The following is a 65928-nucleotide window of genomic DNA, read 5'->3' as shown; positions in this document are numbered from 1 at the left end:
AAATTCCTCAGCTGATGGGGTGTGCAACTCAGGAATAGTTAGGGAGATGCCCCTAAGCATGTCAGCATTGGCCATCCCCATCCGGTATAAGGCCTGCATCTGGGGTTCCAGGAGCTGAAGGTGATCGAGCTTGGCCTCCAAAGCCTGCAACCGCATGTCAATGGTGGGAGTTGCCTCGGGCTCGGGCTCTGGCTCAGCTTCTGGCTGTGGCTGATGGCGCCTCCTGGGTCTGGGAGCAACTGAGCAGAACCTCTGAAAATATGAAAAGTCCAGGTCCTGCGTTGCTTTCTCCAACGGGGGTACAAAAATATCCACCCCTGCCAGGCTGCAAAGATGGGTGATGAGAGAGGGATGGCCAAGAGCGGCCTTGCCAGCGGCGTTGGCACACCGGTGGATCTCATTTGCAATAAACTGCCCTACATCCATCACCCGCCCTGTCAGGATAGTGTATAAAATGGTGGCGCGTCCCTCCGTAAGATCAGACACATGGGAGCACGGGGAGATGTTGGCGTGCACAAATGCTGACCAGAAGCGGGCCAATGGGTGAAGGGAACCTCTCTGAATCGTGCCCCTGTGAAATCCTTCACCCGCCAAGCAGAGTGCTTGGATTAGCTCTCCAGGCGCCACGCCCTCATCATCCAACACTGAAAATTGGCACTCCACATTATCAGCCAGCTGGGTGCCCAAAAACTCATTGATCGTGTCAGCATCAAAGGGCACCCTTTTCCCCCACACATAACTGAGAAAAGTGGGGGCTGCTGAGGTGGTAACCTTGGCATTAGCATAAAATTCCTTCACCAAGGTTACACTAAAAGTGCTAGGATAGCTACCCAGCCTTTCCCAGCCACGCCTGATCAACTCCAACTGAAATTCGTTGACCTCCCCGGGCTTAAGAATCACTTTCCTCTCTGCCACCAACTTTCGTTGCATGACCACTTGGAAGCGGTCCTCATTATCCTTTGTGAGAAAGTGATGAGAGTAAATTCTCTCCTTTCGCTTTTGCCCTTTCGAAGGGTTCCCCACGGAGGTCTTCATTCTTTTGGGATTTGAGGAGGATGCCATCTGCAAAATAAACATTGGTACAAAGAGGCAATTTAGAGTTAGCATTGAAGTGAGAGATTCAATCAAAAAGAGAGTCAATTGCATCTAAAGACTAAACTAGAACAACAAAATGTCAAGTCATTCATATGCAAAAACCCTTGTAGCATTGGTGCCTCACAACCCAAGCTACAATCACATGAAAATCAAAGAAAGAGACAAAGACAGGGCCACCGCCTGGCCCCTCCAACACGTGCGCCAGGCGCCAGCTTGCAGCAGTAGGCACTGCTAGGCGCCACCGCCTGGCGGTAAAACAGGCCAAAATGGCCACCGCCAAGCGGTACACAACAGGGCAGCAAAGTATTATGGTTAGCGAGCACAGAACAGCAAAAAGAAAAAAAAAATTAACTACAGTGGCAGCCCAGAACAGCAAACACGAGTTTATACCCACAACAAGCAACAAAAACAAAGTATATGAAAGCAAAGTAAACCCTAAGCTAGTGAATCAACAATGGAGTAACGAAACAAGAATCAAAAATGCAAAAACGAGGAGAGCACAAGAAAGATGTTTTACTTGAGTGGAATGCACGAGTGAATGTTGCAAGAAGTGAGATTGGAGGGTGTGTAAGGTGAACTGGTGTGTGGTAAGGGGCAGCTGCGCCTGGCGAGAGTGTGGCAGCAGTGTGAGTGAGAGTGGTTAGGGCACGAGAAAACGAGAGTGGGTTCAAATTTGGGATTAGGGTTTGAATTTGAGAGAGATTGGGAAGTAGAGAGTGAGATTGAGAGTTAGGGTTATGAGTGTGGTGAGGAATGAGAACAAGGCGCCAGGCGGGAGTAATAAGGGGTAAGGGTTTGGCCCAGGTCAGAACAGATTTTAAAAGGCCCAAGCATAGCTCGCACAGCGCTACCGCCTGGCGGGATGTCACTAGCCGCCAGGCGGCGTATCAGCAAAATGCCACTGCACCAGTTTTTCTGGTGTGGCGCCAGGCGGGCGCTAGGGAGCCGCCAGGCGGTATGCTTCTGCAGTGCTTCCAGTGGTCAATTTTTCAGATGGCGCCTGGCGGGAGGGATTGAACCGCCAGGCGGTTAAGCTGCAGGGGTGGATTTTTGTGTTTTTGGGTAATGGTTGGGTTGGCTTTGACTCTATTGTACTCCTACCAACCTTTCACTCTTGCACACAAACTTTTTCAAGCTTTTCAACTTCAAACCAAGCATTCACACTTAAGCAAAACATTCAATTCACAAAACACATGCACAACTTAACTTAAGATATGAATTTACTACACAAGCTATGCTACTAATATTCTCACAAACAACCAATTGTACACTACCACATTCTATGATGCACAAAGGCTAAACTCAATTCAAAATGCTACAACTAGCACATGCTAACACCATCCTAAAACTAAACATGCTTAACAACATTCTAGGCTATGCTTCCACAATTTCACAAATGCAAATTTAACACAAAATTCAACATCTCAACAACACAACAATCATACTAACACAATTCACACATGCATACAAACATCATACTGAATTGAAAACAAAAATTAAAAGCTAGAATGAGTTTAGAGCACTGGGTTGCCTCCCAGGAAGCGCTTGTTTAACGTCACGAGCCTGACGGGTAAGGCGCTTAAGATTGGTTGGTGCTTTTGGTGTGCTCCTTCCCAACCTCACACCTATACAACTTCAATTGAGCACTAGTCACCAATTTAGTCCTTCTAGAATAAGGAGCTTCAATTTCAATTCTTCCATCAACTTTGATGTCTCTAATAACCCATAGCCTTGCCCAATTTGACTTGAATCTTCTAGGAGAAATCTTCAAATGTTCCTTTCTCATCACAATTGGTTGGCCAAGTCTAAGTTCATTAGTCCCCATCAAAGAGTGGTGGTGAACTAGAGCATCATCTTTCTCTTCCCTCTCTTCATTCACTTTTGCAGAGAAACAATTTGAGCACTTTCCAAGCAACTTAGAAGCTTGCCACGGTCTACTAGTCACAGATAAGACTTCATTGATGGCCTTAAGACTAGTTTCTTCATCAGTTGATTCTTGCACAGCTTCAAAAACGTTGAAATTCACTTCCTCATCTTGGTCCTTCAATTTCAGCGTTCCCTCATCCACATTGATGACAACCTTGGCTGTCTTCATGAATGGCCTCCCAAGAATGAGTGGTACCCCTTCATCTTTCTCCATTTCCATCACCACAAAATCAACCAGGAACTTGAGCTTATCTATCTGCACCACCACATCTTCCACCACGCCATAAGGGTATTTGATGGAGCTATCTGCTAGTTGCAAGGTCATCCTTGTTGGCTTGGCTTCGAGACCACCAATCTTTCTAAGCATAGATAGGGGCATCAAATTAATGCTAGCCCCTAAGTCAACAAGAGCTTTCCCCATATCTTGATTTCCAATGGTGCAGGGGATGGTGAAGCTACCCGGATCCTTGAATTTTGGAGGAAGATTTTTCTGAATAATGGCACTATAATTCCCTTGCACTTCAATGGTTTCCTCTTCTATGTATTTCTTCTTTTTGCCAAGGAACTCCTTCATGAACTTTGAATAAGAGGGTATTTGTTGCAGTGCTTCAGAAAATGGGATCTTGATCTCAAGTTGTTTAAATATGTCCTTGAACCGAGCTAATTGTCTCTCTTTCTCTTTTCTTGAAGGATTTTGAGGATAGGGAAGGGGTTTCACAACAACTTTCTCTTTTTGTCTTTTCTCTTTATCCTTCTCTTCACTTTTATTCTTTTCTTCTTCCACAACAATCTCTTCATCAACTTCTTCCTCTTGAATCTCTTCTTCATTCTTTCTCTTTTCTCTAGCCTCCACCTTTTCTTTAGAACCTAGTCCAACCTCCTTTCCGCTTCTAGTGAAAATGGCTTTACATTGTTCTTTGGGGTTGGCTTCGGTGTTGGCGGAAAAAGGACTTCCTCGTTGATCAGCCAATTGCTTGGCTAATTGCCCCACTTGCACCTCCAAGTTTTTTATTGATGCATCAGTGTTCTTTTGATTTTGAATTGACATTTGCAAGAACTGTTGCATCATGTCCTCAAGCTTTGAGGTTCTGTCAGTCAAAGAGGGATGTTGGTAAGTTTGTTGATGTGGGGGCCTATTGGAGGGTCCTGCTTGGCCCATGTTTTGGTGAGGTTTCCATCCTTGATTATAGTTCCCTGATCGGCCTTGATTGCCCATATAACTAACTTCCTCTTGAGATGTGCTTGGCATAGCACATTGCCCATTGGTATGGTTTCCTCCACATAACTCACAACTTTGCACTTGTTGGAGTTGAGCTACAGAGGCATTTTGAAGCTCTTGAGGAAGTTGTGACAATTTCTTCATCAGGGTCTCCAATTGCTGAGTCATAATCTTGTTTTGAGCCAATAGAGCATCTTGAGATTGAAGCTCTAGAATACCCTTCTTTTGAGAATGGGCTCTCTCAGTGTAAGCTTCATTATCATTGGCGGCCATATTCTCTATTAACTCATAAGCTTCCTCTGGCGTCTTCCACTTGATACTCCCACCGGCAGAGGCATCTAACATCAGCTTTGACTGGGATTTAAGTCCTGCCAAGAAAAGAGTGAGCTGTGTAGGTTGATCAAACCCATGAATGGGAGTTTTCCTCAACAGTCCCTTGAATCTATCCCATGCTTGGCCCAAGGACTCATCCATATCTTGTTGAAATGCCGAGATTTCCTGTTTTCCCTTATTAACCTTGGACTGGGGGAAATATTTGCTCAAGAACTTTGCAACCACATCATCCCAGTTAGTGAGGCTATTTTCAGGAAAGGAATTCAACTAGGCTTTTGCGGGTCCTGCTAGTGAGAATGGAAAGAGACTCAGTCGTATGGCTTCATCAGGAACTTGATGGATCTTCACAGTATTGCATATCTCTAAGAATATGGCCAGATGAGTGTAAGGATTCTCATGAGACAGGCCGTTGAACTGATTACTCTGCACCAAATGAATAAGAGCTGGCTTCATCTCCATGTTGGTGGCATTGACGGTTGGCCTAGCAATACTGTTGAAGTTGATATGGCCTGTGAACGCTGCATAATCTTCCAAAGTGCGTCTTTCACGACCTCTACCATCACCATGAGGATTGTCTGCCATTTCTTCTTCTGGAAAAGGATCAGGATTATGAGAAGTAGATGAAAGAGTGTCTGAAGCAGAAGAGTGATGGGCAACTTGTTGTGCTTGAGCTCGTCTTCTCCTTGTGGCACTATTGTTTCTACGGGCAGTTTTCTCTATCTCGGGATCAACAAGGAGTGGTTCTGAAGATGCAGTCCTCCTTGTACGGATCCTACCCTGCATAAACTATAGAGCAACAACAAAAGCAAGCTCAAACTACAAGTTAGCCCAAAATTAATGTGTGTAAAAAAAAAAGAAGTAAACAAAAACAGTAAATATGCACAAAAGAATTTAAGTCTAAATAAGTCAGAAATCACACAAAAGTCTAGTATTAGACACGGGTCCCCGGCAGCGGCGCCAAAAACTTGTTAAGACTTTGGCAAGTGTACCAAGTCGCGCAAGTAGTAACCGGTAAGACCGGGATATCGTTTCCCAAGAGACTCGTGTATACTAAATATTTGCGTAATTAGTGACTAATTTAAACTAATGAATAAATTCATAATTTGGGGTTTTTGTATGAAATTAAATTTTTCCTAAATAATTAAAATTGAACTTGGATATTAGAAGGCTCTAGGAAATGGTAAAGACTAGAAATGCAATGGATTGATATTGTTGGAGTTAGACTTCACCTACTTCACTCTCATGTATATTAAGCAATAAAACTCTTCTCCATTAATTACTAATGTCAACCCACAAGTTTACTCAAACTCTAATCCCTTATTTGAATGAGCCTAGGTTTCCTTATTTAGAGTCAATTCCTTGAATCCCTAAATAAACAAACCCGCTTTACAAATTAGGGTTTAAGACAACTAATGGGTCAAGTTCCATTCCTAGATACAAGTTCCATTAGGTATCTTGTTCCAATTCAAGGTTTCAAGAGATATTTTCCAATACCTAATGACCCAAATATCATGCAATGAATGGGTAAAACAAAGCAAGCTTTAAATGCATAAACAAAGATACTAGAAATCAATGGAAGAAGCATATATATATTCAAACCATTCGAAAATACATGAAAGTTCAGTGGCTACATCTAACCCCAACAAAAATGGGTTTAGCTCTCCATTGTCATGGAGAGCTCAAGCTTACAAAATGGAAAATGGAAGAGAAAGAGATACAAAGAGGAAGATGGAGCTGTTCCCACAAGCCCTAGCACTCCTCCAAGCTCTCCAAATCGCGTTGCTCGAGCTCCAAAATGTCCAAGATGAGTTTCCCTTCGCGAAAACAGAAGAAAAAGGGGTCACTTGACACATCAACGAAAAAGGGCGCCTGACGGAAGGGTCTCACCGCCAGGCGCAAGCCACCAAACAGGGGGCAAATCTTCCCGCTACCGCCCGGCGGTGACTAGGTGCCGCCAGGCGGTGACTAACAGTAGCGCCTGTCTGGCGCTTGGCTGGCGCATGGCTGGCGGTCTGTTCCGCTTGGCGCTGGCTTCGCGTCGCCAGGCGCTTCCTGTTGAAAATTTTCTTCTCTCTTTGCTATTCCGGGTCACTCATTAGTCTGGATTTTTGGAACAAGTCTTCCCATCTACCAAAAAGACACAAAAATGGGGATTAGTGGTATAATTAGATCAATGTAACCCACAATGTATTTATTTACAAAAGTAAGGTAAAATTGAGGATTAAGTAGGTTAAAAGCTTTGGAAGAGATGATTTTGCTAATGAAATATAGCTTGGATAATGGTAAAAATTAACATTATCACTCTACTACATAGAGCAAAACAAAATCATGTGCGCTTATCTCCCAAGATACAACAACCCGTTAGATCAATCGAGTGCAACGAAAGATCTCTAAACCTTATGAACACCATTATTTTAAGAGATAGTATAAAGAATAAATGAAAAACACTTCTAAGGATATCCTAATGTTTGTTGTGTTTTTTCTAGGGGTGTCAAAACGGGCCAGTCCGGCCCATTTTGGCCCGGCCGGTTTTTGGCCCGTTTTAAATGGGTCGGGCCGGGCTGGCCCGACAAGGCAAAACGGGCTTTTTTTTGGGCCCGGCCCGTGGGGTGGCGGGCTGGCCCACCATCCTTTTCCTGATATGTTCATTTTGTGGCCCAAAATCAGATTTTAAATCTTTTCATTTCAAATTTAGTTGACTACATTAATCTGTATATAAATGTAATAGTACTACATATGCATTAATACAATAATAACCTGCGCAGTGACTATAATAATAGTCAGGGTGGTCTGTTATGTAACACAACCAAATATACAAGTTACAACAGTGAAAAGTCAACACAAAAGGAAACATTTGGAAAACATGCAAATATGTTTACAACCAAAGAAACCAATGCCTTTAGCGTCTTATCTTTGCATTTCAAACACCAACATGAAAATCAAAATTAAAAATACCCAAAGAAAATAAAATATTAATTTACTTCTTCTGCCTGTTTTTGTCTTACGGCCCGCGGGCTGGCCCGTTTTGGCCCGCGGGCTGGCCCGACGGGCCAGCGGGCTTGACGGGCCGGGCTGTCATGGGCTGGCGGGCTGAAATTCGTGGCCTGACCCATACTTTTTCAATCGGACTGGCGGGCCGGCCCATCGGGCCGGGTCCATTTTGCCATCCCTAGTTTTTTCCCATGCATAGGTGGTATTTATAAATAATAAAAAAAAAGAAAATAAAGTAAATTGTGATAAAATTATTGATGTTAACCATAAATAATATTAATCTATAAAATTACAAATCCATAAAAAATACTAATAATAATAAATTTTTTTAAATTATATTAAAATATTTCAAACACAAAGTCATTTAGTTCTAAAAAGGGAGACTGTTTTAAAGAAAACTATTGAAAATAATAATAACATTATTCTTATGACTTGTTATGACTTTTACGTGTTTGGTAAACATTAAATAATTAGGGTACGCAGTAGCAACAACTTGACTTGTTCTCATAGAGTGAGACACTGATGTAAATATTAAAATAATTAAAAGCACGATCCATTATTCATGGCAACAAACATCGGACTAATTGTTTCAAGGTTCCCTTTGCACAAGTCTTATGGTTCACACTGTTAATAATTATTGAAGTTGAAATTCGGTGTGAGAATATGATTAAAGTTTAAATTCTAGATCAATAAGTGGACATTAAGTTTCACACAATTTCAAATTATTTTTTTATATACAAGTTTTTATAAAGGAATAATTCATATTAAATTAAAATATAATTCTAACTAAAATAAAATATGTAAAATCATATTCTATTATTTGCTTTGTGTATCATAATTTGCGTCAGGAGTTTGTTGCCTAACACATAATGATTTGAGGTAATAGTTAATCCATGTGCATTTTGCATACAGTGTTACCTTATACGAGCATATTTTTGAAGACTCAACCACTACTTTGAATTATTATATAATTCCCTCCTTTATGATTCAAATGAAAAAGTAAGAGTGTTTAATATTTATTTAAAGTAACTTTTTTTTTAGTCTATCTTTACTAAAAATATTAATTTTGATCGGTGCACCACCATCTCTTTAAATAGGCCTACGATACTTTCAGTCTATACATTTAAGATGCCGACTCTACCAATCGATCCCATATTTTTTGCCTATATTTTGCTCTTCTGCTTGGTCGAGTTGATATTGAGACGGGTTTTCACAAGGAGGTACGTATAACCATTTCGATCATTTCATTCAATATTTAAATGTTAAAACAAACCAATCTCTTCAACTTTATTGATTCCAAGTAAGTTAATTGAAATATGAGTTTGGATTTAGATAACTGAAAGACGAAATGCACAATCGGAACTGCTGTTAATTATAACTTTATCGATTCAAGTAAGTTAATCATAATATTTACCAATACATACATGGTTTCTCTCTCCACCAAGACTCATGCACAAGGGCATGTGTGATAATAAAGGTTCTAGTTGAAGAGGTAGATGCAGAGTTAAATTTTGTTTGAAAAAAAACAAGTTTTTGTAGAACAACTTTAGACGATAAAATAAAGTAGATGTTTAAAATTAATTTATGTTTTATTAGATTTTATTGAAGCTCTCTTGATTTAATATTTAAATTTAAAGAAAAAAAGAAGAAGAATGCTAAATGACATGTTCAACATACAGTATCTATGGAAGTTGATTTGTTGATCTTCATCGTATCTAGGATGTGGTCAACATCTAATGCTTTTTTTACTTACTTAGATGTTTTTATTTCTTAAAATTTGACGGAAATTAACATTTGTTTATTTAAAACTTTAATACAATTTGATTTTCAAATTTTAAAAATCAATTAATATAGTTTTTTTATTCTAGTTATGTTAATTTTTTTATTTCTTTTATTGTATCAAATGCTCTCATGCTATCATTTAAGTTATTTATATTGTTTGATAAGTTTTTACTTTAATATTAGGAGGAAAATATACTCTCTCATTAACATAATTTAATTGTAAATAAATTAAAAGAACTATATTAATTCATTTTTAAAATATAGGGGATCAAATATATCAAAATTTCATAGAGGGACGAATCTCAATTTTGCGTTAAAGTTGAGAGACAAAAAACATATTTTTGACCATTTACTTAATTAATAAATCTAATTATGTTGACAGAACACAAAAACATTGGATCTATATTGGTGCTCAAATGAATGATAAAAATACCTGAGCCCATGCATATATTCAGATAAAATCCGTGACGAATAGTTAGTACCAGTGGGTAGCGGATATTTTAATACCCATTTATAAACGGGTTAGAATATCATACTATTTGTGCCTATGGATATCCGTTACTCGTAAAAGATTAAAACTAAAATTTAACTTATATTTTATTAAGTTAAATTTAATTAAAATTAAAATTTATATTATATTATATTATGTTAAATTTAATTAAAATTAAAATTTATTTTAATTTATATTGTATTCATATTTTTATAATTTTATAATTTTATTTAAAAAAATTATAAAATATACATATTTCTTAAATATTAATATGGAAACGAATATCTACGTATACTTATAAGTTTTACAAAAAAATTTAAAGATATTTTTTAAAAAAATATCAAATGAGTAGACAAATAAGTCATAAATGGATTTTTTTTACAAATCAAATAAAAGATAAATATTATTAGTATTTGATCCGATCCTCTGGCATCCCTAAGATTGTGTTCTCTTGAGAGGAAAGATTAGATGGAGAGGGAGAAGAAGAGATTGAAAGGATTAGAGCGTGAAGTTGATGTTATTTCTTTTAAGTAATTCAGAGGTGATTCTACAGTGGATTAGAGAGTGAAATTTGTAGAAGTTTGTGAAAGTTTGTAACTGAATTGACTGATGTGATATATTAAAAAAACTTTAATAAAAAAGGTTAGATTACCAAAATGTCTCTATTATTATAGGTAATATAAAATTATATAAAGATAATTTAAAATTATTTATAAATTTTATTGAATGATTGAAAATATAAAAAAATATTTATAAAAAATGAATGATACAATATATTTTGTATAAAAATAAATTTAATATATAAGGTAGAATCTAATTTACATGGAAACTTTTTTTTTTCTTTTTAATAGTAATTTTAGAAGTAATAATTTTTTATTATAATCATAATAAATTGTTATTATAGTTAACATAGAATCAAGAAAGCAAACTAAAACTATGTGTATTGATTTTAATCGCAAAATCATATGTAACATAAATTAAATAATGAAGGATAATTTAGTAAATTCAGTTGTGTCATTCTCTAATCTCATTATAGATTATAAGATTGAATTTTCAGTCGATCCTTCCTGTCATTTTCTTTTATCATTGTGTATCACCTTCAAAAGAATATATTCTAAATACCGATTATGGGGTGAAGCTCTCGTATGCTTTATTGTCGCAAAATGCTTTACTCCACGCCCATTAAGTTCAAAAGAGATCAAATTCTGACCCGTTCAAATTTCTGAAACTCACTTTGGATACAAATTTGGTGTAGGAGTCCATTACATTTATGATATGATAACATGATCCAATTTTTCATCACACGTAGTCATTTTGTAACGTTGTTAACGCTGATTTAACAAATAAAACCACATTAACAATATTCAGAATACAGAGAAATAAATAAAATAAATATGAAACTAAAAATAAAGTACAAATTTAAATATATTAACCAAATTCCTAATTAAATATAGGGTTAAATATGTATTGATTCCTTAACTTTCAGTGAAAATTGAAATTAGTTCATCTCCATAACCTTGACCCAATTTAGTCTCAAACTTTACAAATGTTTGGATTTAGTTCTTTTGACAAAATTTTATTAAATTTATTTGACGTTTCAAACGTATTTCAAAATAATTTCTTAGTTAACATTAAAACGGAAATGTATTAAACGATGCAAACAACTCAAATATTCTTGTGAAAAATGTTTAAAATGTTAACTAAATTTTAAAAAATTGGTTAAAAAGACTGAATCTAAACATTTTTAAAGTTAGAAAACCAAATTAAATCAAAATTTTAAAAAAAAAGTTATATTTTTACTTAAAATTAAAAAATTAAAAATATATTTAACCCTTCGTTATAATTCGACAGGTTCCAAGGTGGGTCCTTAGGTATATTTAATTCATTCCTTAACGATCATGGAACACAACAACTCGTTCCAAATATCGAGGTTTCAGATGTCAAAAGGGGCAATCAAATACGTGAAGATGCTACAACAGCTGTTTCAGACAGGTTTTCTTATAAATGCTTCTCTACACTTAGAAATGTTTTTTATTTGGTTTTGTGCACTTCAACTTTGTAGTCATAAAGTTCTTTTGGATGAGTTTGGGCAGACTTTTACATACAGTGTGCATTTCATAGTTTTAAAGGAGAATTACTAAAGTAATTTGTGCATTTCATTTGGATCATTTTTTATTCTGCGTCTATAAATACGTTGTCTCTTATGGTGTACGTATACACAGTGTGCATATAAAATTATAAAATATTACTACAAATTAAATATGTTAATAAGAATTATTTGGCAATGAACTTTTAATATTTAGTCTCTCACTTCAAGAGTTGGTAGAGATTTGTGTGAAAACATATTTCATTTATGATGTGTTCATTTGAGAGAAATAAAATGAATGAGTTTGAATGAATTTGAGAGTGAATTATGTGTTATTTTTTTTAAGGGATTTACATAGTGTTCATATGAGGGTTTCGCACTGTTGAAGTAAATTTAAGAGAGCGGATTATGGTATTCGAGCACGTTCGTTTTAGATTATTTGAAGGGATATGCGAGAGCAGATTTGGAGGATAGATGTATTAATCCATCCTCTTAAAAGTGCAAAGATATTGCCTTTTGTATACATTACGAAAGTACCCTTGTTCTCGTTTTCCGTTTTCAAAAGCATGTGGCGAGATTCCTTCCTCTACCTCTACCTATGGTGTGTGCGTGTGTGTGATTGTTGAGTGCATGGAGGGAAGAAAATGAGGTGGTCGACGAAGAGGATGAAGGGGTGGTGTGGTTGGCTGCGGTGGTGGCTAGGTGGTGGCTGTGGTTGGACGATGGACGTGGTGTGGTGGTGATATGCACCGGTGCAGCACCGGTGTTGTAGTGTGCTTTGAGAAGTGGATGGCACCGGTTACATAATCAGTGTCCTGGTTTATAAAGGGATGACACCGGTTACGACATCGGTGTCGTAGTTTTTTTTTTGTTTCTTTTTACTTTTTTAAATTTTTTTAAACTTTTTTCTTTACTTTTTTTATTAACTTTTTTTTAACTTTTTTTAAATTTTTTTAAAGTTTATATAACTTTTGTTTAAAGTTTAATTGTTTAACTTTCTTTGAAAATTTAATTGTATAATTTTTTTTTTACATTCATGAAAATTTAATTTTTCTTATTTTAAAATTTAATATAATTTTAATATTTTTTTAATTCATATTAATTAATTATAATTATTTTTATAACATTAAATTACAAAATCATTTTCTTCCATCAAGGGTATTTTGGTAACTTTCTAATTATATCTATTTTTATAATTTATTTTATCTATCACATCAATCAAATCTTTCACTAACTTTCATAAAATTTATTTCCAAATTCACACACTTTACTCTCTAAATCCACTCAAAAAAACACAAAAGTTCATCCATCCAAATCTACACAAATTCATCTTCACGCTCTACCTCATATCCATCTCCCCAGAAGAACACATCCTTAGATATTTTTGTAAATAGATTTGGAAGTAATTTTATGAAAATTTGTTATAAATTAAAAAATATGTTTTAATAGAAATATTGTTGAGATTACTATTTTACCCTTTATGTAATAAATAATATAAATTGATATTTGTAGGAATAAATTTATTTTGATAATTTTCTTTTTTTAAAACAACCTGCAACACCACACACACCACAAACATCTTTGCTTTCATATTCTTCATTATCATCATACAGACACACCGAATAGTAGAGTTAGATTGATATGAGTTCTGAATTTAGCAATTCCAATATATGCACATTTATAGACACACCAACTCCTAAATTACATATTTTTCTCACTCTCCTGCACTGCTTTCCCTTACTTTATTCTCAAGCGTAGGTCTTGCTATTTTATTAATCACAATATTTTATTCAATTTACATACACAAATATAACTTAATTTATCTTGGTACAAATTTCATATTATTTTCTCTATTACATCATCGATGTCTCGATGTCCACCTATACATCAAAATATTTTGCAGAAGATGAAAAGAACGTCCAAGCTCTCTGATCATAACATTGGCAGCTAAGGTTATTTTTTACTGCAACATCAATAATTCAATTGTGATTTGTAGATGGAATATCTATAACTTTGGAGCGTTGACAAATCCGTTCCATGTTATGGGAGATTGGATCTCTCACTTTCATGCCCACACAGATCCGTTTTACTTGAGCTGAGATCGATCTCTCACTTTCACACACATATCCGTTCCATGTGAGGTGTGATTAATCTCGCATGTTCACTTTTATCAGAAATCTAATGTGTTTTCTTCATGAATTTTAAATAGTATCGTTGTTCAAAGCTGGAATGATAAAGGGATAAAGTTGTATTTAACCAATGAATCAGCTCAAATAATTGCGTATCACGCGAGATTAAAAAACTGATAAATCCTGCTAATTGTTACATTCCCTTGTTGTTAATTCTCTTCAAAAAAAACGTCAAGATTACTATGTAATGTGTCTTCACATCCGTTCAACATCAAATCAACACAACACTAGTAAATTTAATGGTCTCACTAAAAATTCGATCTCAATTCAACATTTATTAATAATTTTGCAGACCCCAAGGTGTCATTGGTTCATACCATAATAAAGAGGGCACACAACAAGTCTTCGGGAAACGTGTTGATGCTCCAGATCTCAGTGGAAATTCCTTCCATGTCATGGGCAACCAAATGATTGAAGTTCATCATGTTAAAAGGTTTTCTCATAAATTATCCTCAATCTTGCATTTCATTAATTTAATATGGTTATTCTTGTTTTCTCCGGCACATTACTCATAAAAATAAATATTCTAACTTTCTTTTTTATTTTGATTATATAAAGCGTATTTTATGTTTTTTATTTTAAAAGACATATATTTACCGTATTTAAGTTTAGTATCTTTCACGGAGAAATTAATTTGAGAACTTACAAATTTGAAAAGAGAATAACACAAAATGAAAAAACGAAAGAGATTAAAATTGAATATATATATATATATATATATATATATATATATATAGATAGATAGATAGATTCAAGAATCAAATTATAGCGTTATCTAAATATTAGATACTGAATAATTAATCAACAAAACTAGTTATATGAATTAATCAAAGTATTATTTAATCAAATCTGTAATATTTAATAATCAAATCAAGATTCAATGGATTTGTAATTTACTTTCTAAAGTTAGAAACACAATGTAACGGTGAGGGTATTAAATTTCGTTTAACAAAACAGAGGCAATGCAATTGTAATAAAGACTTTGAATGTATAACAATTTTAACAAGCACTATCGTAACAAGATTCAAAACAGAAAGGAATTCCAGAACATCACTCATCCACTAACTCCCTTCCCATGACCTAAAATCCACTAAATACCCTTTTTCCTTTCTCTCACTATTATTTTTCCATAATTCCACTTTATTGAGAGATGCTATCACGTGTCCTTCTCTTGTAACTAATTCTGATACCTCATTTTCTTTTTTCGCACTTTCTTCGCACGTTACACACAATTAACAATGCAAAATCAAAGTTGGAGAAGAAAAAAATAAACTTTCAACGATGAACTATCAACACAAAACTCAATTTAACTTGTTTGATTAGTTTTTCTTTTTTTTTTTTACGAAAAACATAAAACATATAAAATAGAAGAAAAGGAAAAATCCAGAACAAAATAGAAATAAAAGAAGGTAAAAAGGTCATTTTTAAAACTCTGAAATTTAGTTAATGATTTATGTGTTTGAGTTTAAAACACATCTAAACTACTTAAATGGTGTAAAATCTGAAGCAAACATGAGCGTGAATTTGGGATATAATGAGGTTATAAATCAGTTTACAAAAGTTTAAGCTCAAACCAACAACATATAGTAGATATGTGTTCTCTTACAAAGTTTTAGCAAATCATCCTCAATTTCAAAAAATAAAAATCAGAGAAAATAACAAAGAACCTCTAAATCCAGTAAACTACATGTCTATTTTGAAGTCATAGAAATGTAGAATCCAATACAATTATATTAAGCCAAAAATATTTTTTTTTTAAAAGAAAAAGTTATGACTAAAATAATAAGCAAATGTCACATGATAAAAAATTAAAACAAATAGGTATAATAAACCAAATTTATTACTATTGAGGGGAAATGTGCTAAAAACAATAAATAAAGCATATGAGAATTGCATTAGGTGTACTATGGGTTTATAAACATAAGTACAAAATATGTCTCATCATCCATCTTATGGTTGGATTATGGTTGTTGTCCTTTTTTCATGTGTTTAACCATCATAAGGTGGTGTGTGTTTGCAAATTGAAAATAATAATAAAGTACTTGTTTTTTGTTTACCGTCTTCTACCTTTGTTGTATGTTGAGTTTCTAGTTTTTTTCTTTCTCTATATCATGGCTTCACAATATGGTATAAAAAAGCAGGTTGATCTCTCTTTGCTTCCTTGTGCTATTTTGTCTTCTTGTTTTCTTTTTCTATCATATTTTTTCATTAATTTCTTTTTTATGAACAGGAATGATGATAAAGATCCTTCAGAAAATCTTTCAAGTCCATACTATCTCCACCCGGATGAAAATCCAGGGTTGGTTCTGTTTACTCCTCCTCTAAATGGCACCAACTATCACTTGTGGAGTAGAGGTATGCAGCGTGCTCTTTTGCTCAAGAACAAGGTGAAGTTCATCAATGGTGATATCACCAAACCAACAAAGAATGAACCCATCTTTGATGCTTGGGAACGTTGCAACATGATGGTAATATCATGGATAACAAACACTCTGACTCCACAAATAGGACCAAGTATCGATTATATTGATAATGCACAAGAATTGTGGGAAGATTTAAGGCAAAGATTTTCAAAAGGGGAAAATTTTCGTATTTTTGATCTTCTCCAAGAAGTAAACTCTATCAAACAGGGAGAACGTAGTATTACAGATTATTACACAGATTTGAAAGTCCTTTGGGAAGAACTTGAGTTTCTAAGGCCGGTTCCCAGTTGCACATGTAACATCAAATGTAGTTGTCATGTCAATAAGATTGACACTGATTACAGAGAATTAGAGTATGTTATGTGCTTTCTGAAGGGGTTAGGAGAATTATATACAAATGTTAGGACTCAAATTCTTCTCATGGAACCTTTGCCTAACATCAACAAAGTTTTTTCGATAATTCTTCATCACGAAAGACAACTAAGTGGAAGCAGATGTTCTATTGTAAAAATCCGTAATAACAACACTGACCAACAACAATGGAATTCGCATCATGCTATACAAGAAAATGATCTAAATCATCATCAAATTGTGGCCAATCGAAATAATGACTCTCTCACTGATGGACAAATTCAACAACTTCTAAAATTTCTTCAAACATCTGGAATGAAAATCAACCAAACCAATGATGGTGAGCCATGTACACGACAAAGCAAGAAAGGTAAGATCACTACGATTTCTTTGATGATTGATATTAGACCTATTGATCACGTTATGAATATAAAAAATATTTACATTAGATGTCATGAAATCATACATATTCATGTTAAACTACTAAATAATACATATGTGATTGTCAATTATGCATAAATCATAAAATTTTTCAAATCAAATTATCTTATGTAATAATGTCTTGCTTATACCATAATTTATTGCCAATGTTATATTTGTACCAAAACTCATGAAATATTTATATTGTGGATTTCTTTTTTACATGAAATATGCCACATTCATAATCTGGATACATTGAAGATAATTCATCAAACTAGTCTCCAAGGAGGGTTATACCACATTACAGAAGACATGAATCTTGATTCATATGATGACAAAAGAATTAGTAGCTTTCCATGTTAAAAGAATAGAAATATTGACACTAAAGACTTCGACATTCATCAAATAATGTTCTTGAAAATACTTGTAAAAGTACTCTTGACATACATTATAATGATTGTGGCTCTTGTCATTATGTCAAACAACATAAATTTCCTTTTTCCTATAAGAGTGATAACCTATTTACTTGGTGTTTGATTTTATTTATATTCATATATGAACACTTTTAGGTGTTCTTTCTTTACATGATCATTGTTATCATAAAGATGGTGGAGATATATACACTAAAGAGAGATGAAGTCTAAGAAAGAGATGAAAAAGTTTAAAGAAGAGTAAAATGTTTTTATTTATAGGATTTTTTTAATATTACAATTTATTTATGACACTTCTATCATTTTCTTAAAGAACATAATAAAATGTTTTTTTTAGTTTTATTTAGTAAGGGCTCTGTTTTTATTTTTTTCTAATTTATACATTTTCTAATGTTCAGACTTTATTTAATAAAACAAAAAATATTAATTATTGAATAGGTATTGAGAACTCAAAGCTTCATCTTTTTATTAGTCTCGATTAGAAATTGTAGGAGTCATGTTTGTTTTAAAAAGGTTTGGACTGAATTTATTAAAGGGTTTAGGGTCAGTCCACTCGTTACTCCTATAATTCCTCTCCCAGTTACTCATTCTCATTATATCTCCTTTCCAGAAATAGTTTCCTTTCTCCTTCACAGTTTTGAAGCAGAAAATTCTGTTAGGGCATAAGCTTTTTTCTCTTCCGAGCTTATTGAACGTTCTTCCTCCATGTAAGTCAATTCCTAACCTTTGTTCCACTTTTGTTTTGTTTCTTTTTGTTCCAAAGCTTTGGTCCCATGTTGTCTTTTGTCTTGATCTTATTTTCGTCTCCCTTAGTTTTGTTTTCCAGCTCCATTAGTTGTAGTCGTGTCGTGGTGCTCTTTTTTTGGGGCCTATTGTTGAGTTAACATCTTTTAAGGTAAGGGAAGCTAGAACTCCTTCTTTTTTTTTGAAATAAAGTTTTCTTATTTTCGTTCTAGAATGAACCGAGTATGTTTGATTGATGATTGCATTGAATGGGGATGAATTTCATGTTTGGGCATCTATGAGTTAGAGAATTTTAGGTAGTTTAAAATGCAATTGGAATGAGAGATATTGATTGTTGCAATTGTTCAGTTTGGTATCATCTATAAATCACTTTGAAATGAGTTTGAGAAGATAAAAGTGCAAGATACCAAATTGTGTAGTGAAACAAGTCAAAATCTCACAACAAAGAAGCATATGGTGTGGCGCTACCCATTTTCCTACACTGTACACTTTTCGTAAAATGAAGGTTCCTACTTCGTTAACTGTTGGATCAAACTGAAATTTTAATAGCTGATCCATAACACATAGTTCTTGACTTTGATCGGTCGGATCTTGAATCAGAGCTCTGTAGTGAGAGCAGTTTTTATCGCAAGGTCCCTGTAGTTTGGTTGTTGACAGCATTGACATTTGTTGCTTGTTTGGTGCATAACTTTCTCTATAGTTATTCAATTAAGTTTGTTCTTGTTGCATTTGGTTCTTGATTCAATCATCTTTAATTTAAATATAAATACAAAATTTTTGGAGCTTTACACAAGCTGCAGTTTTATTTCTAAAATTCCAAATCGTTTGCATAATGTGTTGCTAAGTTGGATTGGAAAAAAATTATAAGAATTAGTTATTTTCCAAGAGAGACATATGTTGTATGGTTTTTAATATGTGTTTTCAAATGCTTGTGTGGGAATATAGGAGATTCCATGGGGAAAATCCTTTTTGATTTAATTAGTAATATGATCATTGATGTAAGGAGTCAGTACTAGAGATTTATCCTGATACTCTAATGTTCATTCAAGACTCGTGTAGAGTGGAATGAGTCATGTGGTGAGAAGGGCAATAGGTCCTATCTTTAAGAACAACCCCAGGGTTCTTATAAAGGGACTAACCTTGTGTGGTGGGGTAAAACTCATTGACGATGACTCTGCAGGTAATAGAGGCCACCACAAGTGCAAAAACCACAAAAAATCATACATCAATGTCTAGATCCGGATAATTGAGTCTAGAGTGTCATCATGTGTGATGGGTTAGTTGATATTGCTTAGCTTGGTGTAATTGGTGTATTATTCTGATATTCTTTTGAGGAGTGTTATATATATATATATATATATATATATATATATATATATATATATATATATGTGTGTGTGTGTGTGTGTGTGTGTGTGTGTGTGTGTGTGTGTGTGTGTGTGTGTGTGTGTATGTGTGTGCGCGCGCGTGTGTGTGTGTTTCTTTTTTCTTTTTGCAACTAGCTTACTCTTTCTCTATGGCGTGAGTGGTTGTGGAAACTTCTGGTGATCGTGCGGATGGCAGAGACGGTGGTGTTTAGTGTAGGCATGTTTGTTAACACTCTTTTGAGTCCCTATTGGAACTGTTTATTTTGCAATTCCTTGCTCTGTGAGCAATCCTTTTGGACAACTATTTCATGTTTTTATGTTATGCTTATGGCATTGTTTTCTGCCTATGGTACTATTGCTTTGTTATATTTTGGATAATTATAGAAGGTTGATTCTCATATACATCAGTCGCGTGCTCTAATTTATATTATAATATGAAATGTCTTATTTTAATAGTTTTATACTACTAAAATTGATGTTACATAAATGCATTTAAAATTCATATTTTCAAGAGTGCACTAATTTTCATAAAAAATAGAGTAATAAGAAATATATTTTAAACTAATAATACTAATAACGTTTCTATATATATTTCTAAGTTGGTTATTTTAAATTTGTTTTAAATCATTCTGGATGTATTTTTTTAGTATATTTTAATATTAAATCACTTTGCACTTCTAATTTGATTATTCCAAGATTTTAAAATCACTTTAGATGCACTTCAAATTTGGTTATTCAAATATTTTTAGACAACTTTGGATACACTTCTAATTTGGTTGTTCCAATATTTAAAACTATTTTAGATGCACTTCTAATTTGGTTATTTCTATATTTTAAATCACCTTGGATACATTTCTAACCTAGTTGTCTTAAAATCATTCAGAATTCTTTTTCGTATTCATAACTTTGGTGTTACAAAACTTTATATTAAAATAAAAAGCGTTTTCTACCAACAAATGTTCCTTATAAAACTTCTCTACTCATAAATATTTTCTATAAAAGTTTTCTAATGATAAATGTTTTCCAAACAACTATGTGATTCATGATTCTCCATTATTAATAGATATAAGTAGGACCGAGGCTAATCCTTGTCAGGTTCACTTCCAAAAAATCCAACATATTTCAAATCATTTTCTAATAGTTTTCTACCAAAACTACATGATTCCTAATTTTCCATTATGAATGGAAATACGTAGGACTGAGATTGTTTCTTTATGTACTCTTTTATTCTTATTTTTGGGGAAAATAAACATTTATAAAAATCACAACCATTTTGCGTATTTAATTAAAGCTACCGTCTTAGGACGAATATTGTAGGGTGCCAGGGGCGGCTAAACGGTTTGTGAGGCCTAAAACAAATTTAAAATATGATGCCTTTTTTTAAAATTTATTTTTTGAGCTTTTTTTTATGCAAAATTATTTATTAAATTGTCATAATTAATTTTATTTAACATCTCTTTCTCAGTAGATAATATGACTAATTCATTTAATCTTTCTTGAGATATTGTTGTTCTTAAATAAACTTTTATTATCTTTAGCTTTGAGAAACTCATTTTGGCTTAAACAACTGACACTAAAATTGTTAACATTATTCTATAAGTTATATATACATTTGGAAAAGAATTTATTCTTTTTTATAATTAAGAATGTCAATTGGTTTATCATTTTCCACACCTATAATTTTTCTTAAAATATTTAATTATGAAATTAAACCAAATCCATCAATATCCAAGTAATTATCATGTTTTAAAGATTTTTCAAGGTTTAAGCATTTTTCTTTCAAAAATGAAATATCTACACACTGTAATACACAAGAGAACTCTTTTTTGTTTTGCAATTAAAGTCTCAATTCTTTTTTTCTTTTGAATTTTTGAATAGTCTGATTCAAATTTTATAGTTGACATATTTATATATTTTTATATGAAATAAAAAAATGATAATATTTATAAAACACTACTAAAGATAAATATATAAAACGAATAAATTAAAACAATAAAACTTGGTTCTGGTTGTCAAGAAAATAAACTTGATGGTAAACTTACAATCACTTGAAGTCTCAAGTCTCTTTTTCGTTATTAAGTCTCAACTTTTTCACAAACTTGCAAATTATTTATTTTAAGATTAATCATTAATAAAAATAATTAAAAAAAATATTGCTCTTCTAAACTCGAAAGTAAATCTTTTTTCTCCTAAACTTGAATTATCTTTCTATCAAAAAATTAATTTTGAATTATGTTCCAATTAATTTATTATTCACCAAAAGATTAAACATAATCTAATTAATAATTTTGTAAAAAAAATCAATTTATCCTCAAGATATATGCAAAAAAAAAAAAAACTCTCGAAACCTGTAAATCTAAAAGTACCGGAAAACAAAACTAAACAAAAGAAACACATTTCTAATTCGAATACAAAACAAAAACAAAATAAAAATAACAACACAAACAGAAATGATGATGAAAAAATTGATACACACGAAAAACATGAGATTCAAGAGATTTAAGGGATGTAATCTGTCAAAATCCTAAAAAAAAAGACTATTAGAAGAAAATAAAATAAGAGGTATGAGAAGTCATTGAGAGACAAACAAAGAAAATAAAATCCAAATTGATTATGAGATAATATAGATAGCTAATCATTCTCTTTCTTGTAAACAAAATTACAATTTATTAAAAAAATGTTTTAACTCATTAATTATCATTTTTACTACCAATAAAAATTAACATACACTAATAATACTTTAATTAAATTTTATTCCCAAACATAAACTCATAATTAATTTAATAGAGCTATATTAGTAATAAAATATTTTTGTGAGCTCTTTTTTATCTTAAACATAATTTTATAATTAGTTTATTAGAGGTATATTAGTTAATAATAATAAAAATTGAGTTTTTTTTTCTTAAATATACTTTTATAATTAATTTAATAGAGAAGTGTTAGTAGTAAAAAAAATAATTGAGGCCTTCTTAGCCTTGAGGCCTAAAGCGGATGCTTTACTCGTTTTACCCTTAAGCCAATCATGTAGGTGTTAATACATTTTTTACACATAATCGATTTCCGAACTCAAAATCTTGTTTCTGCAAACCAACTCTTATTTTATTATTTTTTTATTCTTTTTCAGAATAAATTATGGTGACGATTATAAACTCTGATTTTCGACTATTTATTTTTTGTCATGGTCACGATTTATGTTGCGAGAATATATATTTATTGATGAACAATAATAGAAAGCGAAAGCATCTGACATACAAAATTCTCATATAGCATTAAGGATACACCATGCAATAACTTGGCCTAGTTTTCTCGAATGAGGCACACATCGCTTACAAAGAGTCACAAGACTTGATCCATTCATTATTTATCGTCATAGGTTTACACTAATCAATTGAACTCTTTTCCAACGTGGAAGACCGGCCGGGTCTCCACCAGAATACTAAAAACTATGGAAAAGCAAAGGGAATACTAAGAAAAATGGAAAAGCAAAGGAAACGACGCATGCCACTCATGATTACCTTTGTCTTAATTTTTATATGTTCACTATTTTTAAAAACAGCTAATACAATATTTAACACCACTTATTAACAACCTATAGCTGGAAGTATTCCATTAATGGTCCATTGGTCAACACTTTATTATATTTTAATTGAGTTGTTTATATTGTTTTTACATATTTTAGTATAAATGTCAACCTAAAATATTATTTAATAAATTTAAAAATTAATTTCGTTAAATGAAAAAATTATAATCATTTAGTTTTAAAAATTGAAAACTAAAGTATCAAAAGAGGTAAATTTTAATTTCATGTTAAAGTGTAGGGATAAAATATATTCTATGTGTCATGTTTAAAATTTTTGTAATTTGTCGGTCCATTCACTTCTTTATTTTTTTCAATAAGAAAGTGAAAATTGTTTTTAATATATTTTTTTAAAATACTTTGTTTTTGTTGAAACATCAAATTCCATTTGTGCACCTTTCTCGATCTTATAAATATGCATAGCTTAGATGATTCTTCTTACCTATCTACTACTAAACTAACTCTCCTTTAGTTATTTTAAGATGCAAACTCTTGAGCTCGATCTCCATCTCCTATTCTATCTTCTGTTTGCTGTCTTGTGCTTTGGTGCTTTGATATGCTTATATAACATAACAAGGTATGGATAATCCCCTTTCATACTTTGGTTCTATATCGAAAAGTTAAAATAAGAACCAAATCTTTTCTTGATTTCAACTCTTGTAAGTTACTTGAAACATGGCAGATAAGTTAGAATTTAGATAATTTTGGAGAGGAAATGGTATTTATGTCTATAGTCATTATTATATCAAATCATGTGTATTCAAAATTGTTTATTCATGGAATAACAAGTTGTCTCAAGCTACCTAATAAATGGTTTTAGTCTCAAAGCATAATCCCACCAAGCCTTGTGCAAAACAGGTTTAAGTTGGAGTTCAGTCTCAAAGCAAGCAAATATAAATCCTATGCTTTTAATAAAGTAAAACCATATTAATGATTATTGAGGTCATAATTAATTTAACGTCAGCTAAAAACTTTTGTAAAATTAGAGATCATTAATTATATCTTAAACCGTTAATATTCTCCTAATTATAATCACTTATTTGATAAACAGTCTTAATTTTATATTAATTAATTTTGTTTGCAGACCCAGAACCAGAGGTATATATGGCGCATTCATTAATGATGATGAAGGGGAACAAATGGCTGTTGAGGCAGAAATTCATGCTGAAGAGATCTCCAACGCGTTCAATAATAAAAGAAAGGGAAAACAAAACTTTACAAAGGCTAGAATTAACAGGTATTGCATTAAAAAAAAAAAAAAAACCTTGTAATCTAGATCGGTACTGTTACATTGTTATCTTTACATGAGTTTGATAGGTATTACCTTTTTTGTTTTACATTCCAAAAATGTCAGATACATAATATTTATATATTTTTAAAATTTTGAAAGTAACAACAATATCATACTCATTGTATTGACTTTTAGGGTTCATATGTATACTTGTTAGGAATACAAGTGTGAGTCTAAGTCTCACATTGACCAGAAATGAGAAAGTCTGAGTCTAAGTCTCACATTGACCAGAAATGAGAAAGTAGAGCACTATATAAGAATCAAGACCCATAAACCTAACGCCTTAAGGTTTTGGGTTGAGAGTGGTGTCAGTGTCTTATGTGGTTAGGCTCAGATCTCATTGGTGTTGTTCTCCCCAGTGAAACCCCCTCTGTAAAACCTGACAAGTGGTATCAGAGCCGATGGTTAATACCGGCTCAGACGAGTGCAGTACCAGTATGGTCCTAGTATCGAAAAGGGTTCCAGGTAAGCGAGTCCCGTTAAGAATAACGGCGGTACAGAAAAGGGCAGAAAATGAGTACTCGTGGTTGGGAATGCTTCCGCTGAAGGGGGAGTGTACCAATGTGGTTGAAGGGACTCACCCTTGAGGGGGAGATTGTTAGGAATACAAGTGTGAGTCTAAGTCCCACATTGACCAGAAATGAGAAAGTAGAACACTATATAAGAATCAAGACATAAACCTAACGCCTTAAGGTTTTGGGTTGAGAGTGGTGTCAGTGTCTTATGTGGTTAGGTTCAGATCTCATTGGTGTTGTTCTCCCCAGTGAAACCCCCTCTGTAAAACCTGACAATACTATGATGTTTACAAAATCTCTGAATTAAAAAATTGTAAGTCTATCATATTTCTACAATAATTTGGTTTCATTTGAAATAATATTTGAATTCCATTATACTCTCATCGTTACATTTATCACTCACTGCACTAACTTATGTTACAATGTTGAAATTGTGACAATGTAGTGATGACTTAAGCGGAGCAGCGAATTCAGAAGTACAGCATATTAAAAATGTTTTACTATGGCTGATTGCATACTTGTTTGGAGGAGGGAAGAATGGAAAGTTCGCAAACTATGGAGATAAAAGGAATTGAGAACAATTTGATATGTTTATAAGCTCAAGAAAGTTCAAGTAATTTACTATAACATAAATATGAGACAATTTAGTATGTAACGTTTATTTTTTACTTTTTTATTATTTTGTTTCCATGTTGGTAGACATGTCAGCCGGGTTGAAAATGTGTGAACCCAACCCGGCTCATTTTATGGTGAATCATATATTTTGTAATCTGGCTCAATTCATGACGGGTTGGTTGGTTAAATGGATTGGTTTACCAATCCATACAAAAAAAATATTTATTTATTTATTTATTTGTATTTAAATATTTAAATAAATTTTTAAGCAACCCATGAGTTGACAATCACAAAATCAAGAATCAATGTCTTGATCATACTCACCACCAATATATGATGAATTGTTTCCAAAAAAGTATCAAATAGTCTAAGAAAACATAATATTACACATTTTCTGTCATGCTATTCAATAAAATATAAATAAAAAAACTACATATTTTTGTCATGCTAATTTAGAAAAAAAAAATGTTTATAAGACGGTTGCTTGAATAATTTACTATAAAGATTATAGTTAAAGATTAAAGTATATATATATATATATATATATATATATATATATATAAAACTTGACGATCAAATTAATCAAACATTCAAACTATTTAAATATTATTAAGCAACAATCTAGCTTTTAAAAATATGAAACTGTGAACATATATAATTATGAGTAGTAAATAATTATTAAAAAAATTTAAAAAATTCAAAAAAATGTTTGTGGGTTAAGTGAGTCAACTCACTTTCAACGCGGCTCAAACTTATTTAACATGTGAGTTAAATGAGCTGGGTTGAGTTCAATCCACTCCTGAAAAAATGAAAATTTTCTCAATCCAATCCAATTGAACCCGTAACGAGCCAGGTTGACTCACATATTTAAACTCATTTTTATATATGTTGGTGTATATAAATTATCATATTTTCACATAATATTATTTCTCTTTCGTAACTAGCATGTACTTACGTATCCAATGATTTTGTTTTATATACCAGTGAAAAAAAAAAATATATATATATATATATATAGATATAGATAAAGAATTACTTATTAAATTAAATATTATTGAAATAATATTTAATTAGCAAAATATATTACGTTAAAAAGTATTCATTTTACAGGAGTAAAAACATATATATGAGTAACCAAAATGAATGTTAAATAAGTTATTATTATATGTTAGTTTAATAATAAAATTGATATTTATTATAAAAAATAGATTTACTATTAGAAAAAAAAATCACATAAAATACCTTATTTTAAATTCAACAAAATATTTATCTACAGTTAATTATTTAATTTTGTTATAAAAATTCCTTAACAAAACCATATTTTGATATATGTTGATTATAGATAAATAATTTTAAATCATATATATATATATATATATATATATATAGGTAAATATAAGTGTTTGAAAATTAAAATAATCACAGTGAAATGGTAATATATTTATATATTGAAAGTATGTATTATGGATCTATTCTAATAATTAGTAAGAGTATTTGTGAACAAAATTGGCATTACTAATTATTTAAAATATATTTTATATTCAATAAGTATATTAAGTATAACCATACAATTAAAACAGAGAATGAATAATATTAATAAAAAAAATTTTTAACAATTAGAAATGAAAATAATACTTATATAACATAGTAGAAAAATATATAAGTAGAAGCTCTAAATTTATTAAAATTTCAATCTTTGGACTTCTAAAAGTTCATCTTCTAAATCAATATATTAAAATATGTATCTGAAAATAAAAAATTTAGTATAATATAATAATGGTTTTGTATCACACCTAGCCGGTTTTGCTAGCTCACCAACACATGCTATCATTGACCGACAACCCATGTCGGACAAGGCTGGGGGACTGGTGTACTGTACCTAGCCAAACCCAATCAAGTAAACAGTACACACGTTAAAACCACATACCATTTAGTACCCGGACACAACCAGCACTAGTCATCTAGGCAGGTAGCCGGCCAAAACCGACTACTTGCCTACAAGGTTAACCCACTTCAATACACCTCTGGAACCCGTTTTGGGACCAGGCCCACTCATGGCCCAAGTTGGGGCCCAAGCTAGAGCCCAAGTCAAGGCCCAGCCCATGAAATGGTCAAACGTCATTAATGTCTATAAATACACGTGGACCCCATCATTTAAAGGTACGCATTCATTAATTGCTGATTTGACTCTTGAGAGCTTTGACTTACTTGAGCTTCGGAGATTCTTCTGCAGGTAACCCCTCCTGGGTTCAAGCCGACATGTATCGAATGGGAAGAGGCCAGCTAAGGAGATAGCGGACTACATGATAAGGTGACGCTCGTGCCTAACTCATCTTATTTGTCCCTCTGCAGGAACAATTGGCGCCCACCGTGGGGCTCGAGACAAACGTCCTTAGTACCCGCTTTTCTCCGAAGATGGTTTCTACCCGCAGCAAAGCTGGAGCTAGCAGGCAAGTTGACGCTGGTCCCTCTGGACCTCCTGGCGTCACCCCTGACTTGGCTGCCATCCTAGACGGCCAGATGAAGATGCAACAAGAAATCGCAGACCTGAAGAAGCGCAACGCTGAAGAGATGGAAGCGCTCAAACAAGAGAACTCCCGCCTCAGGAGGAGAATCGAGGCAGATGCCGACCTAAAGGGAAAAGCCAAAGAGACCTTTGAAGCCGTGAAGTCTCCAGCTTTCCAACCTACAGAGGAAGAGAGCGAATACAACCCCACCCCCCACACCTTCACCTCCACCCAACAAACCCCTCTCACTACCACACACCCCCACCACCTCCCACCCAATCACCCAGGGCTTACAGCACCCTCAACAGCCCATATTCCCCACAACCTACCCACTACTCTCCACACCGCATACGTCCCACCCTACAATCCCCCATATCTCCCCACAACCCACATCCCGCCTCACAACATTACCTCCACTTTCCCTACCATGATCAACCACCCACCCCCACCCCACATTCCCACCCCTCACCAACCCAGACGCCGCCACCCGTTCACAGACTTTATCGCTAACACCCCCCTCCCAACCCAGTGGGAACCATTCAACCTCGACCGCTACACTGGCGAAACTGACCCCGACGAACACCTAAAAGTTTACATCACCCACGTCGCCTTGTACACGTCCCAGGACGCAGTTTTCTGCAAAGCTTTCCCCACAACACTCAAAGGCCCCGCCCTAGAGTGGTTCACCACCCTCCCACCCTACTCCATTGATAACTTCGACACCCTTTCCCACATGTTCTCCACACATTTCGCCGGCAGCCGCCCTCACCAAACCACCACCATGTCCCTACTGGGCATCAGACAAGAGCCCAACGAACCACTCAGAACATTCATCGACCGCTTCAGTAAAGCAGCCCTCCGCACACCACACCTTAACCAGGAAATGATACTCCAATGCATGACCCTCACCCTGCAACCTGGACCCTTCGCTAACAACGTCTACCTTCACCCGCCAACCTCCATGCACGAACTCAAGCTGCGTGCCGCTGACTATGTGCGCATGGAAGAAATGCAAACCCTTCACACCAAATTCTGCAATGACAATGCCGCCAACACCTCCAACCCCAATCCCAACCCCGTACCCAATCCCACCCCACAGCCTCACCCACGCCCCGATACCCGTCCACGTGAACCCCGCCAACCACGCTTCACCAGATACGCCCCACTCACAGTAGCCCGCTCCCGCATCTTTGACGAAGCCCTCCAGGCTGACCTCCTCCCCCCACCACGCAAAACAACCACCCCTCCTAACGCTGATATGACCAAATATTGTCGATACCACCGCAATCACGGTCATACTACAGAAGAGTGCAGAGCGCTACAGGATAAGATTGAAGAACTGGTACGCGCCGGCCACTTTCGCCGCTTCATCCGCAGAGATGACCACACCTCCTCCCGCACCCACCACCCCCCACGCCACGACCACAAACGACAACCAACCACCGCCAACCACAATAACCAACCCACCCAACCCAATGATCAACACTCACAACCCGCCCACACCAACATCACCCCTGCTGACCCCCCCTTGCGAGGTACTATTAACACCATCTCTGGTGGCTTCGCAAGTGGCGGCTCCACCTCATCCGCCAGAAAGAGACACCTCCGCCACATACAATCTATCAACCACATCACCCAATCCCATCACAGACGATGTATGCCCCCTATCGTCTTCACTGATGATGATTTTCACGGCCTCGACCACCAACAAGACGACCCCATGGTCATCACAGTTGAAATAGAAAACTATGTCGTTAAGAAGGTATTAGTTGATCAAGGCAGCTCCGTCGACATCCTCTACTGGGCCACCTACCAAAAATTACAACTACCTGATACCGCTATGATCCCCTATGACGAGCCCATATACGGCTTCTCCGGCGAGCAGGTATCCACCCGCGGCTACATAGACCTCCATACCGTCTTTCGGGAGGGAACCCAAACAAAAACAATCTCAATCCGCTTCCTAATAGTCGATGCACCCACATCCTACAATATACTCTTGGGCCGTCCTTCCCTCAACACCCTCGGAGCAGTCGTCTCCACCCCGCATTTGGCCATGAAGTTCCCGGCACCATCCGGTGACATTTTAACCATCCACTGTGACCAACGCTTGGCACGCGAATGCTACATGGCGAGTTTAAGACCCCAACTCCCAATCCAACAGACAAATCACATCGCGCGACCACCTAATTTCCGCATAGCCTTATCCGGTGAAGACCTTGACCCCAGAATAGGCCGAGATGTCCGCCTCGAACCAGTCGAGGAAACAACCCCCATGGAACTCCCCAACGGCCATTCCATCAACTTAGGCACTGGTTTAAGTCCTGACGAGCGTGCCACAATTACACCCATCCTCACAAACAACACGGATCTCTTCGCTTGGTCAGCTGCAGACCTCCCAGGGGTAGACCCTAACGTCGCATCCCACAAGCTTTCGGTATACAAAGAAGCCCGCTACGTGTCTCAGAAAAAACGTAAACTCGGCGAAGAACGTAGACAAGCAGCCAAAATAGAGGCCGACAAGTTACTGAGCGCAGGATTCATAGACGAAGCGCATTACACAACCTGGCTTTCTAACGTTGTCTTGGTGAAGAAAGCCAATGGTAAATGGCGGATGTGCGTCGATTACACAGATCTAAACAAGGCATGCCCTCGCGACGCCTACCCCCTACCCAACATTGACCGCCTTGTAGACGGCGCGGCAGGAAATAAAGTACTCAGCTTTTTGGACGCATACTCCGGATATAACCAAATACCCATGGCCACAGCGGACATGCACAAAACCGCTTTCATCACGGACGATGCCAACTACTTCTATAGAGTCATGCCCTTCGGCCTCAAGAACGCTGGGGCGACCTACCAGCGTCTAATGGACAAAGTATTCAGCCACCTCACAGGACACTGTGTCGAAGTCTACGTCGATGATATGGTCGTCAAATCCCCAAGCCACTATCAACACGCTATAGATTTAGAGGCAGTCTTCTCCGCATTACGCTAGTACAACCTCCGCTTGAACCCAGAAAAGTGCGTATTCGGCGTGGACCGGGGTAAATTCCTCGGTTTCATGTTGACACAGCGCGGCATAGAGGTTAACCCCGAAAAATGCAAAGCCATCATCGAGATGCGCAGCCCCACCACCACCAAGGAAGTACAACGACTAATTGGCCGCCTCACGGCCATATCCCGCTTCCTACCCAAACTAGCAGAACAAACTCAACCCATAATTCAGCTCCTAAAGAAATCCGCCCGGTTCACGTGGACTGATGAATGTGAGCAAATATTCCTCAAACTCAAAACATCCCTAACCTCACGCCCCATCCTTCGCAAACCCGACACCAGCCAACCCCTGCTGGTATACATCACGGCCACCAATCACACCGTCAGCGCTGCCCTTGTCCAAGAGGCAGAAGGCACCCAACACCCTGTCTACTTCGTAAGCAGAACACTCCAAGACCCTGAAACCAGATACCAAATGGTAGAGAAACTAGCCCTGTCCTTGGTCCACGCTGCACGCCGCTTACGCCCATATTTCCAAAACCACACCATAACCGTCAAGACCGATTACCCAATCCAGAAAATATTGCAAAAACCAGACTTAGCCGGGCGCATGTCGTCATGGGCCGTGGAACTCTCCGAATTTAACATTCGCTATGAACCACATGGCCCCATCAAAGCCCAATGTCTCTTGGACTTCGTCAACGACCTACAACAAACACCCATCGAGGACCAATGGACGCTTCATGTAGACGGCTCCTCGAACCCAAGGGGCGCAGGTGCCGGCATTGTACTGGAAGGCCCCAACGACATCCTCATTGAAAAATCTCTTCATTTTGCTTTCAAAACATCGAACAATCAAGCTGAGTACGAAGCTATCCTGGCCGGTCTCTCCCTAGCCTGTGAAGTAGGCGTCAAAAAGCTAGCATGTAAAACCGACTCCAAACTCACAGTAGGCCATCTGAATGACGAATTCCAAATCAAAGACCCCGTCCTCCAACAATACTATCACTTGGTCCGCGCAATCATCCAATCTGCTTTTGAACTAGTCCGCGTCGAACACATACCCAGAACCGACAATGTCAGAGCCGACATCCTTTCCAAATTAGCCAGTACCAAACTCAAAAACCGCAACCGGTCCTTGCTACAACAAACATTATCCGCACCCTCCGTCACACACACTTGCCAAACGATAACTCACACCCCATCAGACGATATCACCCCTACCCAAAACCCAAACTGGACCACCCCCTACATTCAGTACCTCAAAACTGGCAACCCCCCGGCCGACGCGGACAAGTCTTGGATGGCCAAAGCCGCCAGGTACACTATGGTAGACGACGATCTCTACAAACGCGGATACGGCCAGCCCTTGCTTAAATGTGTCACGCCAGAACAAGCCCATTACATCATTAAGGAACTACATGAAGGAATCTGCGGGTATCATTCAGGCGCGCGCACCATGGCCACAAGAATTCTCAGAGCCGGGTACTTCTGGCCTACAATAGAGGCCGACTGCAACGACTACGTCAAAAAGTGCAAGCCATGTCAGAAACATGGCAATCTTATACATCAAAAGCAAGAACAGCTACACCACATATTATCCCCCTGGCCTTTCGCTAAGTGGGGAATGGACATCCTAGGCCCATTCACACCCGGCAAAGGACAGGTTAAATTCCTCATCGTAGCCGTGGACTACTTCACCAAGTGGATTGAAGCCAAACCATTAACCACCATAACGGCCCAGCAAGTCCAGCAGTTTGTGTGGAAGGACATCATATGCAGATATGGTATACCCCATACCATCATAACAGATAACGGCCGACAATTCATTGACAAGGAACTAGCAAAATTCTACACCGGTTTGGGCATCAAACATATCACAAGTTCTGTAGAACACCCACAGACCAACGGGCAGGCGGAAGCAGCAAACAAAGTTATCCTCGTGGAACTGCGTAAAAGATTGGATACCGCTAAAGGCCGATGGCCAGAAGAGTTAATTGAAGTGCTATGGGCCTACAGATGCACCCCCCAATCGTCAATTAACGAATCCCCCTTCAGCATGGTCTACGGCGCAGACGCCATGATACCGGTAGAAATTGGCGAACCATCCCTACGCCGAGAACTATACGACCCAGCTCAAAACCACCAAAACATGGCTTTGCACCTCAATCTCCTTCCCGAACTTAGAGAAAAAGCCCAAATACGCAACCTCGCCGCCAAACAACGGGCCGCCAGGAAATACAACGCAAATCTGCACCCGCGTTCGTTTATTGTAGGAGACCTAGTATGGAGAATGGCCAGCAGTGCTAGAAAGAAGGATGGCAAGTTCTCCGCCAATTGGGACGGTCCGTACCGCATACGAGAAGACACAGGTGGTGGAGCTTACCGCCTAGAGCAACTCTCTGGGGAAGAAATTCCCAATACATGGAATGTCTCCCACCTCAAATTTTATTTCAGCTGAACATGTATCATAAACACATCCATACTTGTAACCACGGGTGTACTCTTTTTCCTCACTTGGTCTTTTTTCCCTAAGGAGGGTTTTGGCCAAGGGGGTTTTAACGAGGCACCCCCATTTGAATAAATAAAATGAGTGGTTCTCTACTTATGACTCTATACTACTCTACTTGTGTTTAATTCGCTTAAGTTCCCCACCCTTACCACAAGTAAGCGGCCTGGGTCGAACACCCTCTACTTGTGTTTAATTCGCTTAAGTTCCCCACCCTTACCACAAGTAAGCGGCCTGGGTCGAACACCCTCTACTTGTGTTTAATTCGCTTAAGTTCCTCACCCTTACCACAAGTAAGCGGCCTGGGTCGAACACCCTCTACTTGTGTTTGATTCGCTTAAGTTCCCCACCCTTACCACAAGTAAGCGGCCTGGGTCGAACACCCTCTACTTGTGTTTAATTCGCTTAAGTTCCCCACCCTTACCACAAGTAAGCGGCCTGGGTCGAACACCCTCTACTTGTGTTTAATTCGCTTAAGTTCCTCACCCTTACCACAAGTAAGCGGCCTGGGTCGAACACCCTCTACTTGTGTTTAATTCGCTTAAGTTCACATACAACATAACATATTTCATATTCCTATCACATGCTATTATCAACAACCACAAAACATATATATATCCACAAGATGCATCATATTAAAAACAAATTGAAATATTGTACGAGTTATTACAGACTTAGGATTCATTACGAAATAAACAATATGAAAACTACATCCTAAGCTGTTTGGTTGCCATCACCCTCCACGACCACATCCACTTCCTTCTCTCTCTCCGGCGCCTCACTCCCAACCCCTTCCTCACCCTCCTCATCCTCTCCTACCAGCTTCCCACCAACCACATCTTTATCTACATCAAACCTTGAATCCAGTGCATCCACATCCTTATAGAAGAAGGCCGCCTGCCGCAGCCCCTTCTCAAAACCGTTTATATGCTCCTGAATAACACTGTTCTTCAGGTCATCCAACTCACCCACAGCCCCCTCATATTTATCTTTCAAGTCATCATAATCTTCCTCCAGCTCCCCTATGCGTTTGTTCAACTTCTCCTCCGAATCTAAGCAACGCACCTTCCACGACGCCAACCTTTTCCTCTCAGCTTCCCATCCCTCTTTCTCCTTCTCCAGCGCTGCCTTCTCCTCGGCAAGCTTGTCCACCTTACCTTGTAACTCTGTCACCTCCTTCACTTCCCGTCGATAAAGGGACCCCACTCGGCGACCCAGGACTAATGTCTTGCTCCCAAATTCAACCATTGTCCTCACAATGTGATCAACCTCCATGTTATCAATAGAATTCACAACAATGTCCGGGAGGTTTATCGCGATGTCCTTCCTCACTGATATCTCGGGCAACTCAATCAGCCCGGCTTCCGGCAACTTCTCCCCACTGCCCGACCCAGCCCCGCTACTTGAACCAAGAATAGCCGCCCTCACCTTCTTCACGTCCTTACCCTTCCCCGGACGAGGCGGCAGTTCAGCTTTCCTCTTAGTTCCGCCATGTACATGAACTTCTACAACAGACTCCTGCAAATTAGGAACATCAACTTTCCCAGCCTCCTTGGCCTTGGCGGCCATCTCCTTCCTCAGTGCCTGGAAGAGCGCCAAGTTCTTCTTGCCGGATTGCGCCATATGCCTTGCAATAATATATCACAGCTCGGATCAAAACAACTTAGCATCATTAACGCAGCTTAAGTAATAAACAGATACCTTCAATATCTATAATCGGATGCACCGAATTATAAACCCTAACTAAGCCCTTAGTGGGCAACTTATCCACAAATCTTAATAACATCCCGACCACCTCCTTGTCCCCGGACGACAACTCCTCTACCCCCATATCCTTGTACCGCGAAGGGTTATTGGTCCAACTAAAAGGGAATTTTGTACTCCCATCCGCATTCAAAAAATACTCCTCGCCTCCCTCCTGCACCACAACCTTGAAGTATCCGTCCTTGAAGTGCTTGAAAGTTGGGAGAATGCATCCAATCTGCTAATGCTAGGACGGCTGATCAATGATAGCCAGGTAGCCGGCCTCCGGGGTCTAGTATCATAAAAATATAGGAACGCATAGGGTGAAGGCTCCAAGTACAACGACTCGCACAAAATACGGAAAGCCTGTAGGTAAGCCCAACTATTGGGGTGTAACTGAGTAGGCGCCACGTTCAGAGCCCGTAGCACACCCATAGTAAAATCGTCGAAAGGTAGTCGTACATGAAGTTGAGAAAAATGGCACATGTACATATAGAAGAACTTCTTGGCAGCCCCTTCTTGCCCATGACATACCCGGTCTATGGCGCTCACTCTTTCCAACGAAACAATGTCTCCACTGACCCCTCTAGAGATGACGGGAGTACAGTTTAGCCAGGAATTCAGCAGACGAGACCACCTGAACAGGGATGATTGGTCCCGAACATCGGATGCCACCCATGCGTAGCCGCCCTTAGCCGGCCAGTTACTTTCCTCCAGTTCTTCAGGGGGATCTTCTCGGATCTCCCTCACTACCTCCCTTGGCACCCCGCTTGTGCCAACTCCAGCACTCACACCCTCTCCATGAAACCGGCCGTCTCTACTCCTATCCGACTCAGTACTCTGACTACTACTAGATGTAGATAACGATGAGCTATCGCTACTAGACATACCTGTTTGATTTTTTACGGAAAGATGTCGGCGGAATTTGGGAACTAGTCGGACAAGATGTTGCGCACAAGATCTCTGCTTTCAAAACTCACAAATGAACCAAGTAAACCATCAGCTGCATTCAAAGCTGTATTTATAGTCCACGATCCCAAACAACTTAAACTCTTCCCGCCAAAATGAAATCCCAGACCAAGCGACACCATCATTATGAAGTGTATGACACATAAAAAACGACGGCGCCAAAAGTTTTGAGATGTGACCACCTGACGCCCTTTCACCTACCTTCTGACACCTCAAAGCCTTAACATTGTTCATCACATTTAAAGGCTGGGGGACTGGTGTATCACACCTAGCCGGTTTTGCTAGCTCACCAACACATGCTATCCTTGACCGACAACCCATGTCGGACAAGGCTGGGGGACTGGTGTACTGTACCTAGCCAAACCCAATCAAGTAAACAGTACACACGTTAAAACCACATACCATTTAGTACCCGGACACAACCAGCACTAGTCATCTAGGCAGGTAGCCGGCCAAAACCGACTACTTGCCTACAAGGTTAACCCACTTCAATACACCTCTGGAACCCGTTTTGGGACCAGGCCCACTCATGGCCCAAGCTGGGGCCCAAGCTAGAGCCCAAGTCAAGGCCCAGCCCATGAAATGGTCAAACGTCATTAATGTCTATAAATACACGTGGACCCCATCATTTAAAGGTACGCATTCATTAATTGTTGATTTGACTCTTGAGAGCTTTGACTTACTTGAGCTTCGGAGATTCTTCTGCAGGTAACCCCTCCTGGGTTCAAGCCGACATGTATCGAATGGGAAGAGGCCAGCTAAGGAGATAGCGAACTACATGATAAGGTGACGCTCGTGCCTAACTCATCTTATTTGTCCCTCTGCAGGAACAGGTTTATTTGAGATTATATATATTTTTTATATATAAGATGTATTTTAAAAGCGTATAAATACATACTATAATTAAGTTGTATCTATCTCTTAAATATAAGAGGATGACGTCAAAAGTAACTGTCTAAACAAAATTATTTAATTAGCAAATAGCTAGTAAATAGGAAAAGAAAAAGCAGATTAAACACATACAAGTAATACAAAAATTATAAATAATAATAATAATAATAATATCTATCTCTTAAATATAAGAGGATGACGTCAAAAGTAACTGTCTAAACAAAATTATTTAATTAGCAAATAGCTAGTAAATAGAAAAAAAAAAGCAGATTAAACACATACAAGTGATGCAAAAATTATAAATAATAATAATAATAATAATAATAATAGTTATAGACACCGATCTAAATTTGTTCATGATGTATATATAGCGAGAGAAATTTATTAGAGAAACAAACAATATCGATATCAATAAAATATGAGTTTAATTATCATAAGTAATAGTTTATAAGTTTGTTATTAGAGCTGTTAAAATGGGTTGGAATCCGCAAACTAACTCGGCTCACCATGGGTTCAGGTCGGGTTAAGTTGAAATTTTTTTACAAATTTTAATACGGGTTGATTTTTGACCTGACTCATCCGGGTTGAACCCGTGGTGAGTCGGGTTGGCTCACCAACCCGCAGATAAAAGGGTCACACAAGTATTTTTATTTATTTTTTATTAAGTTGGGCTTTACATTTGGGTCATGTTAAGTTATTTTTTTATCCAACACATAAATAATTTGTATTTTTTTATTTTGGTTTGTATTTGGATTGTATTAAAGTTTATTTAGATTTTAATTAGAATTACAATTTAGTTTTAACTGAAAAAAATAAAAAATATTTTTTTTAATTAAGTGAACCCATGAACCAACCCGTTTAACCCGCCAACCCGTGGTGGGCCGGGTCAGGTTTAAATTTTTTTGGCTCGCTAAAAAGTGAGCCGAATTGGGTTGGCTCACTAAATCATCAACCCGTGGTGGATCGAGTCGAGTCGGGCCAGATTACCCATTTTGACAGCTCTATTTGCTATACTTTATAAGGCTGCTGTAAAACTTATATTTGTACTTCAATTTTTAACAATTTATCCTTTTAAGATAGCATACAAATTAGGTTAATTATAGGATAATAATTTTGATTTTATCAATTAGAATACAAATAGGACTATAAGAGTATACAGATCGGATTTTAAGAGAGTATTCTAGAAAAATGGGTAAAAATAGGAATTAAACTTTTTTATTCTTTGACATGTTTAGGGATGTCAATGGGTGGGTAGGGTAGGGTAGTAACTCCTCTGTATCCTACCTGCTAGATAATTATTCGTCCCGTATCTGTACTCATATTTGTGTGGGTATCCGCATATTTTTTTAATATCCACGGATATCTACGGGTACTTGCGAGTATTTACAAAAAGAAAATTATAATATTTAATAAAAAAATTTAACCTTAAATTCAAATAAAAATACAATGCATAATCTTTATAAATTTCAAACAAAGTGAAAATAATTCATTTAAATAGTGTTGAATAAGTGTTTACAAATAAATGAATTTTTTTAAAAACCAATTGATAAAAAATAACCCAGTCAAAATCAATGTGCTAATGTTTTAATCATTTTTTTATTTAAATTAGAGTATAGCGGATACGGGTATCCACAGGTACATACCTGTCTCACTAACATGGAAATATAAAAAATACCCGTATCTATTACCGAAAGTTATCCATTTTTAATTTATTTTCTACCCGTTACGGGTTTTATCCGTGTATGGATTCTTTTTCACATCCCTGTACATGTTAGTTAGATTTATTTCTGTAATTATTAGTTAGTTGGTTGTTTGTAATCTGTCTCCCTTAAATTGGCCTTTGTTAGGAAGGAGAGGGCAGATTATATGGTACAATCAAACTAAATAATTTCCGTGTAAAGGGAGTATACTCTTTTATATACAATTTTCTTTTGAAATTCAATGCACTAAGGGACGAATAAAGCTCTTTACTTTATGTGAAATAATCTTCTTATTCTACTATGACTATTAAGAGAGAAATATATAATTAGAAAGTAACATATAGTGGGATTTAAAAAAGAAAAGAAAAGAAACACTAAAGCATCTCTCTTATTAATTAGAGCATGATTTTATCAGGTTTTCCTTTAGAAGTATCTACAAAAGATATAACCTTTTATTGTTCATTGTTGTAGAGTTAACAATAAAATTCATACACTTGATTTACAATTCCATACCAATCGCAAGCTTATAAATTAATGCTTCTTTTCAAGATTTGTGAGTTATGTTTTGAAATTAGGATGCAAAACGTATAAAAAAGAGAAAAATGCACGGGCCATTTAAACTACACAGCATAGTCTCTCTTTTCTTTTCTTTTTAATTACCTAAAGAGAGTCAGTTAATAGAGAGAATTTCACAAGTTTATCTTAAAAACTTGAAATCGTGTTTTTGAAATGGTATTGAAAAGTTTGCATGGAGACAGACAAAAGATGTAGAATCATATTCCATTATCTTTATTTTTTGATGACATTATTTGTGTTGTGTATTATACTTGTGTGAACGAGTTTGTTGATGCAATAGATAAACTATGTGCATTAAGAAGCACCCTTCTTTTTGTATACACGATACCTTAAACAAGCATATTTTTCATTACTTATCCACTACTTGAATTGTTATATGTCCAATTCCCTCCTTTATCGTTTCAACGAAAAAGTAACATGTGCTTAATATTAAGTAATTTTTTTCCATTTTTATTAGTTTTATTTTTAATAAAATATTAATTTTCATCTGTATATAAACAGTCTATCTCGGATGATACTTCTGAGGCTATTAAACATACATTCATTAAATGATTTAAGATGCTAACTCCACCCATCGATCCCAATTTTCTTAACTATATTCTGTTGGCTTTCTTCTTCTTCTTCTGTGCTTTGATATTGATACGGCTTTTCACAGGTAACCCAAGGTATGGATAACACTTTGATCATCTTTGAGTTAATTGAAACGTGTATAGTTAGATAATTGGAAGATGAAAGTATATGTGTGAAGTGTAGTCTTCATTATATTACATTCAGAATTCTTGTTAATTATAACATACTGTCACGAATGTTAGATGAAGGTTAGCTATGATTGAGAGTGATAAGTGTCAAAATCTCTGTACACAATAGCTAGACGCAGTTGCACTAAAAAGTAAAGAAAGACATTCACTTTATTGTATTAGGGATGTCAATGGTATATGTAGAATACGAATAGCAGATCTTCTATATATCTAATTTATTAGATTAATATTCATCTAGTATTCATTTTTAGATTAATATTCATCTAGTATTCATTTTTATAAATATGTCGTTATACGGTTATCCACATATATTTATTAAATATATGAATATTAATATGTACTTTTGGTTATTTAAAAAAAATTAAAATATTTAAAAACATATTCAATTATAAATTCAAATAAAATATAATATATAACATTCATAAATTTTAAACAAAGTTCAAATAATTCATTTAAATAGTTTTGAATGATAGTTTACAAAAAAATAATTTTTTTTAAAACCAATTGATAAAAAATAACCTATTCAAAATTAATGTGTTAATATTTAATCATGTTTTTATTTTATTTTTAATTTAAATTAGAATATAGCAGGTACGAATATCCACAAATACAAATACTCGCGCTGTTAACATGCAGTATAAAAATACTTGTACCCGTTCCCCGCGAGTATCAATTTACAACATTCATTTTCTACCCGATCCGAATTTTATCAGCATATACTCGCGAGTGCAAGTTTTTTTTTGACATCCCTAATAGTATACAGTGCACTTCTTGATTTTACATATTCAGTACAAATAATAATAATAATAATAATAGAGGTTATTTATGTAATTTTCTCTTTAAAAATAGTATTAGGGAGAAATAGGAGAGTTACATTTTTCATCTTAAAAGAGAAAGGATGAGAACTCAGAGCCAAGAGAATTTATATCTAACTTTTTTATTTCTTTTTTAAAACAAACAACAAAAGAAGAAATGCAATAACAGTAAATGAATAAATACGCGAGATGAGAGAGAATACAAAAAAATATCTCACTAAATTTTATTATTCTTCATTAGGTTTAATTTTTAATTTTATTATGTATTAACATTAAATATTATATTTTATAAAAAAATAAAAATCAATCTACAAAATTTTTAAAATATTTTTAAAAAAAAATTAAAAAAATCTGGAAGGGGGGGGCATGGCCCCCTACGGACCTTCTAAGGTCCACCACTGATCAGAACCGGAGGTTCATGTGATGACCGACTCAGACGAGTCCTTGTATTAAAGGTCTAAGTCTTCCTGACACTGGGTCAGGTAAGCATGTCTCATTAAGATAAACGGTTGTACAAATAAGTGGTACTCGTGACTTAAAATGCTTCTGCTCGAGGGGTAGGAGTGCCAATGTGAAGGGACTCACACTTAAGGAGGAGATTAATGGGAATTCAAGTGAGTCTAAGTCTCACATTTAGTAAAAATGAGAAAGTTGAGCATAACGATGAAAACTATAAACGTATTGTCTTAAGGTTTTGATTTAGAAATTGCATCAATCCCTTATGTGTGGGTTAAACTCATATCTCATTGATGTTATATCTTCTTAGTGATCCTCTCATGAATAGGGATGTCAACAGGGCGGGTAGGGTACGGGTAATAGTTTCCCTGTACTCTACCCGTTGAATAAATATTTACTCTGTACTCGTACCTATATCTGTCGGGTATCCGTTATGCGGGTACCCGCCTATTTTTTTCATATTCACGGGTACCCATGAATATTTACAAAAATATTTAAAAAATTAAATATTTAACCATAATTAGTGTCTGGATCAACAAGCCCATTTTCTCTGATTGGCCTGAAAAACAAATAAATTAAAAATCACTAACAAATTATATTGTAGTCTATTTTTGAATGAAATATTAAAGAAATAATTAACTTCATCAATGTCCACATCTTACAACATTGTATAAAGTTTCATGTTGTCCAATTTTAATCTAGAAGAGTATAAAAACATAAGAAATTCATTAAAAATTTCTAACAATCACTTAATTAAAATATCTAAGTAAAAGTGTTAATTTCATTACCTTCCATGTTGATCCATAACCAGTTTTGGAGACACATTAATGCCTCCACAGTATCTGGAAGTAATATACTCCGATGTGGGATAAGAATCCGACCACCATTACTGAAGACTCAAAATATTTTTTACTAATATATATATATATATATATATATATATATGTATATATATATATATTAAGGGATACGGGTATCCACGAGTACAGATATTATGATACTCGTACCCGCCCCGTTAACATGCGGGTATCAAAAATACTCGTACCTACAAATAGCGGGTATTTATTTTTAATATTCCCGTTGCGAGTTTTATCCGCAAATAATCACATGTGCAGACTTTTTTACATCCGTACTCATGAAACACCCAAACATATCCATCTCAACTCAACATTTAACAATAATTTTGCAGACGCCTAGGTCTAATTGGCTCATTCCATAACGAAGATGGCATACAACAAGCCTTAAGGACAAATGTCCAAGTTCCAGGTGTGATTGAAGATGCGTTCAATGTCAAAAGGGGCAAACAAATACTTGAAGATACTACAATTGCTGTTTCAAACAGGTTTTCTTATAAATACTTCTCTTTCCTTAAACCTACTTTTTATTTGGTTTTGTGCACTCCAACTTTAAATTTGTTTTATTCTTATTTATTATCCAATATTATACGTGACAAAATTACTACCCTTTTCTGTATTCAATTATATCAATGCATTGATCTCAAGTTATTACAACATCAAATTATGACATCATCTTTATTTTAACTGCCAAACCAGCGAAGGACGTTCAAACGGTCTAGAGAATCAAGAGAATATGTTGAATCTTTTCTTTCTGTTTATTGCGAATTTATTTGAAGGAGGAAATTACAAAAATGATCATAAAGAAAAAGAGAAATGAGGTTTTTTATGACAACGGGGTATGCATAAGCATATCAAGGAGTTTGAAGTATTCTCAATTACAAATATGTTCTCTTTCTCGTTATTTTGTTTACATGTGGCGGGGATGGAAATCTTCACAAGAAGATGCAATTGCTACAATTAACATTGTTATTTTAAACGCTCGAAGAATATGAGAAAAATATGATAAATATGTCTAATATGTATTCTCTTTTCTTTTAGTCATTTGTTGTGTTTGTTTGTATGTTGTGGATGGAAATATATGGAAATTCTAATGGTTATTGTTTTTATATTATATTTAATATTGTGCCAACAAAAGAAAACTTATATTGTTATTTTAAATAATTATGGAGTCCCTAAATCATGTCTACTACACAATAGTCTTAAAAAAAACTCTCTTACAAGATACTTTAATTAACTATTGATTTGTTAATGCAAATTTCGTAAGTTTTATATTTTTAAAAAGTGATATTTATATAAAATATTATTAAACATGATCATATATCACGTATAATTATACTTTAAAAAAATTACAACTTTGTTAGAAAATATAATAACCTTTTTTTATATTACAAAAACTGAAATAATTGTTATGCCAAACGATTTATTATGTTTTCTACTCTTCCATTCTTCCTCTCTTTCCTTCCTTCAACTTTGATATTTATTTTTGGAAATTAATTATTGTATACTGAAAAATAAAATTTACTATAGTGTGACATGTCTTCATGTAGAAGAACAACATTTGCATATAAAGTTATTTGTAAGCAATGTTTACATTTCATTGATATAATATAATTCAATATCTTAGTTAGCAAATCTGGGAAATTAAGTGCCTAATTTTTTATTTTTGATTTTAATTGAAAATTACAAGTTATATTTTTTTGGTACAGATAACTTTTATTTATTTATTTTGCAAGAGTGATATTTGAATATATCTTGCGAAAAAATGACGCATTGTTTGTTTGCGTCTATTTATCATTACTTTTTCAAAGGAATTAAATAATAGTAATTATTTGAGAATGGAAAAAGCAAGCATTCAATTGTAACATTAAAAAAAATGCTTACAAAACAAAAAGTATGTTAAAAAAAATGGAGAATATATAAAAACAAATAATGTATTTACATTTAAGTCATTAGCTTCATCAGTTGGTAGTTAACTTAAATTTGGGACTTCTCTTATGCATCTTCATTTTTTTTTTAATTCTAATTATACCTTTTGTAATTATAATTTAGGATTGTGTAATCCATAAATATTCCAAATTATATAATTCTTAATAAAAAATACATTTTAAATTGTATAATTTAGAATACAAATTTATATTTTAGAATTTTACGATTTGTACTGAAATCCAAAACTTATATATTTTATGTCTTTCATAGTTAATTCACTTTTTTTTTTTACAATACATATTATTGTGATATTTCAATTTATCTCATGCATGATCCAAGCTGCCAATTGAAATAATCTGATTGGGGACACAGAAGTTATTACATACGAAGGTGAGAATGTTCTTTTTCTTAGTACTATTTCACTCGGACAATTACCAACGCTATGGGGACACAGAAAAAAAAAAAAAAAAAACAGAAACGCTATGGGGTTTCTCTTTTCGGACCCTATAATTGTTAATTGCCCCGCATACTAACAGCAAACAACACACTACTTCTTCCTGCAACCTCGTATATTTTCTTCCTGCACCCACATAATCTTTGAAATATGGGTTATATCTTTGTGAGTTTTTTATTTTTTCAATTTAATTTGTGGATTATGTAATTTGTAAATTCTTTGGATTATACAATTTTAGATTAGGAAATCACTATAGTAAAATATCATACTAATGAATTTTTCCCATCAGAAAAATAATATTCATTGGTTGATTTCACAGATGAGAAAAGTCTACCGATAAAATAAATTTATTGATAAAATTTATGATTTTAATTACTAACAAATACTTTTTTTAATGGATTTGTTGGTGACACATAATTTTTTATTAACGATGAATATTTATGTTGATAAATCCGTCGATAATATTTTCTTTTTAATTTGTCAATAATTAATTAAATATTTTTTAATAGATCCATTGATAATTGAATTTGTTAAGTTCTTCAAAAAATTCGTCGGTTATTGCATAATTGAGATGAAGATAATAGGTTTAATTATGTTTTTGGTCTTTATTTTGGAGTCGAAATCTCAAAATATTATCCAAATTTTTAAAAGTCTCAAAATGATCCTTTTTTGTTCAAACGTCTCACGTTTGCCCTTTTCATTAAGTCAAGGTTGACGCCATTAGAGGGAGTGCCACCTATCAGTTCCTCAATTTTTTGAATTTTTTTATTAATTTTTTTTTTATTTTTAATTTTATTTTTGAATTTTTTAAAAAAAAATCAAAAAAATTGTCACGTGTCAAGATGTCATCGTGCCACGTGGCAGTGAGAGTGACATGTGTTAGTATTATACCAGGTGTCATTTTCTTATTTTTTTAGTCTCAATTTGGTCCCTTTATTTTAATTTGTCTCAATTTAGTCCCAATTTTTGTAAAAATGAGCAATTTTGTCCCTCTTCAAATTGAAACAAAATTTAATTTTATATAAATGTTATACAAATATTTTTATTAAATTTTGATATTTTTATTCAAATTGATATTTTTATTATATATTTTTAACATAGCTAAGTTTATTTAAAATTATGTTTCACATTCAACTTTACTTAAAATTGTTTTCAAATTTTAAATTTATATGTGTTTTATTGTAACATGAACTAGTTAATTTATGAATTTTTTCTATTAATATTATTTTCTATTAACAACTTTTAAACCATTTTAAATAAAGTTCAATGTAAAATATGAATTAAATGAACTTAATTGAGACAAAATTGAGACAAATTATATAGAAATTAAATTTGATTTCAATTTGGAAAGGGATAAAATTGCTCATTTTTACAAAAGTTTGGACTAAATTTAGACAAATTAAAATAAAGGGACCAAATTGAGACTAAGAAAATGACACCTGGCATAATACTAACACGTATCACGGTCACATCACTCTGTCACTGCCAAGTGACACGATGACAGCTTGACACGTGGCAATTTTTTGATTTTTTTAAAAAAATTCAAAAAAATAAATAAAAAAAAAATTCAAAAAATCGAGGAACCGACACGTGGCACTCCCTCTAACGGTGTCAACCTTGACTTAACGGAAATGACAAACGTGAGACGTTTCAACAAAAAAGGGGACCATTTTGAGACTTTTAAAAATTTGGGTACCATTTTAAAATTTTTACTCTAAAATAGAAACGAAAGACATAATTAAACCAAGATAATAATAAAAAAAGAAAAAAAAAGAAAAGAAAAAAGAAACAAATAAAGAAGATATAATACACAACGACAAGACAGCGAATGAAAAGAGGAGAAGAAAGAGACCAAGGTAGACGACACAGCAGTAACAAATGATGATGACGAAATTAGGTAACAATAGATGACGAAATAGAAAGAGAAAAGAAATATGATAAAAAATAATAAAAATAAAGAAAAAGAAAAAGAAAAATACTAAAATCACGATATTACTGATAAAAAAAATATGTTAATAATTATTAACGAATTTTTTTTATTGATGATATTTTGCTTTATGGACAGATTTTTGTGTTTACCAATAAATTTTATCCATCTATAAATCCAAATCTTTTTAGTAAACATACATTGTTTGTTTCCAGAATGTCTAAAACGAAATACATATTTTCACAATTTGGATCAGATAGTCCAGGAATCAAATATTGTGTTTAAAAATACAATTTATAGAGTACATATTATTTCATATTTTAGATTAAACAATTTGGTATAGATATAACATGTTCTGAATTATGTGTTTCAAAATAATGTAGAAAATACACGTTACGAAAATTTTGATATGAAAGACTTCCATAATAGGTAACTTGGAACACTAATTTTACCATTTGATAATGTTCTATTTAAAAATAAAAATTCATATTATGAATTATACAACCTAAATTTAGTTTTTTTTTTTTTGTATAAATACACCCTCAGAAAGTTTAATTCTGAATTAGGTGATGTTTCAAAGGTATCAAAACAAATAAAAACACTATTGATGTTACTATTTCATACCGTGATGGGGTTAACCAACTAACTTTAAATCACCATCAAAACTAGCCAGATCCTAAGACGTTTAGCAATGAAGTATAAACTTTCAATGACTAAGAAAAATACACCCACAAAATGTAAGTTGAAGAAAGATACACCACTGAAATACAACAGAAAAGATAGAATAGTACTTTGTGTTACTATTCCCAACCTATTGTACTATTCTCATATTAGCATGTCAATAATAAATAAATAAAAGAAATTAAATATGCATAAGTTATTTTTTTTAGAAATTATATGAAAGATTTTTTACTAGTTTATATGAGCTAGCGTTATTATTATAAGCTTTTACATCATGATTAACTTAATTTAAATTTATTTAAATTTAATTGAAAATTTTCTTAAAAAATTAAAATAAGATTTTTTTTAGAAGCATATGAAACACTAATTATCATGTTTTTAATGAATAATTATATTTCCCATCATTTTTATTTATAATCTTAAAACACTAATTAGTTTTCTTTAGGTTTAACCTCTCGAAAAATCTTCATTTTTGTTAAAAATTTTTAATTAAATCCTCATATTTTAAGTCATCATAATTAGATTCTATTTTTAAAAATTTGTTTTAATTTAGTTATTTTTGTTAAGACATCACTATCGACTTAATTATGTGTCATGTCAGCTTATATTTTTTTAATTTTTAAAAAAACTTTAATTTTTTTTTAAAAAATAATTAACACGTTTGGTAAGAACGTAAAAAAGGATGAGGTTCGAAGAACCAGTCCGTCAACCCCCAAAAAGTTAAATGGGCCGGGACAACAAATGCAACCTGTCAAAGGTGGGCAAGCCCGCAGCCCGCCATTACTTAAAGAAAAATAGATGCAATTGGAAATCAGAAAGAAACATGAAGTGAGTGAGTTGTGTGGCTGCTCGCGTGAAGTGGGTGAGTTGTGCAATTGGAAAACAGAAAGCTCTGCACTCATTGTTAATTTGTTAATGTACTTGGAATGCAAAAAGTATGAGGCTTTTTAATAGCCCAATCTACCTGGAACGAAGCTCACATCCATGTTTTTGTGTTCTCTTGGTTTTATGTGTCCTCTTGGTTCTCATAGATTGAAGGTTATTTCCCAAACAAGGTTTTATGTGTCCTCTGCACTCATCCCAAGTGTAACTTTGTTCCTCTATAATTTCCCAAACATTTCAATTAGTTATTCGGTAACAAAAGATGTCTTTATATTGTTATTCGTAAGTTGAAAATTGGAAAAAAATATTCAAAGTTAATTTGAGCCTCAATTCGTAATCTGAAAAAAAAAAAGTCAAAGTTGATGGGCCAGCCTGTTAGTTCACGGACCGGGTTGAATGATCCAATCCATTTTTTTATGGACCAGTCCAGCCCAATCTGTCTTAAGTGGGACAGAATCGGGTCGGGCCAAAACGGACCAGACTGTCCCATTTTGACATTCATAAAATTAGGGTTCTGTCACGTGTCAACTTGTGATTTTTTTATTATTTTTTTAAATTGTACATGTCAAATTGTAGTTCTTCCATGTATCAATTGTTGATGTGAAAAATTTCAATTTAGTTATTGTAATTTAGTCTTAATTTCTTTTTAAACTAAAGTAATTTCATTCATCCCAAATTGAGACCAAGTTTAACTCTTATATAAATATTATAATGATATTTTTAATTTTTAACCAAATTAAGTTTATTTAAATTTAAATTTTGCATTGAACTTTCTTTAAAATTTGTTTTAATAATTTATAGACAACTTTATAAATTCAAATGTAAAATTTTAAAATAGTTTTATAACAATTATTCTAGTTTATAAATAAATTAGGACTAAATTGAAACAAAATAATAAATACATAGATCAAATTGAGATTTTTCACACAAATAATTGACATGTGGCATAACTATAATTTGACATATGACAATTTTTTTTAAATTAAAAAAAATATATAAAATAAAACTAAAATATAAAAATATAAAAAAACCACAAGCTAACACATGGTAGAATCCTAATTTGACATGTGTCAATTATTTTTTTTTTTGGAAAAAAAAGTAAAAAATAAAATAAAAAAAAGTCAAAAAACCCACAAGCTGACACGTGCACACAGTTAACATCGTCAATGATATCCTAACAGAAAATTAAGACTCAATTGGGACGACTTAAAATTTGAGACACCAAATTTAAACTTTTAAGCGAAAACAAAGATTATCCGAGGAATTAAACCTTTTTTCTATCATATATTGAAACATACACTTTGTCATAATCAACACACCTAAAATTTGTCAATTTGTAAAGGACATTAAAGAAGTTTGTATTTAGGAACGATAACTGGTTGAACTGAATAGGATAGTGCCTACTCGTTACTTGACCTACAAAATAAAAAACTAACTTGTTACCCGTATGTGATCGGTCGAATATCCATTTTGTGAGTATCCGTATAAATCCACAAATATTTAAATTTTTTTATAAATTTTAAAAATAAAATTACAAAATAAATATAATATATAATATAGTTTAAATTAAATATAAATTAAATTTTAATTATAATTAAATTTAACTTAATAAAATATAAATTAATATTTAATTTTAATTTTGTACGTATAATAAATACACGTAGGTACATATTGTGAATATGAATAATATGATACCTACGTCCGACCCATATATAGACGAATGTTAAAATATGTTCAAATACTAACCATATGTTGCAAATTTATCTATATATATATATCCACATATACAAATAATTTTGTTATTCCTGTTCATACCTTACCTGTTATTGATTATAAATCTTAAATAATAAAAAATTAATAATGGTGTATAATTTTTGTATTCGTGATAGATCTTAAATAATAATAATAGTGGTGGCACTAAATACGTAAATCTTTATTACTTTGTCAAAAACATTGTTCCCATTTCGACAAAAATTTAAAAAAAAAATAGTTTTCATTTCTTCTCATCATTCTCTCTACTCAAAACAAACATACACGCTATTTTAATGACTTAAAATCTTCAATAATTGAATCAGAACTAAAACTTGTTGCAATATCCCTTTCAATATAGATTATCATACTACTTGTTAAGGATTCAACCTCTATCTTATTTCTCAACCTGTTCTTGATTATTTTCATTGTGGAAAATATCTTTCAGTTGTAGTTATAGAAACTGAAAAAGTCATTATATGGACTCCATCTTATATAAGCCGTTCATAGCTCGTCGATTTGATTTGGTAGGTATTGCCAAATTTGAGGACGCTTTTCCGAATCATGAATCACGTTCTAAAGAATTTTCAAATTCATTATATGTAACTCTAGAAACTTTAGAGAGGTTTTTTTTTTTTTTTCATTTTCTTCAATTCTTAGATTCTCATAAAGTTTCTTAAGTTTAGTTGACGTACATACATTTTTTTCATCTTCATCACAAGTCTTCCTTGTGAAAAAAAAAATAACTTTTTTACTTTTTACCATAATTTTTCTAATATGAATCTGTCACCTCTTACCTGTTTAGGAAAAGAAAAAATTATAAATACCCCAACTTAAATCTCAAAACCAAAACTCAATATTTTAAGAAAATTAATAATTTTCAAATGATTAGGTTCCTTTACCTTTAATAGATTCATAATATTATTTTTTCCTTACAATAGATATTTCCTTACACAACTTCAAAGTCTAAAATAACTTCATCTACATAAAGAAGAGTTCGATCAATAATTAGATCATGATTTTATTATCTGTAACAAATAGAAATCTGCCTATAATGTAGAAAAGTCACATACAAGAGGTATTGCTTCGAACAAAAAAGGATAAAAAATCAATCTACACAAAATAAGAAATTGTTTGGTCTAAACTATTTCTTAACTCTCTCCTTAATTTTGTCTTGCCGTAATTTAATTTTGAAAATAAAGAGAGATCGGAGATAAAAATTTAAATAGAAAAAATATGTAAGAAAAGAGTTACAGAAAAAAGAAAAGCCAAATAAAAATTAATAAAAAAACATAATTTTCAAATTTCTAAATTTTTTTAAACTAAATTAATATAAACAATAAAATAATATATAAATATAATTTTAAAATATATATAAATTAAAAAAATATTGGGAGAGCCCCACGATCTCTTCAAAGGACCGCCCTGTCCACAGAGTGAGTGAAGCACTAGCGTTGCAATGTGATAGAGGAGAATAAAAAATTCATACAAAGTTGCGTGATACCACAAGAATTTAACCGTCTAAGTTGCAAGAAAATTCAGAATCGGAAGAAAAGGAAAGGTGAAGAAAAGAGGAATATATGATTGGTAGAAAAGGAAAGCGGAGAAAAATAATAAAAAGTGTTGAATTTATAGATTTTTTCTTTCTCTCCAGGTAATGAAAAGTGGCACGAAAGTGTTGAATTTATTTTAAGGAGGAAAAAAATATATTTTCTGCACAATTTCTGTATAAAATTTTTTGGAAGTCGTTATGTACGAACATGATTTTATTTTTAAAGTCTGTATTTCTTAAATACAACTTATCCATTTTTATAATTTATATATATATATATATATATATATATATATATATATATATATATATATATATATATATATATATATATATATATATATATATATGTATATCAGTAAATTTTGCTAAAAAAGCATACCAGTTTGGTAAATTATCTGTTCTACGGTAGTTAAACTTTCTTTCTCGTTTTGTCCTTGTGCAGACGTGCTCATATGGTTGTGGATAAAAAAAAAAAAAAATTTACGGAAGGTATATATTTGTGGGTAAAATCCATAATTGATACTGAATTGGCATATTTAATGAATATCATGGATAAGTTACAGTATTTTAATGACCAATTTATGAAAAAAATTATTATCGTAGTATCGATCCACATGTATTTACTATCTGTTTATTATTTTTAATGAATTTTATTTAGATATATACTTTTAAAAAAGTAGTATCAAAATAAAGTTGTTAGTAAAAGAATATTAATAATTGAAGAATTGTTTAAAAATTATTTTTTATATGTATACTTTTATTTGAACATATAAAATTGAAATTGTTTTCAAAAGAATTAATTTTTGAACTTATATTTTATAATCGAGGTTTTCTTTTTTAATATTAAATTTATTTACACTAGTATTTTATTATAAAATTGTACTTGAATTATACCTTAAAATTAATTTTGTATCCATTTTTATTAAGAAATATTTTTATTTAACAATAAATAAATTCACATGTATCTAAGATACTTATGAGTATTTAAACAATTCACAAATATTTTTTCATGAGTTAGGACAAATTCTTTTAGGCAAACCAAATAGCACATATAGTACTTATATTTGTCCTATCCCATTTTCATGCCTATTCTTATATTGACCATTGCATAATAAATTACAGCAGAAGAGTGTGATTCCATCCAGATATCTTCATTAGGTGCTCATGTAAAAAATGTTGAATCTATTATCACATCATTTTCATTTTACATATTTAATCAAAATTATTTGAAGATTAAAGAATTACCACAATTCATGAAACGAGCAAATGTTCTTATATTTATAATGTGTAAATAATTGTTGTATAGTTTTACTTCCTTGAATAGTTCTTTAAAAGATTTTTGAATGCTTCTACTCACTGTATATACGGGTTTTTTCATATATTTTTCATTCTTAAAATTGAATGGAATAATTCTTTGTAAGAAAATATATGATACACCCCTATGAAATTTTATTTATGATATTATTTTCTTTAAGTTCTTTTCTTATAGTTGGAAAACCTTAAATAAAGTATCCTTCCTCGTTTCTTTCTCTAATTTGTTTTCTTTTCAATTTTAATTTTACTTTGAATGTTGTCATTTTATTCCTTGATTTATTTTCTTTTCAATTTTATTTTGTATGTTCTTTTCTTTGGTGTTTGGCCCAACCTATCTAGTAGGTTTGAGAGAAGAAAAAAACTTATCTGATTGTACTTGAATAAATTTCAAGAAAATCTCGATTTGATTCGAATAAACAAATAATATAAGTAAATAAAGTTGAATAAAATATATAATAATGATTAGATGTGAATAAAAATACTATGATTTTATAGATATCCTGCCAAAAAAAAGTGATATTTAATATTTAGATTTTTAATTTATTTTTGATATGCTGATTTTTTGTTAAAATTTTGTAATAAGCTATATAAAACTACACTCCGTTATGAAAATAATTATTGAATTCACACGCACGTAAGTGTATTTAATTTATTTATTCAAAACTAAAATAGGTTTTTTTTAATTATCCAATATAAACTAAAATCGTTCAAATTAACCGGCATTTCCAGTAATCATATTTGTCTAATATAAATTTTAAAATATTAAATTTAAGTTTTTCTGAATTAAGGATTTGCTAGCATATGCTAGTGTAGTGTGTAGCAACCACAGGGACTTACTTTGAATGCAAAGGCATATATTCTTACAAAGTTGATAAAAAGAGATTCACAAACACAAAAACGAAATTAATTATGCGTTCTTATCTTATCTTACCCCATGTTCCTAAGGTCCTTCTTCTTGTTCCTCTCCTCACAAACTAAGCAATGGTAGCAATAATCCTGGTAACTTCTCTAAATTTTGTACTTGCTTACAGGTATGTGTGTCCTTAATTCCTCGTTATGTTTGCGTTTCCTTCAACATTTTCTAACACATGCGTTCTTCTAGACTCTGGAACAGAACGCAAGATATCAAATTTGTTGTAAGAGATTGTTTTATTAATACGAATGGAACTCAATACTTGAAAAATGTTAGCTTTGTGTTTTGCCTTCAATGCGGCCATTGCACCAAGTTTGACGTCCCTGGTAGGTATCTCCAAAATATATCTCAATTCTCTCTTAAGTCTAATATGTAATATCATGCTGAACTTTTCTTCCTCCACAACAACAAACTCATTCAGCTTCTACGGTGGATTCTCCTACCACTCCGTTAACGTGCACGGTGCGTTCTCTGCCTTCTCTGCAGTTATCATCTTAAATATAAACAACCATAAATTTTAAATTTGGTGTATTCAATTCAATTTTGTGCTGGCAGAGGGAGCATGAAGAGTTCAGATTGTCAGAAAAGGTTCCTGGGAATGGCAGAGGAAACAGACGTCAAAGAATTCAGGTGAGTACTGTTTTGCTCCGAAATATATGCTGTGTCAGTATTCGACTCGGTGATATTTAACAATTTATTTATTTATTTATATTATTTTTTATCGGCAAATTTAAGACCCAAGATTCTTCAAACTTTTGAAAAGATAGAAAAGGAAGATATTACAGAAATTCATGCGCTATGTTTAAAAGGAAATCGAAGGTGCATGCGGAGATCCTGCAAATTGACATCGGTTATGAAAATGGTGGAATACTAATTATCCTAAACCTTTAATAACAGTAATTGACAGTGAGAAGTCATGGTTCATGTCAGAACAAACATTGGAGAAAAAAATCGAACCAAACAAGCACTTATTCACATGGCTATAATCACATTTTAGGAAAAGTATAATCAAACACTTGTCAATGTTCTTTTTGCTTTATTCTCAATGTACTTTATATTTTAAAATAAAAATGTTCTTATGCCTTTCAGGTTGGTTGGATAACTGGTTTTGTTACAAGATTGATCAACAAGTTTGGTGTATCACGAGGCTCTCTGTCTTCTCACTGAAAACTTCACAATCACAGATCAGTTGTAGCTTAGGAAGTTAATTTTGATTTACCCGTAATGTTTGAGATATGAGGGACAAATAAGAAATGTAACGGAATTGATATTCCTTTTAATAGTTTGTATAGCTTAAAGTAGGCATCAAATGAAATAGAATAATGCAGAATGTATTCCATCCAAATCAACTCTCATCATCATCTTTCTCTTAGGAAGATCAAGTAATAATTTTCTTTCACTTCATATTTTAACTTATACAAAATTATTTGAGTTATTTAAAAAAAAAAAAAAGATAAAAATTCATTCGCCAGAACGAGGATATATACTCCCTGCAGAGGGCTTGGTAATACCTGCTGGGTCCTGCATTATTAATGTAATGAACATGTACTTTATTAACCTTCTTTTGTTAAAAAAAAAGAGAAGCTTTTACTAATAGCATAATAATTTACTAATGCGTTGATCCCTGTTTGGCTTTAGGTTTCAGGGAATTAATTAATCAAAAATCAACCCTTTTCTATGTTATTTCTAGTTTGAGGGCCATGGATTGGTATGCTACCTTGTAAATAATATAATGACATTCGACATTCCGACATTCCTTTTCCTGAATCTGTCTTCTTCGAAAAGACTTGTGCATGATGATTTGATAAAGAGTGGTCGAAGATCAGAATATACAATGAGTTAATGGGAGAAATTTCATTTCAAAGAATGTATCCTAAGTAAGGTAGACCAGTAAAAACAAACAGAGGTAAATAGTAAATTCGTACCATAAATATGAACGCGTAGAATAATGTGAAAATAATATCGCGCACGATAAGATTCTGTCATAATTATTTCTCCACAAAAGTAATAGATATGTCTACGCTATTTTGTTCTTTTGGCAAACATCTTCTCTGACAGTTGCATAAGTAAAAAGGTTTATTCTTAATTTGACCAGGAATATGTCGTTTAAGGAAGGTTTTAGCCGATTCTTCCGTTCAATTACATATAGAAAGTAAAAGGTTTTCCCTATATAATCGGTGTGTTCACTTTAGAAATTGGAATCTGCTATCTCCACCGGATGCATTATGTGGCAAAGAAGGATAAAAAGGATGAGGATATATTCCCTGCGGATACACAGCAGTGCTTGTCTTCAGGGATACTGATTAATCACAAATCAATCCTCCTTTTAATGTTAAGTGAAGTCTGAGGTCATTACAGTAGGGACATAAAAAAAATTCATACCAACAAATGTTCGCGAATAAAATTCGCGATAGGTAAGAAATAAATATTATAAATAAATATTTGTGGGTGATGAGTATGAATATCTTTTTATACTCGCATATTGATAGACAGATACACGTTATAGTATTTGTACTCTCGTAGATTTCCGTACCATTTATATTTTAAAGATTAAAATATTAATAACAACCTTGTCATTCAATTGGTTATTTTTCATCAATTTGTTTTAAACAAAGACTTTATTTTTTTATAAACTGTCATTCACATTATTTAAATAAATTATTAAAATTTCGTTTGAAATGTATCGATATTATGTATTATATTTTATTAAATTTATAATTAAAATATACTATTAAATATTATAATTTTTTGGTGTAAATATTGGCAGGTATCCTAGAGAACTATTATCCCTATTGACATTCCATAGTTGTGGTGGGCTTGCATATAATACGGCTTTCTTTTCCCGGGGCTATCTTTTCTGAAACGCTTGCATGCATGATTATTTCATAATAATGGTGGAATATCATGTTAGCAATTTCGGTCTGGTTTACTTCATAATTGTTAATAATTCACTTGAAAAGAAGGATCAAATGATTCATGGTGTTTAGAAAAGGTGGCTGGTCCCACGTAAAGGTAATGGTAAATACTTCTTTAAGGGGGTTCTCAATTTGTTTATGTATCTTTAATTTGTAATTTGAGTATAAAAACTTTCATTCATTATTTTAAATTTTTAATAATAAATTAAGTTATTAAATTACTTGAACAGTGAATTTGTACTCTCGCAGTTTCAATTTTATTTACAAATATTTTTGTCAAAAATCACAGTAGAAATTTCCGTAATAGTAAACGTGAAAAATATTATGATCAAGTTGATAAAATGCATCGTCCCACCAAATTATGTTCTCGGAGGGATTATTTTATATGTTAAGAATTTCACTAATTTAAAAGTTTTAACCATTTCTGCATATCAATATATTTTGATTCGTTTCTATTGGGGAAAAGCGTGATGGAATTAGTTAATTTATTTTGTAATTCCCAAAAGAGAATGCTATATGTTAGCTAAAAATAGGGATCTTATTGTGAAGATAAATAAAATAACACATGATAAGTTTTTGTCATGATTATTACTCTTCAACCGAAGAAACGTCGTGATAAATATAAACCCTATTTCGTTCATGTTGCAAATTTCTTATTTAATATGGTAGAAGTAAAAGGTTTACTGTTAGTTTGATTGACCAGACTGTCATCGGAGAATGGAAAGTTTTAAAGTTTATTGACTTTGCAAAGAAATTAAAGAATAGTGGAATTTTGGGACCATCACGCGACCGCATGCATTAATTAAGATTAATAAATTCAAAGAATAACAAAAGACATGCGACAAATTCTTGATGGTAACTAAAATGACCAGCCGCGCCCGAGCCCAAACCGACAATGGGCCCAAAGGAGTCAGCCCGATTAGGAACACCGCGGCCCACTTGTACAGTTGGCAAGGTCAGCCATAACTGCATGACTCCGGGATACTCGGGGAGGGGCCATCGCGATAGGCTATCCCCCGCAATGCGGAACCAGTTCGGATAATGGGCGCCTTCCTCGGTGCACCTGAGCGGGGAAGGCGGAAAGGCAGTATAAGGGAGAAAAAAGGAGAAACTAGGGGGAGACTTTTTTTTTTTCACAAGTGGACTTGCTGTACTTTGTTCGGTGATTGATCGGAAGAAGCACGGCAAGAACATTTTGGCGCCCACCGTGGGGCCAGGTAAAAGAGATTCCCCCGGCCCCAGAGATAATATCTGACGTACGATGGTTCAAAGTCCAGGACAGACTTCCGACCATCAGGCGAATCACGCACAGGACTCCCCCCCGGAGCCGACTACCAGGGAGCTGCTGCAGCAGATAATCCAATTAAGACAGGAGAACGAGCTCATTCGGCAAAGGGCCGATGAAGCACATCGACGTGCAGAAGAGGCCAATGCTGAAAATCAGGTAGCACGCAGGGAGGTGGCCGAAGCCAGAAGGCAGATGGATGAAACAATCCGAGGACAGGATGCTTTCCAGCGCGCAAATGACGATCTCCTGAGACGCGTGCAAACCAGGGAGGAGCAAGTAAGGGGCAGGCGGGTAGACCTTGTCATGCCTGAGGAAAACTATCCGCTCTCTGCTCCAATCATGGCCGAAGTCGTCCCCCAGCACTTCATCATCCCAAAGATTCCTTCCTTCACCGGAAACACAGACCCAGAAGCACATCTCAAGGCGTTCAATGCTCAGATGCTGATCTCGGGGGGTAGTGATGCAGTACGATGTAAAGTGTTCGTAGGGACATTAGCGGGCACAACTTTGAAATGGTTCAGCAGCTTATCGCGCTCCTCAATTCCTTCGTTTGCCGTGTTTGCCCGTGTGTTCGTGGAAAGGTTCGCCGCTAACAGAAGTAAGCTGCCAAAAATGGCCGATCTCTTTGATGTGAGACAGAGTTCAGACGAAACGCTGAGGGAGTATCTGAATCGCTTTTGCGACGCGTGTACCAGCATCTCTAGCCCAAACGAGGAGATACTGGTGGATGCATTCGTTAAGGGTCTGCGTGCTAACACTTTTAGCGAATCCCTGATAAGAATCCCCGCTTTGTCTTTATCGGAGATTCGAGCTCGGGCTACAACCCACATAGAGGCGGAAGATGTAATGAGGTAGAAGCGCCGTCAGGAAAAGCGCACGAGTGACGATGTTCAGATGCGAGATACCCGACGTAATCTCAACCCTCCTCTCAAAAGGGTGGATAAAAGGTACTCACCTTACGTCGCTGCCACTTCACTCTCCCGACCCCGCCGAGGAATGGGAGCTAGGCAAAGTTCTGCAAAGATCGGGACCCAGACAGAAGCCCTAGCAAACAAAGACATTTCAAAGGACCTCAAATGGCCGGATCCAACCAACAGGATCCTCGGAAGGAACATCAAGGAATGGTGTGAGTTCCATCGGACATATGGACATCACACCGAGCAATGCGTCACCTTGGCGAGTCAATTACAAAGGTTAAGGAGAGGAACCACCGGGGAAAAACCGACGCTAGCAGAAACCCAGCCTGCAGAAAAATCCGACCATGTGTCGCCAGTGTTCGCGGATCTGAATACAATAGCGGGGGGATTTTCAGGAGGAGGCTCCACCTCCGCAAGCAGAAAGAGGTACGCGCGAGGCGCAATAATGACCACGACCTTCGTGCCACGCAAATCCACGCCCGTAATTTCATTCACCGACGAAGATCGGGCCGACGTCGTCCCACACGAAGACGATCCCGTAGTAATCTCTGTTATTGCAATGGGACGATGGGTTCACCAGGTCCTAGTAGATCAGGGAAGTTCGGCAGACGTGCTATTTTGGGATGCGTTCGCCGGGTTGGGGGTTCCGATGGACCAACTCCGTCCATTCGATGGAGTCCTGGTGGGATTTGCGGGAGATTCTGTGGAGGTCAGAGGATATACAGACTTGAGAACAACCTTCTCGGACGGCGAAGCGGCAAAGACGATAACCGTGCGATATATAGTCGTAAAGTCTACCTCATCATACAACGTTCTCCTAGGTCGGCCGTCCCTAAACCGGCTGGAAGCGGTTGTGTCCACGGCTCATCTAAAGGTGAAATTCCCCACAGAGAGAGGGCAGGTTGTTACGCTGAGGGTTGATCAGGCAGTTGTGAGGAAATGCTATGAAAATAGTCTAAAAGTGAGGAGACCCATGTACGCCCTCTCCTTATGTGGCTCCCGGGGGGAGAGCTTTGCCGATTTTGACCCCCGCGTAGGAGTGGAGGACAAGAGGCCCCAGCCCGTGGGCGAGGTAGAAGAAATTGGCCTGGATGTCGACAAGAAGGTCAAGATAGGAGGAGGACTCGATCCGACATTCCAAGCCGAGCTGATTAAAGTCCTCCAAAAGCATAGCAGCTCCTTCGCATGGAGCGTGGAGGACATGGTAGGCATAGACCACAGCGTGATCACCCACCGACTCAATGTGGATCCAAACGCTAAGCCCCGAATTCAGCGCAGAAGGAAGATGGCACCAGAAAAATTGGTAGCAGTCAGGGAGGAAACCAAAAAACTCCTCACAGCAAGGCATATAAGAGAAATCCAGTACCCGGAATGGTTGGCGAATGTGGTCATGGTACGCAAATCAAACGGAAAATGGCGGATGTGTGTCGATTTCTCTGATTTGAACAGTGTTTGCCCTAAAGACTCGTATCCTCTGCCAAGCATCGACATGCTGGTCGATAATGCCTCGGATTGTGGGCTCCTGTCCTTCATGGATGCATACTCGGGGTACAACCAGATCGGCATGCACCCGGAAGATGAAGAAAAAACAGCATTCATGGGAGAAGCCGCAACCTATTGTTACAGGGTTATGCCTTTTGGCCTTAAGAATGCCGGGGCCACCTATCAGCGCTTGATGGATCGGATTCTCAAGCCATTACCTAAGCGTAAAGTGCAGGCATACGTGGATGATATGGTGGTCGCCTCCACCACGGCCGCCGCACACGCAGCGGATCTGGAAGAACTGTTTGTCACGATCAACAAATACGGCCTGAAGCTCAACCCAGATAAGTGTGTTTTTGGAGTAAAGGCGGGGAAATTCCTGGGTTTCCTACTGACTGAAAGGGGCATCGAGACCAACCCGGATAAATGCGCGGCGATCTTGAGTATGAGAAGCCCGACCAACGTGAAGGAAGTGCAAAGGTTAACGGGGAGAATCGCGACGCTATCTCGGTTCCTACCACGGGCCGGAGATCAAGGTCACCCATATTTTGAATGTCTTCGCAAAGGGAAGGGTTTCCAGTGGACCGACGAGTGTGAAAAGGCATTTCAACAACTCAAGGAGCAGTTGGGTTGCCCACCGATCTTATGCCGCCCAGTAATCGGAAAACCCCTAAAACTGTACGTAACTGTAACAGACCAAGCCATAAGCGCCGCTCTGATGCAAGATCAGGAGAAAGAGCAAAGACTCATTTACTTCGTCAGCAAAACGCTCAGAGGAGCTGAGGCCAGATACCAGAAGATCGAAAAAGTTGCATTGGCTGTGATCTTTTCCACACGCCGGCTACGTCATTATTTCCAAGCGCATTCGGTCTCGGTGATGACCGATCAGCCCATAAAGCAGATTCTTCAAAAGCCCGAGGTCTCTGGACGACTCGCGAAATGGGCCATTGAGCTCTCCGAGTACGATATCTCTTTTGAGCCCCGTGGCCCAATAAAAGCACAGGTTCTATCTGATTTCTTAGCCGAATTAACACCTTCACCCGCCCAACACGAGGCACCAGAGGCGACTTGGATCTTATCAGTGGACGGCGCCTCGAACTCCAAAGGGAGCGGAGCAGGGATTATCCTGGAGAACCCACAAGGAGCTCTGATCGAGCAGTCGCTTCATTTCGCTTTTCGCGCCAGCAACAATCAGGCAGAATACGAGGCCCTGGTAGCTGGGATGCTACTCGCCAAAGAGCTCGGAATCTACAACCTTTTAGCGAAAAGTGACTCCCTATTGGTCACGGGACAGGTATCAGGGGAGTTCCAGGCGAAGGACCCTCTGCTATCCCGATATCTGGATGTTGTCCACACGTTAGCCGCTCATTTCCGCTCCTTCAAATTAATACATGTACCGCGGGAGCAAAATTCACGTGCGGACCTATTGTCTAAATTAGCCAGCTTCTCACGACCAGGCCGACAGAGATCAGTGATACGTGAAACCTTGGTGACACCCAGGGTATCGGAAGTGGAATCCGATGTGCAAGTCTGCGCACTTGGTGTCATGGCGACCGGCCAGGAACAGTCCGGCTCTTGGATGACTCCCTACATTGTATATCTAGCGGATGGTCACCTCCCTGAGGATCAAGCAGTAGCTCAGGTAATAAAAAAAAACGCGGCCAGATACACCCTGATAGATGGCAAATTATTCAGACGGAGCTTCAGTCGGCCTCTTCTCATCTGCGTAGCATCGGAAGTCGGTAGGCGCTTGATTACCGAGCTCCACGAGGGCACATGTGGAAGCCATGTAGGAGGTAGAGCATTATCCCTTAGAGTTTTGCGTGCAGGGTATTATTGGCCAACTCTAAAAGCTGACTGCCAGGAACACGTCAAAAAATGTTCCCAGTGCCAAGTGCATGCCGACATCCATCGCGCCCCACCAGAGGAATTACATTCAATAAGTACTCCATGGCCGTTTCATACTTGGGGTATTGACATCCTAGGTCCGTTCCCGATAGCAACCCGGCAGCGGAAGTTTTTGATAGTAGCCATTGAATACTTCACGAAGTGGATCGAGGCCGACCCAGTGGCGACCATATCAGCAAATATGGTAAAAGCTTTCTTATGGAAGAGAATCATCTGCCGATTCGGGGTCCCTAACCGGCTAATTTCTGATAATGGAACACAATTCACTGCCTCAAGCGTCCGAGATGCCTGCAAAGCTTGGGGAATCCGTCAAGTATTCACCTCGGTCGAACATCCGCAGACCAATGGTCAGACTGAAGCTGCAAACCGAGTCATCTTAAGGGCGTTGCGTCGTCGCGTTACCACTGCGAAATCGGTCTGGCCGGAAGAACTGCCCGGGATTCTACTAGCATACCATACCACTCCGCAGTCTACAACGCGTGAAACACCTTTCAGTTTGGTCTATGGCACAGACGCAGTCCTCCCATTGGAAATCGGACAGCCATCTTTCCGCGTAAGAACTTTCTCAATCGCCCTTACCGAGGACGGCACGAGAGCAAATCTGGACTTACTCGACGAGGTCCGGGACGCGGCCAGGATCACCAGTGAGGCGATGAAGAGGCGAGTCGAAGCCAGATACAAATCTAAGGTCGTCCCACGCTCCTTTGTGAGATCCGATCTCGTCTTAAGGAGAGCGCATCCTTTACAGATTGAAGACAAGCTCTCCCCGAAGTGGACAGGGCCATTTCGCATCAAGCAGGTACTCCCAAAGGGCGCGTACGTTTTGGAGACGTTGGATGGGCTGGAAATCCCCCGAACATGGAACGCGGCGAGCCTTCGTTTCTATTTTAGCTGATCACTCATGTACTCCCTGACACTCTTTTTCCCTTTTTTAGGAACGAGGGTTTTTTAATGAGGTCAGGATATTCCTTTGAATAAAAATTGTTTTGTTCCTAACTAGTTGATTCATTTACTTGCATTTGTCTACACCTAAGCTCGGCTTAGGGGCGGTGAAGAGCCGCTTAAAGCGACACCTAAGCTCGGCTTAGGGGCGGTGAAGAGCCGCTTAAAGCGACACCTAAGCTCGGCTTAGGGACGGTTAAGAGCCGCTTAAAGCGACACCTAAGCTCGTCTTAGGGGCGGTGCAGAGCCGCTTAAAGCGACACCTAAGCTCGGCTTAGGAACAACGAAAAGCAATTAGAAACAACATTTCGAGGTTCAAACTTGAGGGTTACATTAAAGGCTACGCTGAGGGTTACGTTAGTGGAACTAAGCAAGACGAATTTCAGAACAAAGGTCTATCAAAACAGGTAGAAAACTCATAAAATGTCATTACATTCACACATATGCATGTTTAAAATAAATACAAGTCCAGGACTTGTCAACCATCCACCAGATTCCCATCAACCACGACCTTCTCAGCGTTCACACCCGAGATATCGGCGGTAGGACACAGCAGGCGAACTTGCTCCAAGGCAGCTTCAAACCCAATCCCATAAGTGGTGGCAGCTTCATTCGCCATTCTTTCCTCTTGATCCCGCCAAGATTTTTCTTTCTCTGCAACATCTACTTCCAGTTGGAGAAGCCGAGCCTCGCTCTCATCAGATTTTTTCGTTGCTTCTTTTAGTGCGAGTCTGAGCTCAGCCGTTCTGTCCTCTTCCTCTTTCAATCGTCTTTTCAAGCGCTCACACTCGGCAACCTCGGCATTCAACCTAGCTATCTCCACCCTGGCAGCAGATACCTCTCTGGTTTACTTCTCCTCAGATACGCTCAGCTGGTCCAGTTTTTTGCACAAGGCAATGGTGGACACCTCGGCCTTATGAAGAAAGGCACAGATATCCTCTTGAACGGTAGAGAAATCCTGGTTCAACAAACATTGCAAATCACCTTCAAACACGTTGTGCGCTAGAGAGTGCGGCACATGCTGATAGGATGAATCCCAGAAACTCTGACCCCCGCTACTTGATCCCTCAAGATGCAGTGGGCCAATGGAGGAGGTTGTCTGCTCAGGTCGGGATTGGGCTGACGTCGCAACAGCCTCGGCATGAGCTCGGGAAGCCTGTCCTCTCCTCCGACGTTTAAGCCCAGACTCAGAAACAGTCTCCTCATCCTCGGAAGGAATCCGCAAAGTCTCGGCCTCTCGAATGGAGACTTCACCAACAGTTGGTCTGGGTAGGAGAGGTGCACGGATGCTCTTCAAGCGTCTCGCCAAGTCTTGTTTAGACATACCCATCCTCGATTCTGCGGAAAGACAACAAAGTCAGGGAGAGTTACGGTAAGTAAGCAAAAAAAAGTAATTATCCGAGAACAAACCGATATAGAGCTTGAGGTTAGCTGGCTGGTATTCATAGCTCAATACTTGTTTAGTTTCAAAGATAGTTTTCAGCTGCTCCAGCAGCAAACAATGCTCTCGCTCTTGCGGTTCGAGATCTCCAAGTTGTCTCGCCCCGACTAGATTCGGCTGCTGAGTCCAGTACAGCGGAAAACCCTCAAGCAGGTCGGGTTTTTGGGGTGACGCTTGTATTTTTAGAAAGGAACCTTTAAAATTCTTATAGGATGACTGGAACAGGGTCAAAAGACCTCTACCCCCACCCCGCTCACAGAGGACCACGAATTTTTAGTAGACTTTTTCATCTCGAAAAAGTAAAGGAAAACATTTACACTCGGAACCACGCCAAAATGCGTACACAGGATGTGAAAGGCTCGGACAAAGGCCCAACTGTTGGGATGGAGTTGAGCAGGGGCCACATTCAGCTCGGTTAGCAGGGTCTTCTCAAAGGAGCTCAAAGGTAACCTCAGACCCACCTTGGAGAATAAAGTAGAGTAGAAGAAACAGAAGTGCCCCGAAACCAAATCGGCCTCAATATCGGCACACACAGGCTCGTCTAATCCACAGCGAACCACGGTAACATCTGTCTCATTACTCTGACACAACCTCTGCCCCTGGCGAAACCGATCTATCGCTTGGTCAGAGTTGAGGCACGACACCTCCCGACGGAGTTCTAAAGGCGCCCAGAAGTACAACTCGTCATAGGTCGCCATCCGATCAACCAAAAAAAAAAAAAAAAAAACAAAAAAACTCTAAACGAGCACTCCAACCTACGGATTTCCTCGCACAACCAGAAACAAACCACTCAGAAAAATCACTCCAAAGGACGAAACGAGAAAAACCACCCACTAGGGCAAGAAACCTCCAGGAACTACGAAAAACAGGGTGCAGTGCTAAGCAATGCCAAAGCAAGTATTTCTCTGCGGTAGAACAGTTTCATCAACCCAAAACCCTAGCCAGAGAGCACCTTGGTAAACCTAGAACACTGTATTCTTTCCTAAAACAGACACCCAATACAAACAAGAC

General features: G+C 35.7%; 3 protein-coding genes and 1 long non-coding RNA gene across 4 annotated transcripts; 3 read left to right on the top strand and 1 right to left on the bottom strand.

Moving 5' to 3' along the window:
- Positions 1-2674: 2674 nt before the first annotated feature.
- Positions 2675-4714, bottom strand: LOC114191404 (uncharacterized). The gene is made up of 2 exons (XM_085676063.1): positions 3809-4714; positions 2675-3598 (listed from the first exon to the last, which is right to left on the bottom strand). The coding sequence occupies exons 1-2, from the start codon at positions 4712-4714 to the stop codon at positions 2675-2677; spliced, it is 1830 nt and encodes a 609-aa protein (XP_085532189.1).
- Positions 4715-8692: 3978 nt separating this feature from the next.
- LOC146884876 (uncharacterized) lies at positions 8693-17913 on the top strand. Its single transcript, XM_085676062.1, has 4 exons — positions 8693-8784; positions 11688-11828; positions 14404-14544; positions 16342-17913. Exons 1-4 carry the CDS (start codon positions 8693-8695, stop codon positions 17402-17404), a joined length of 1437 nt encoding a protein of 478 aa, XP_085532188.1. The 3' UTR covers positions 17405-17913.
- Positions 17914-40267: 22354 nt separating this feature from the next.
- LOC146884875 (uncharacterized) lies at positions 40268-43699 on the top strand. The gene is made up of 3 exons (XR_014996595.1): positions 40268-40402; positions 42956-43108; positions 43320-43699. It is a non-coding gene; the product is annotated as an uncharacterized LOC146884875 (long non-coding RNA).
- A 10316-nt stretch (positions 43700-54015) lies between these two features.
- LOC114192829 (uncharacterized) lies at positions 54016-55369 on the top strand. The gene is made up of 5 exons (XM_028082653.2): positions 54016-54142; positions 54214-54350; positions 54446-54486; positions 54580-54654; positions 55114-55369. The coding sequence occupies exons 1-5, from the start codon at positions 54093-54095 to the stop codon at positions 55189-55191; spliced, it is 381 nt and encodes a 126-aa protein (XP_027938454.1). The 5' UTR covers positions 54016-54092; the 3' UTR covers positions 55192-55369.
- The last annotated feature ends 10559 nt before the right edge of the window (positions 55370-65928 follow it).

This window comes from Vigna unguiculata, chromosome 7, assembly GCF_037176805.1.
Source record: "Vigna unguiculata cultivar grain cowpea cultivar isolate G323 ecotype 2 chromosome 7, ASM3717680v1, whole genome shotgun sequence".
Classification (NCBI taxonomy): domain Eukaryota; kingdom Viridiplantae; phylum Streptophyta; class Magnoliopsida; order Fabales; family Fabaceae; genus Vigna; species Vigna unguiculata.
The sequence above is the reverse complement of the archived record's forward strand: the minus strand, read 5'-3'. Positions and strand labels throughout refer to the sequence as shown.

Bases quoted from the DNA above. Each gene is read 5' to 3' on its own strand.
- LOC114191404 (XM_085676063.1), bottom strand. From the start codon at position 4,714: ATGGATGAGTCCTTGGGCCAAGCATGGGATAGATTCAAGGGACTGTTG. The intron at 3,599-3,808 runs GTTGTGGAAGAA...TCTTATTCAAAG, and splicing joins AAGAAGTTGATGAAGAGATT to TTCATGAAGGAGTTCCTTGG.
- LOC146884876 (XM_085676062.1), top strand. From the start codon at position 8,693: ATGCCGACTCTACCAATCGATCCCATATTTTTTGCCTATATTTTGCTC. The intron at 11,829-14,403 runs GTTTTCTTATAA...ATAATTTTGCAG, and splicing joins ACAACAGCTGTTTCAGACAG to ACCCCAAGGTGTCATTGGTT. The intron at 14,545-16,341 runs GTTTTCTCATAA...TTTTATGAACAG, and splicing joins GAAGTTCATCATGTTAAAAG to GAATGATGATAAAGATCCTT.
- LOC114192829 (XM_028082653.2), top strand. From the start codon at position 54,093: ATGGTAGCAATAATCCTGGTAACTTCTCTAAATTTTGTACTTGCTTAC. The intron at 54,143-54,213 runs GTATGTGTGTCC...GCGTTCTTCTAG, and splicing joins AATTTTGTACTTGCTTACAG to ACTCTGGAACAGAACGCAAG. The intron at 54,487-54,579 runs GTGCGTTCTCTG...TTGTGCTGGCAG, and splicing joins CCACTCCGTTAACGTGCACG to AGGGAGCATGAAGAGTTCAG.